The sequence below is a fragment of the Oncorhynchus kisutch genome, linkage group LG16 (assembly GCF_002021735.2).
Source record: "Oncorhynchus kisutch isolate 150728-3 linkage group LG16, Okis_V2, whole genome shotgun sequence".
In the NCBI taxonomy this organism is placed as follows: Eukaryota; Metazoa; Chordata; class Actinopteri; order Salmoniformes; family Salmonidae; genus Oncorhynchus; species Oncorhynchus kisutch.
The window spans coordinates 20,211,069-20,283,157 of record NC_034189.2 but is presented as its reverse complement, the minus strand read 5'-3'; the positions used below and the strand labels follow the sequence as shown (position 1 = coordinate 20,283,157).

Below are 72,089 nucleotides of genomic sequence, written 5' to 3'. Positions count from 1 at the left end.
CTAAGCAAAAGGCTAAGCTGTGTTACAATATATTTCACATGTGATTTTCATGAATAGGAATATTTTCTAGGAATATTTATGTCCGTTGCATTATGCTAATTAGTGTCGGGCGATGATTACGCTCCCTCATGCGGGATGGGGAGTCATTAGAGGTTAAAAGGACAATGGAAGATTGCTAGAAAATATATAGCATAAAAACATATAACATTCATTAAGGTCCAGCAATGTTAGAGAAGAGTGAGTTATTTCATAGTTACAGAAGTCACACTGGAGGTCTTGGATGTGTTAGAATGTATGTGTGTTAGAAAATGGAGGATATCGGCGAATGTTGCAGAATACTTTTCATTCAAAAACCGGCATATTTTGGTTTCGACATGTAACCTTCATCGGGGTTCAGCAGTGATACAGTAGGTTTGTAGTAACAGCTAAATCCTTTGCAGTCTTTGAGGTGTCGGGTAGCCTTCCACAAGCTTCCCACAATAAGTTGGGTGAATTTTGGCACATTCCTCCTGACAGAGCTGGTGTAACTGAGTCAGGTTTGTAGGCCTCCTTGCTCGCACATGCTTTTTCAGTTCTGCCCACAGATTTTCTGTAGGATGAGGTCAGGGCTTTGTGATGGCCACCCCCGTGCTTCATGGTTGGGATGGTGTTCTTCGGCTTGCAAGCCTCCCCCTTTTTGTTCCAAACATAATGATTGTCATTACGGCCAAACTATTTTTGTTTCATCAGATCAGAGGACATTTCTCCAAAAAGCATGATCTTTGTCCCCATGTGCAGTTGCAAATCATAGTCTGGCAGACAGAACTCTTCTCCTTCCTGAGCGGTATGACGTCTACGTAGTCCCATGGTGTTTATAGTTGCGTACTATTGTTTGTACAGATGAACGTGGTACCTTCAGGCATTTGGAAATTGCTCCCAAGGATGAACCAGACTTGTGGAGGTCTACAATTTTTCTACAAAAGAGGTTTTGGCTGATTTCTTTTGATTTTCCCATGATGACAAGCAAAGAGGCACTGAGTTTGAAGGTAGGCCTTGAAATACATCCACAGGTACACCTCCAATTGACTCAGATGATGTCAATTCGCCTATCAGAAGCTTCTAAAGCCATGACATCATTTTCTGGAATTTTCCCAGCTGTTTAAAGGCACAGTCAACTTAATGTGTGTAAACTGGAATTGTGATACAGTGAATTAAGTGAAATAATCTGTCTGTAAACCAATGTTGGCAAAATTACTTGTGTCATGCACAAAAGTAGATGTCCTAACTGACTCGCCGAAACTATAGTTTGTTAACAAGACATTTGTGGCGTGGTTGAAAAACAAGTTTGACTCGAACCTAAGTGTATGTAAACTTCTTGACTTCAACTGTATGTACCTTCAGTGTTACCCAGTGCTTTAGGGAACATAGGGTTTATCTCTGACGAGGTCACTGTGTATCAGCAGCTATCAACACAGACCACTGCTATGACTGACTGAGTCCCTAGGAGGCTTCCAGACATTTCCATTGACCTTACACATACGCACATTTTCACACACACTCAAGCGATCATAGACGCATATACATACACAAACACATATGGTTCACATGCACACAGACATGCACACGCACTGACACACACACACACACGTTTGGGCATACACAATCTTCCATGGACTCCCCCCCTCTTCCTCTCGTGAAAATTACTCATGAGATGAATCTGCACATTACCAAAACTGACACCCCCTGCCTCACACTCACATCCCAAGGACGGTGTGTTCCCCCTGTTATGTAATTCTTACCCAATCATACTAATCTAGTCCTGACACTGCCTTTGGGGGTGTGGCTTCCAATACCGATCCACACACACATACACACACACACACACACACACACACACACACTCCTGTACACACACACACACACACTTCTGTACACACGACAGCCATCCCCAAGGTCTCTCTGGCTGTTTGATAGACGATAACTTCATAAGTTGTGAGTGTGACATCTGCCACCCCAGTGTGAGCATCCATTACACCAGTGAGCAGCGCTCAGGAAACACACACAGAGACGGACAGAGAGATACACACACAGAGACAGAGAGATACACACACAGAGACAGAGAGACACACACACAGAGACAGAGAGACACACACACAGAGACAGACACACACACAGAGACAGACAGACACACACACAGAGACAGAGAGATACACACACAAAGACAGACACACACACAGAGATGGACAGAGACACACACACAGAGACAGAGAGATACACACACAGAGACAGACACACACACAGAGATGGACAGGCACACACAAACAGAAAGATGGACAGAAACACACTGAGACAGAAATACACAGACAGAAACACACAATTGCACAGACACACACAGAGGGACACACAAACACACTCTTAGACGCAAACACACAGAAATGTGCATGCACACAGGTACACACACACCTGGGTTAAGCTCCTAAATCTTCATCAGTACTGCCAGCCCGCCTGCGGATCTTGAACAGAAAAACAAACTGATAAATTGCTAAATTATGTCTGTGTCTTTGTGTGTGGGTTCTCTCTCTGTGTCTTTGTGTGTTGGTTCTCTCTCTCTCTCTCTGTGTGTCTTTGTATGTGGGTTCTCTCTCTCGCTCTCTCTCTGTGTCTTTGTATGTGGGTTCTCTCTCTCTCTCTGTGTGTCTTTGTATGTGGGTTCTCTCTCTCGCTCTCTTTCTCTCTCTGTGTCTTTGTGTGTTGGTTCTCTCTCACTTTGTCTTTGTGTGTTGGTTCTCTCTCACTGTCTTTGTGTGTGGGTTCTCTCTATGTGTCTTTGTGTCTTCGTGTGTGGGTTCTCTCTTTCGGTCTTGGTGTGTGGGTACTTTCTCTGTGTTTGTGTGTGGGTTCTCTCTCTATGTGTGTGTGGAGGGGGGGGGGGGTCCTCTCTCTTTTTGTGTGTGTGTGTGTGTGTGCTCTCTCTGCATGTCTTTGTGTATGGGTTCTCTCTGTCTGGCTTCAATACACCAAAGCTACCAATACTCAACCCAGCTCAATACTACACTACCCTGATTGTTCTATTACACTGATTTGATCTATTGTTTCATTTTGTCTCTCAAAACAGATGCTGTTATTGATATTGGTATTTTTGTATTTGTCACTAATTTAACAATTCGGTTTTGTCCCACAAAATGTGTTATTTAATGCAGAAGTCCCTTGTGACACTGTTGCTGAAGAGCTGAAGGGCCATGCACTGTCACAAATGACTTTGGGATTGATTGAGGAACGTATTCATCCATTGACCTCTGTCGTAAAAGGGTGTCATACCAAATAAAATACCACATCCTGTCTTGAGACATGGATCTCCAACGCTGTAGTGAACGGAGGTTATTGGAGATTTGACCTTTTATTTGGTCAGTCTATAGGAGATGTGACATTCTGACTCAAACTGTTTGAACAAGTATTCCCTCCTAACTTATTTTAATCCTTTACTATTTCACCAGGGAAGTTGACTGAGGACACATTCTCATTTACAGTAACAGGATCTAACTCAGTAGTGTGTAAAGAGTACACTAGCAGAGTGTTTCAAGTCATCTTCAATACGCTACAGTATTCTCCATCAGTTTGGTCTAGCTTCTCAGTACACTCTTCAATACGCTACAGTATTCTCCATCAGTTTGGTCTAGCTTCTCAGTACGCTATTCGATACGCTACAGTATTCTCCATCAGTTTGTGATCTGAAAGTAGAAGGCCCTAGGGTATAGTGGAACAGTGTATCTGAGGACTGGCCTTTTGTGTGTGGAGAGGGACAGGGGAGAGGGGGAGATGTATGTCTGAGGGAATAGGGAGTGACAGGTACCATTCTTGCCCTGCCCTCCCGCTGGCTCTGACAGTCTTCCAGCTTCGCCTCCACTGTCACATGGAGTATAGGGAGGGAGGGATGGTGGGATGGAGGAAAGAGAGAGATGCTGTAGTACAGACTGATTTCATAGACCTCTGTCGTGTATTCTCTCTCACACCGTCATACACACACATATGCCCACATACACATGTATAGGCATGCACACAATGTCCTGTACCACTGCCGTAGTTCTCTCTCTCTCTCCTTTCCCATCTCTTTCGCTCTCTCTCTCTCTCCAGGTGTCTCCACCCCTCTGTGTTTCATTCTCAGTGCAGTGCTGAGTGAGATGACTCATCCTACTGTGTGAAAGACAAGAAACACCAGCCAACCGCTCTGCCCGGCGCCCCTCCATCCCTCCCACCCAACCTCCCGCTCTGCCCTCCATCCCTCCCTCCCAACCTCCCGCTCTGCCCTCCATCCCTCCCTCCCAACCTCCCTCTCTGCCCGACACCCCTCCCACCCAACCTCCCGCTCTGCCCTCCATCCCTCCCTCTCTGCCCGACACCCCTCCCACCCAATCTCCCGCTCTGCCCTCCATCCCTCCCACCCAACCTCCCGCTCTGCCCTCCACCCCTCCCTCTCTGCCCGACACCCCTCCCACCCAATCTCCCGCTCTGCCCTCCATCCCTCCCTCCCAACCTCCCTCTCTGCCCGACACCCCTCCCTCCCAACCTCCCTCTCTGCCCGACACCCCTCCCTCCCAACCTCCCACTCTGCCCTCCATCCCTCCCTCCCAACCTCCCTCTCTGCCCGACACCCCTCCCTCCCAACCTCCCTCTCTGCCCGACACCCCTCCCTCCCAACCTCCCTCTCTGCCCGACACCCCTCCCTCCCAACCTCCCGCTCTGCCCTCCCTCCATCTTTTCCAAGACATACCAGCCAGCAGCTCCGCCCAGCACTGTTCCCTCCCTCCCTGTGTTCTTCCCCAGTCATCACTCCAGCCCTCTCCATCTATGCACTGACCCACACATCCGCTTTTCTAATAGACAACGATGGACTCTCACATCCACCTATATGTAGCCATGAATACGACATAGTGTGTGACCAATATGCACGGTTCCTGGTAAGGGGTACATGTGTTGTATGTTGGACCGTTAGAAGGAAACCTATAGCGTGATGAAGGTGGTATACCCTTGGCTGTGGTCCTGTGGCGAGATCATGTGGTTGTGCATGCATGCGTGTGTGTTGTGCGTGTTCTACAAATATGTGGAACACTTGTGGGAACATGGTTCTGCACTTAAGCCACCCCTGTGTCAATGCATGTCTGGTCTTCTCTCTGATGTAATGTGCAAGGGCTGTATGTTTGCAACAAGGGTGTATTTATCAAATCAAATGTATTTATATAGCCCTTCGTACATCAGCTGATATCTCAAAGTGCTGTACAGAAACCCAGCCTAAAACCCCAAACAGCAAGCAATGCAGGTGTAGAAGCACAAGGGCTAGGAAAAACTCCCTTGAAAGGCCAAAACCTAGGAAGAAACCTAGAGAGGAACCAGGCTATGAGGGGTGGTCAGTCCTCTTCTGGCTGTGCCGGGTGGAGATTATAACAGAACATGGCCAAGAGGTTCAAATGTTCATAAATGACCAGCATGGTCAAATAATAATAATCACAGTAGTCGAGGGTGCAGCAAGTCAGCACCTCAGGAGTAAATGTCAGTTGGCTTTTCATAGCCGATCATTAAGAGTATCTCTACCACTCCTGCTGTCTCTAGAGAGTTGAAAACAGCAGGTCTGGGACAGGTAGCACGTCCGGTGAACAGGATTCCATAGCCGCAGGCAGAACGGTTGAAACTGGAGCAGCAGCACGGCCAGGTGGACTGGGGACAGCAAGGAGTCATCATGCCAAATAGTCCTGAGGCATTGTCCTAGGGCTCAGATCCTCCGAGAGAGAGAACGAAAGAGAGAATTAGAGAGAGCACACTTAAATTCACACAGGACACAGGATAAGACAGGATAAGTACTACAGATATAACAAACTGACCCTAGCCCCCCGACACAAACTACTGCAGCATAAATACTGGAGGCTGAGACATTAGGCAGACCATTCCATAAAAATGGAGCTCTGTAGGAGAAAGCCCTAGCTCCAGCTGTTTGCTTAGAAATTCTAGGGACAATTAGGAGGCCTGCGTCTTGTGACCGTGGCATACGTGTAGGTATGTACGGCAGGACCAAATCGGAAAGATAGGTAGTCGCAAGCCCATGTAATGCTTTGTAGGTTAGCAGTAAAACCTCTCTATTTATCTACTGTAGTCTCACTATAAGCATGACATCAGAATACCTGCAAGATGCATGAAGACACACACACACACACACACACCTGACTGGATTGGTGTTGTAATGACACATTCACACCAGTGCCCTGACACAAAAGCAATATTAGTAACGTACACATCTCTACACCTCTCCTCCGCTCATCGGTTTCCACTATTAATTATCTCACGACTGTTCTATATTTCCTACAATCCCAGACAATTTTTCATCTTCTTCTGTTTTTTTAATTACAGTAGCTTTCTTAGCAATTTCTTGTCCAAAAGCAGCCAGGGTAATAGATTATAGTGTCGGAGGAGTGTACCGTGTGTGTCTAGTATGTGTGTATTTTTATTTAACTCACAGCTTTACCATCCTCCCAGTATAATGTGGGGCCATTGGGAACTTCTCTCCTTTCCAGTGTGCAGTTCAGATATCTAGGAGAAAAAACTAAATGAACAATATACAATCAGTAAACAATGACAGGGGTCAGACTGGAGTAAAGGACAGGAGTAAATGTCCTTACAATATGATTCCTAATTCATTAGCTCAGTAAAGGGAAGAATCCATTTGAAAAATGGGGTGAGAGGGTGTTGGGATTGGGGAGGCAGATCCCTCAAGATTGACTTCGAAATTGGATGTCTTGAGGACGTGGGAAGAATGCCTTCCAAACTGGCCACTAGGGGGAAACTGTGAGTGCTATTACCAAATAAAATAAAATGTTATTTGTCACATGCGCATGGTTAGCAGATGTTAGTGCGAGTGTAGCGAAATGCTTGTGCTTCTAGTTCCGACAATGCAGTAATAACCAACAAGTAACCTAGCTAACAATTCCAAAACTACTACCTTATAGACACAAGTGTAAGGGGATAAAGAATATGTACATAAAGATATATGAATGAGTGATGGTACAGAGCGGCATAGGCAAGATACGGTAGATGGTATCGAGTGCAGTATATACATATGAGATGAGTATGTAAACAAAGTGGCATAGTTAATGTGGCTAGTGATACATGTATTACATAAGGATGCAGTAGGTGATATAGAGTACAGTATATAGGTATACATATGAGATGAATAATGTAGGGTATGTAAACATTATATTAGGTAGCATTGTTTAAAGTGGCTAGTGATATATTTTACATAAATTCCCATTATTAAAGTGGCTGGAGTTGAGTCAGTGTGTTGGCAGCAGCCACTCAATGTTAGTGGTGGCTGTTTAACAGTCTGATGGCCTTGAGATAGAAGCTGTTTTTCAGTCTCTCGGTCCCAGCTTTGATGCACCTGTACTGACCTCGCCTTCTGGATGATAGCGGGGTGAACAGGCAGTGGCTCGGGTGGTTGCTCTCCTTGATGATCTTTATGGCCTTCCTGTGACATCGGGTGGTGTAGGTGTCCTGGAGGGCAGGTAGTTTGCCCCCGGTGATGCGTTGTGCAGACCTCACTACCCTCTGGAGAGCCTTACGGTTGTGGGCGGAGCAGTTGCCGTACCAGGCGGTGATACAGCCCGACAGGATGCTCTCGATTGTGCATCTGTAGAAGTTTGTGAGTGCTTTTGGTGACAAGCCAAATTTCTTCAGCCTCCTGAGGTTGAAGAGGCGCTGCTGCGCCTTCTTCACGATGCTGTCTGTGTGGGTGGACCAATTCAGTTTGTCTGTGATGTGTACGCCGAGGAACTTAAAACTTACTACCCTCTCCACTACTGTTCCATCGATGTGGATAGGGGGGTGTTCCCTCTGCTGTTTCCTGAAGTCAACAATCATCTCCTTAGTTTTGTTGACGTTGAGTGTGAGGTTATTTTCCTGACACCACACTCCGAGGGCCCTCACCTCCTCCCTGTAGGCCGTCTCGTCGTTGTTGGTAATCAAGCCTACCACTGTTGTGTCGTCCGCAAACTTGATGATTGAGTTGGAGGCCTGCGCAGTCGTGGGTGAACAGGGAGTACAGGAGAGGGCTCAGAACGCACCCTTGTGGGGCCCCAGTGTTGAGGATCAGCGGGGTGGAGATGTTGTTGCCTACCCTCACCACCTGGGGGCGGCCCGTCAGGAAGTCCAGTACCCAGTTGCACAGGGCGGGGTCGAGACCCAGGGTCTCGAGCTTGATGACAAGCTTGGAGGGCACTATGGTGTTAAATGCCGAGCTGTAGTCGATGAACAGCATTCTCACATAGGTATTCCTCTTGTCCAGAAGGGTTAGGGCAGTGTGCAGTGTGGTTGAGATTGCATCGTCTGTGGACCTATTTGGGCGGTAAGCAAATTGGAGTGGGTCTAGGGTGTCAGGTAGGGTGGAGGTGATATGGTCCTTGACTAGTCTCTCAAAGCACTTTATGATGACGGAAGTGAGTGGGTAGTCGTAGTAGCTCAGTTACCTTAGCTTTCTTGGGAACAGGAACAATGGTGGCCCTCTTGAAGCATGTGGGAACAACAGACTGGGATAGGGATTGATTGAATATGTCCGTAAACACACCGGCCAGCTGGTCTGCGCATGCTCTGAGGGTGCGGCTGGGGATGCCGTCTGGGCCTGCAGCCTTGCAAGGGTTGACACGTTTAAATGTTTTCCTCACGTCGGCTGCAGTGAAGGAGACTCTGCATGTTTTAGTTGCGGGCAGTGTCAGTGGCACTGTATTGTCCTCAAAGCGGGCAAAAAAGTTATTTCGTCTGCCTGGGAGCAAGACATCCTGGTCCGTGACGGTGCTGGTTTTCTTTTTGTAATCCGTGATTGACTGTAGACCCTGCCACATACCTCGTGTCTGAGCTGTTGAATTGAGATTCTACTTTGTCTCTATACTGACGCTTAGCTTGTTTGATTGCCTTGGAGGGAATAGTTACACTGTTTGTTTTCGGTCATGTTTCCAGTCACCTTGCCCTGATTAAAAGCAGTGGTTCGTGCTTTCAGTTTCACGCGAATGCTGCCATCAATCCACGGTTTCTGGTTTGGGAATGTTTTAATCGTTGCTATTGGAACGACATCTTCAACGCACGTTCTAATGAACTCGCACACCGAATCAGCGTATTCGTCAATGTTGTCGTCTGACGCAATACGGAACATATCCCAGTCCACGTGATGGAAGCAGTCTTGGAGTGTGAAATCAGATTGGTCGGACCAGCGTTGAACAGACCTCAGCGCCGGAGCTTCTTGTTTTAGTTTCTGTCTGTAGGCAGGGATCAACAAAATGGAGTCGTGGTCAGCTTTTCCGAAAGGAGGTGGGGCAGGGCCTTATATGCGTCGCGGAAGTTGGAATAGCAATGATCCAAGGTTTTTCCCGCCCTGGTTGCGCAATCGATATGCTGATAAAATTTAGGGAGTCTAGGACTACCATCAAGTAGGTGTGGGTTTTACGTTGTGGACAGGGGTGGCGGATGAGTGGCAGGTAGACTAGCAGTTAAGAGCGTTGGGCACTAGTAACTGGTCGCTGGAATGAATCCTGAGCCGGCATGGTGGCAAAATCTTCTGTTCTGCCCTTGAGCGAGGCAGTTAATCCCCAACAACTGCTCCCGGGCGCCGATGACATCGATTTAGACTAGCCCCCCCCACCTCTCTGATTCAGAGGGTTGGGTTAAATGCAGAAAACACATTTCAGTTGAATGCATTCATTTATACAACTGACTAGGTATCCCCTTTCCCTTCCCTTCCATGACTCTGAAACAAAAGGTTGCGTGTTCAAGCCAAGTGGTAGACACTCCATTTATTTATTTATTTTATTTTCTATCCCAAACTTTAACTCAACTGAAAAATTTGACGGAACGATGCTGAGCAGGAGTCAACCCAGGGCGTCAAAAACACTTACAAATTTGACGTTTGGAGAAACGTGGATATATTGACATCCGAATCTGAAGTCAAATTAGTGAAGCCGTGAGATCTTGTTGTGATTGGAGGTGTGTGAGTGAGTGGGAGGTGAGGGTAGTACAATTACTCTGCTGTCACTTTACCCTGTTTGTCTGTCTGGAGTGTAGACAGGAGTACAGGAGACAATACGTAACACCCACCCCAATCCTCCCTCCCTCTCGCCCTCCACCGTCCTCAATGTCAATAGATAGAAACACACAGTCTGTGCCAGCGACACACTGACTGTACAGGCAGATTGGGCGTCCCATTAGGAAATCCATTTTCCATCAACACGTGCCTCATTTTAATTTCACTCAGCAGTGTGTGCGTGTGTGTGTTCCTGCGTGTGTATGTGCTCACACGTGTGTATGTGCTCACAAGTGTGTATGCTTACGTAGGCAAATCGCGGCATGGATTTGTATTCCTCTCAATGAGTTGCCATTCTTAGAATCAATTCTTCTAGTTAGTAGACTGAGATAGTACTTTTGATGGGGGAGGGCTAGAGGTGGGGAGTGGCCGTCTGGCGACACACACACACACACTCCTCACTCCCTTTAAAATCTGGTCCCATTAAACTAAGTGCAATAATAAACACAGGACTGCTCCCAAATTATTAATGGACAACATTACCAAGACTGGACCTACTCATCATGAGGAAGAGAGGGACAAGCGAGAGAGAAATAAAGTACATGAAGTACAGTACAAAGGGAGATAGAAAGAGTAGAAAAAGAGAGGTGAGAGACAGAGAGGGGAGGTAGACAGATGAAGGTTGGATACTCTGTTACTACTCAGAATGAGTATTTATGCAGTCTTAACTCTTCTTGAACTGCACTGTTGGTTAAGGACTTGCAGCATTTCACGGTAAGGTCTAGACTTGTTGTATTCGGATCATGTGACAAATAAAGTTAGATTTTATGTGTTGCTACTTGCTTGCACCACTAAATTGCTAGCCTTTCACCTTGCGCAGACTGGTAAGACGCTTCAGGAGAGCAGTCACGTGTGTTAGCAAGGCAGAGGTCCTGGGTTTGAGCCTCGGTGTGAACCGAATCAGGAGGAAGTGGTACTCGCTAAGCAAGCAGCGCGATGTCCTTTACGAGTCCCTACAGTCCTTTTTTTCTATTTGTGTCTGTGTATTACACGCATGTGGAGAGTTCAAGTTCAAAGCCCATTGGGTCTGCTCTTGCAGACTAGCTACTCCTCTGGCAGTATAATCGATGTGAGCGCCTGCCATAATCACAATGGTAATAACTGGTAAATAAACACAGAGAGGTGATAACAGGTCGTAGGGTAATTACTGCCCTCTAAGAGGTTAATATCCGAGGATGAATAATACCCCAGAAATGATGCTGTGTTATATTCCCCACAGCCTGCCCATTCATACTGTACTGATGTCTATTCCTGTCAGACCTGGGTTCAACATTATGTTATATATTTCATTTACTCTAGCCTGCCTTGAGTGCCACATGGGCAGGTTTTGCCCTTTTGGGGCTGTTCCGTTAGCCAAACGTTGTAGAACACGCGGATAGAAATGCCATGAATAGAGCCGACGCAATTGCCATCAGAGAGGCATGTTAATCTACATAGCACATTTCTATTTGAACGTTGCAAAACGTCCTGCTGAACGCATCCCTTCTGTGAGAGCCGAGGGTATGCCTGGCGACATCAAACAGAGATGGCGGAAGCAGCGAGACCAAAAGGTCTTCTCCAAGGAGAACAAGGGATTCACAAACAGAAGGAGACAGAGAATAAAGAAGACCGCCGAACAAAGTGTGTGACGTCGCTTCCAGAATAATGTAATCATTTCCTTATCTTCGTTTATTTCAGGACTCATCTTACTTGTCAAAACTTTAAATTTATTAAAATGCAAAAATTATAGTTTCCTTGTGCGTTTTTAATTAAATTTGATTGAATGAAATGTATTACTGGTGGTGTTTCTGAGTGTGTGTGTTAAGTGGAGGTTGTCACCACTGTGTTGCAGGCTACAGGACTCGAGTCGTCTGGGGACACCAGCGGTGCCATTAATCTCTCTGTGGTTGTTCATTATTTATTTGTTGATGTTTTTGTTTATTTCAACTGTGTTTCTTCACCTGAGGGTCGACGCTCCTTTCATTTCTCCATCTCCTTTTTCTAATTCGATCCATTCTTCATCCTTGTCCCATTTCCCGTCCAAATCCACTCGCTCTCTGAGAACCTGTTCCTTTGCCAGTCTGCATTAATCTCCATTATAGAATCCGGTGTATTAAGAGTTTCTGGGGTGAGACAGAGAGAACAACGAGAGAGAGGAGATTGCTACTACTGGTGCTGCTGCGGCATTCCACAGGCACATTTTACACCAGGGCTGGCCTGGGTTAGCCTGGTCCCAGATCTGTTTGTGCTGTCTTGACATAGCAATGTTGGCAAGACAACACAAACAGATCTGCCACCAGACTAGGCCTGGGTGTCTTCCCACCTTTACTACTACTACCCCCCCGCACCTCTGGTTCCTCTAGTCTAACCTCACAATACTGGAGGTGATTTCAGGGTTGTATTCATTACCGCACACCGTAGAAAAACTTTCTGCAACGGGAACCGAAAACGTATAGTCCCATCCTGTTTGTCCGTTTGGTGCCTAGTGAATACTACCCAAGTGGTGACTCTCCCTGGGCAAACTCAAGGTCACTTGACCGAACCCAAAGCTAATTCACTACATCTTCTCTACCGTATAACTTTATGTGTCAATATAGACCATGGTGCTCAGCCACTGGACTGTCCCACCACCGCTGTTTCTCTGTCCGCTTCCCTAACGACTGAACAACCCCCCCCCCCCCCCCCCCACTCCATTCTTCAGTGGTGGATTATTCCTCTGTCGTTGTTCTCTGGAGGAGGGCTATGCTGACGCAGCGCGGAGAAGTGGTCTTCTGCCGTTCCCCTTTCCACGGCCCGGGAGAGAGGGAAAAGGGAGTGGGAGAGAGGAAGAGCGAGAGAGAAGAGAAAGTTAGCCCATGAGAGAGAAAAAGAGATGGAGTATACAGTTGTAGAAACGAACATCTGTTTGAGATCACAGTGTGTTCTTCCTCCCCATCACAGCATCTCTGAACACAGCGATAGTTTAAAGATTTCATCCATCCTGTCACCCCCCCACTCGTCCCATATTAATTAAATCGGCCAGTAATTACAGTCCTACTGAAGGGAATTGGAGAGTCGAGCAAGAAATTGGTCATGCCTCAAAATCTTTTGAAGTGAAATTGCTTTGTCAAAGTTGACTTCGTCAAATAGAGCTACTACTGTACAGTACAAGCAAACAGTGGGTGGTAGTAGTCTACATTGACTGGTTTTAATGATTAGGGATAGCTATGCCAGAGGTACTTCCACATCCTCTCGCCTTGCTTTAAGTAGTGTTTTACAGTAGGCCTATACTGTATCCCTATACTGTACATGCTTTAAATATTTATGGGAGACATAGTATGCACGCTAGGGGAAACAGAGACCATTTACCATTACATCCAATTTGACCTGTAGAGACCGTTACGTCACACAATAGGACAGTGACCAGGACGTGCCTGTTGAGTGAGATACGTTGTGTCCATGTCCAGGCCTACTTTAGCGGTCTGTCTGCAGTTAGTGAATGAGGCCAGGTGGTAACCATGTCTAAGGGTGAGGTTACACTGGCCCACTTCACCTGTACAGAACAGGAGAGACTGGACTGGTGACCGCATTTAAAAAGACAAACATGCAAATAGATATTAACAAATCAAACAACTCAAAACAGAAGGGTGTACATCAAATAATGTAACAGACAAGTGAATGCTGTTGTATCCTACGCTGTTAAACACTGCACGGTCTCGGGCACATATACAAGTAGACACATCTGATCCTATTCAGTTAGCAGTGTTGTGATAATGACTAGTGTATAGGCAATTATACCTAGAGTGCAGTGAATATCCTGAGCGTTCAGTCACTAGTGTGTCTCGGTCACAGCAGCCCAGCATACTGGCAGATGTTAGGGAGAGACCAGAACTCCCTCCCTCCTTCCTCTTCTCTCTGCCTTCCCCTCCCCCTTTCTGCAGGACTGTCTGTTTAGGTAGGGCACCAGAGTGTTCTTAAACATGTCTTCATAGTACATACAACATCCAAGGGATCTAGGATTGTCTTGCATCCCTCATCGCCACTGCTCTTCAGTGACCCAGAAGGGCAGAGTCATACATAACCCCCTGTCCTCTGCAGTCTCATCCCCAGCCTCAGCCAGGCCAGAGTGGCTGAGCCAGGCCAGAGTGGCTGAGCCAGACCAGTGACTGAGCTAGAGCCAGGGTGATGTAACTGGCAGTGAGGTCAGTCCTGAGTTCACTGGCAGGATGTCCTGTGCCAGATGTGTCACACATACCTAGAAGTTCTTGGCCTAGTAATCTTCTGAATATACCAGCAGGATTGCTGCAGTGTTAGTCAGGGTGTGTATATATATGGGCCACAGACACACACCCCCTCTCCTCGGTAACCTCTCCTGATGTTCTTATCTCACACAGTGTGACTATCTGGAGACGAGCAGCGCTGGACAGAGTACATGGCGCTGGAGGCAGAAGTGCTGTCTCCTAGCGCCCTCTGTTGGAACTGCACTGCATCCCAGACAGAAAGGGGAGCTCCACTCCAAATCGGAGGATTTTTACACGTTTTATCCAAAAGCTACTTAATATACATTATAGAGCATATTGTTGGTGTCCTGGAAAAACCTTTTCAGGATTTTTTCTCTTTTCTTCAAGTCCACCGCCATGTATTAATGGAAATTCACAAGGTGTATCGAATGACGTGTTACTCCTAGGAGTTAGAAAACTCAACATTCAGGGGGATGACTACTTTCAATTTGAGAGACTTTTTTTCACTGGACAGCTACAAAATGTAGCCCATGAATAGATCAAAAGTACAAACATTGATGTTGCTTGAACCAATGCACCCATCAGAACATTAACATTCCTCTAGCACTGTCCCAGATCTGTTCATGCCAACCTAACATGCTGACCAACCTGCCCCATCGCGTGTGCTGCAAAATAAATGTACACATACATGGTATTCAATCATTTGCACCCACACTGCTCGCGAGCATCAATGAGCGTCTGCGTAGCCAGGAGCTAAAATAGGAATTGATTCACTTTTTGTGATGCTTGACGCACTGCAAGTCCTTCTTCTCGCATCTCCTCATTGGACTTTAGGAGCATATACCCACGTAGGTGATTGAAAGATTAACTGAGATCCCCACTCCAGTTGGTGGTGGTAACGCACCTTAAAGTTGGTTGCCAACCAACATATAAAGTCCAAAGAAGTCTGAAGGAGAGATTACTAGAAACAAAACGCGGTTTACCCTTTAATCTGTGCATTAATTGTCGGAGGGCATTGTTATTTTACCTGAAATGCACAACCCAATGTTTATATCCCAGGACAAATTAGCTAGCAACAGCAAGCTAGCTAGCTAAATTGACAAATGTTTAATGCTTTTCGACCTGTCCTCAGATTAATATATTTGCTTGAGTTCGTTTTGATTTTTCAACCAAAATCAACCATTTTCAACCAAAACCAACATGCGTGCGGTCTGGTCAGCATGTTAAGAGTTGGCTATACAGCACAGACAGTCTACAAGGAAGTTGTACAGACCCATAGTGATCAAGATGTAGATTTATTTCATGCTACAGCAGTACCATCACTGATCATCATTCAACACAACCCAGAGAAAATAAATACAGTAAAACATTCATGATAAAGTTCATTTGCACTTGATGAAGGAAGAGGAAAGTAGTCAAGTTTTAAATGGCAAATATTTCCAGATATGGGGTGGAGTCATTGACGATATTGCAGCTCTTTTATATGGTAATTGAGTCAGGATTTGCATGGAAAACTTTTTTTCCAACTATATTTTAATTGATTGAGTGAGTCGAGGTAAAATTGGTTACATTCATTATTTGTTCATTTTCAATCAAAAACAATTATCAGTAGTTTAAGCACAAAATAATATAACATTTAGTCGTTTTAGCAGTACAATTACCTCATATTGCTGACAACAGCTCTGTCTGTAGCAGATAGTCCATTAGAAGTTAGATTGGGTACACGATTGCATAGCACTGCTGCTGTTAACTTTTGATCTTGACATTCGGCACCAGTATCAAATTGTGTACGTTTCCATTTATCACAGATAGGCTAAAGCATCATACTAATGTGTATGCCTACTAACTAGGCAGTGAGATACACCTGACATTGCATATTTCAAACGCTGGCACTGAATTTAAAACTTCAGGGGAGCATTCAGGAAGTCTGTCAATGTTCTAACAACTTCACTACAACGTTGAACTGTGGCGCGTTTAAAACTTAGGGAAGCATTCAGGAAGGAAAAACATGACAAAAGGAAGTCTCAACCATCCTGACAACTTTCATAAATGCTCAAGGCAACGTTCATGAACATTATTACAACGTCAGGCTGTGGTGTGTCGAAAACCACCACCGTGAAAGTGCTAGGACCACCCACCCACACACAAATACTTCTATATTATACCTCTTAATTTATTTTTTAATACATTTTTTGGATTGTGCTTATTTTGTTATATTGCTAGGTATTACTGCACTGTCGGAGCTAGAAACAAGCATTTCGCTACACCTGCAAATCTGTGTACACGACCAATACACTTCATTTGATTACTTTGCAGTTTACATACCCGCACTCAACTCTATCCTCGGGGTGTTCATCCTTCTGTATTGTCAGCAACACTACATTCTTTGGTTTGTCAAGGTGTCCTTTTGATTCATACACTCACCTGTACCAAGGCTATAAAGAACAGAAGTACCCACACAATTCACCAGTAGTTCCTAATTCACTCCACTAACAGAAGCTATTCAAAAACAGTATCAATACTGATATAGTAGTACTGTACCCAATATATGCAGTACCAATAAAGTAGTGATTCTATCACATTCCAGAGAATATAGAATATCAAATCACAAAGAAAAGTTTTCAAAGACCTGTAGCATTCACAAGGCCGTAGGGCCAGACGGATTACCAGGACGTGCACTCCGAGCATGCGCTCACCAACTGGCATGTGTATTCACTAACATTTTCAACCTGTCCCTCACTGAGTCGGTAATACCAACATGTTTTAAGCAGACCACCCTAGTCCCTGTGCCCAAGAACACGAAGGTAACCTTCCTAAATGACTACCAACCCATAGCACTCACGTCTGTAGCCATCAAGTGCTTTGAAAGGCTGGTCATGCCTCACATCAACAGCATCCTCCCAGATACCGCCCCAACAGATCCAGAGATGACACAATCTCTGTTGCACTCCACACTGCCCTTTCCCACCTGGACAAAAGGAACACCTACATGAGAATGCTAGTCATTGACTACAGCTCAGCGTTCAACACCATAGTACCCTCAAACCAGGTGGTAAGGGTAGGCAACACCACATCTGCCATGCTGATCCTCCACACGGGGGCCACTCAGGGGTGCGTGCTCAGACCCCTCCTGTACTCCCTGCTCACCCATGACTGCATGGCCAGGCACGAAGCCAACACCATCATCAAGTTTGCAGACGACAACAGTGGTGGGCTTGATCACCGACAACGACGAGACAGCCTATAGGGAGGTCAGAGACCTGGCCATGTGGTGCCAGGACAACAACTTCTCCCTCAATGTGATCAAGACAAAAGGAGATGATTGTGGACTACAGGAAAAGGAGGACAGAGCACACCCCCATTCTCATCGACAGGGATGTAGTGGATCAGGTTGAGAGTTCCTTGGTGTACGCCAACAAACTATCACGGTCCAAACACACCAAGACAGCCGTGCTTATACACCTGCATTGCTTAATGTTTGGAGTTTTAGGCTGGGTTTCTGTACAGCACTTTGAGATATCAGATGATGTAAGAAGGGCTATATCAATAAATTTGATTTGAAGAGGGCACGATAAAGCCTATTCCCCCTCATGAGACTGAAAAGATTTGGCATGTGTCCTCAAAAAGTTCTACAGCTGCACCACCGAGAGCATCCTGACTGTTTGCATCACTGCCCGGTATGGCAACGGCTCGCCCTCCGATCGCAAGGCACTAGAGGGTAGTGCGTACGGCCCAGTTCATTACTGGGGCCAAGCTTCCTGCCATCCAGGACCTCGATACCAGGCGGTGTGTCAATGGCCCTAAAAATGTTCAAAGACTCCAGCCACCATGGTCATCGACTGCTCTCTCTGCTACCACACGGCAAGCGGTACCGCGGAGCCAAGTCTAGGTCCAAAAGACTTAACAGCTTCTACTCCCTGAACAGCTAATCTAATGGCTAACCAGACTATTTGCATTGTCCCTCCACCCTGTTTTACACTGCTGCTACTCTCTGGTTATTATCTATGTATAGTCACTAACTCTACCTACATACATATTACCTCGACTAATCGGTGCCCCCGCACATAGTCTGGACCGGTACCCCCTGTATATAGCCTCGCTACTGTTATTTTACTGCTGCTCTTTAATTATTTGTTCATTTTATTTCTGACTTATCTATTTTTTTACCTAAGACTTATTTTTCTTAAAACTGCTTTGTTGTAAGGTTACACCTGTTGAACTCGGCGCATGTTATTTGATTTAGTGTTCCGATGATGCTCGAGTGATGTCCACCATGACATTCCACTAATGATATTCAACAAGCACCTCTGATACTCTGTGCGTCTTAAATGGCACCCTATTCAGTGCACTACTTTTGACCGGGGACCATGGGGCAGAAGTGCACTATATAGGGAATTGGGTGCCATTTTGGACACACCCTCAGTCTAAGCTAATGCCGATTAGAGCCAATCTGATGATGGAAAGGTGTATTCAGGAGATGTGACTTCTACTCATTGGATGGGAAGTTATAGAAGGAAAACGAGGGGAGAGAGAGACGCAGCTATATAATGAGAAAGCGAGACAGATCTATAACGAGACAGACAAGCAGCTGTCCCAGTTCCCAGCAGCCCCATCCTTTACCACTAATCTGTACAAAGGGCCAGAGGCTGGCCCGTCTCCCCATCCAACACATCTGGGTGGACAAGATAAGGCCCCCCAAGTCTCTCACAGAGAGAGAGGAGGGCACAAGGGGATGTGGAAAGGAGGCTAGCACATTGGGTGTTTGTGTCCTGCTGTGCATTTGTTCCTGTTCCATCTCTCTGGATCTCTAACTCTCTCCATCAGCACATTTAAAGAGCTTGATCAGTGGTCCGATCACACACAGCTTATTAAAACAGGCAAACCAAGCAGAAGAGCGAGAGAGGGACCATTACAAAACCAGTCAAGTTTCCTCCAATTAAAATCTGAGACAAGACAAAAAGCTTTTCCTCTGAGTTTCAACAACAAACCATGAAAACCTCCCCATCTTCATACACACACAAGTGGAACAAAGAAAATAGCCCTTACACAAGCCTCATACAGATGACATGATGTAGCCTAGCCAAGCCATGGCAGTGCTTTCATTTCGTAACATGAAGATGAGAATACAATCGAGCAGTGTGCCAACCGTTTCAGCAGCTAACACTACCTCTCCTCCTTTCCGGACCAACCTGCCTCCATTATAGGTAGTTTGTTAATATCATACAACATTTAATGACCACATCCCACCATTAAAGCCCCAATGTAAACTGTACCATGGTACACATTTTCAAAAGGGACTGTAAGAAAATGACTGATTTAAAGTTTATAGCCCCTGTGATATTCCCCTTATTTGATGATAAACTGCTGCTTCAAGCTTTCATGGGATAAAGGGAAAGGGGGATAACTAGTCAGTTGTACAACTGAACGTCTTCAACTGAAAGTGGGTCTTGCGCATTTAACCCAACCCCTCTGAATCAAGGCAAATTGATGAGGTGACCGCTGAGGGGCATGTTGGTCTGGAAGGTGAAGGTGGGGAATATTAGCGTTAAAGACTAAATCCACCCAAAACCACTAATTGGTATAATTTACAGTGTTAAATAACACTGTGTGAGATCAATATTTCTGGTGAACAAATGTTTCATTTTGTCGTTATAATAAGGTTGGTAGCAACATGTGGAAATCTGTTGCAGCTCAGATCGACAACCAAACCCACAATGCAATGCTCCCTCTATGGCCTGGCTGGCTGGCTAGCTTGGTCGGTAGCTAGACACAACACCACCAAAGACAATATCAGCATGTGAAGTAGCGAGTTGGCTGTAAAAATCACCTAAACTGCACTATGAATTTAGGAGTATACAATCTCACCATGTTCAACCTGCAGATCGATGTACCTCACAGAGAGGAGTCTGACATTCGCAGTGGCCATGCAACGGCACCATACAATGCACTCTGGACTGAAGAAGCAGACAAATAGGAGAAATGTGGTGGACCCTCTTATAAGAAATTCCGAGGTAGGAATATTGCAAAAATATGATCATTGGCTAATTTGAGAGAAAATAACCTCCCGCGACATGACATCAAGCCAGTATTGAAATGTGACATGCATGATAGACGTTTTCGCGATGGAAAAGTCGTATTCAAATTAACTTCCAGTGTAGTGAGTGGCTTTATTTCGGCCTGCTTGAACTGCAATAGCTCAGATCAACATGAAATTACCCCGGGAAGAGAGATAACGTCGCTGAGATGAACAAAAATAATATAGCATTCAAAAATGGGTGAATCTTTCCTTTAAGAGTACAGACTGACTCTGGGTCAGTGAGTACAGATACCTTTCTTATGGGGTGGTAGATTGAAGAGGCAAAGGCTCCTCGAAACACCCATCCAGTGGCTCTTTGGTGCGTTACGTCACATAGTAAGTGTTGAAACGGAAGGACAATCCTGGGTTATACCATTCAAGATCGATGGAGGGGAACCATAACCCTCCCAGAGGGAGTCTGGAGTCACATAGTAAGTGTTGAAACGGAAGGACAACCCTGGGTTATACCATTCAAGATCGATGGAGGGGAACCATAACCCTCCCAGAGGGAGTCTGGAGTCACATAGTAAGTGTTGAAATGGAAGGACAACCCTGGGTTATACCATTCAAGATCGATGGAGGGGAACCATAACCCTCCCAGAGGGAGTCTGGAGTCACATAGTAAGTGTGGAAACGGAAGGACAACCCTGGGTTATACCATTCAAGATCGATGGAGGGGAACCATAACCCTCCCAGAGGGAGTCTGGAGTCACATAGTAAGTGTTGAAACAGAAGGACAACCCTGGGTTATACCATTCAAGATCGATGGAGGGGAACCATAACCCTCCCAGAGGGAGTCTGGAGTCACATAGAAAAAGAATGAACAACGTTAAAAATACCTGAGAGAGAGGGGGAAAGAAAGAGAAAGGAAGTATGAGAACGAGAGAGGGGCAGAGAGCAAACAGAAAAAGGGATAAAACGTATAGAAAGAAAATACTATTTGTTCAAAGACATTGCCCCACACCAAATTACATTCAGATACATCATAGTTGAATATTAAAAAAAAGGGAGAATCCTGGTACTATCACCCACTTTGATTGGGCAGGGGGGGGGGGGGCAAATAGTTTCTCATTAGTGTGGAGAGGAGAAATCCTTTGGGTAAGCCATGCCATTGAATGGGAGCAGCAGCAGACTTCTTTATTCTAAAAAAAAAAAAAAAAACAACAACACCTCATTACGGCAAGCTCATAAAAGAGCAGCAGTCTCCGTGGTAACTCAACAAGCATTTTTCCTGTGGTGAGGTCTCTTTATGACATCACTCACTGCTAAATGGAGAGAAGAGTGTTGGTTTCTCTAGCCTAGGGCTCTCTAGGGTCAGCCTCCTGCTCCTGGGAGTGTGCAAAGGTGTTTTTGGTAGTGTCATAGTTCAGCAGCGTTGTTAGCATCATTGTCGTTAGCCTCCAGGAGGGGGTGGGATAGGAGAGCAGTGAGGCTCTGTAGTGTTTTGACTCTCGAGCAATCCTAGTTGACTCGCCGTTTTACATGTGTTTTGAAGAGAGTGTGTGTCGATAGCACACCATTACTCTCAGGTCAGTAGAACTTGTCATCGATGCGGAAGTGCGGCCTTGTGACATCATCGGGGTTGAGAAAAACAGAAATCGACTTCCCGGGGTTCTCGGTCACCAGCTGCTGCAGCCTGGCAGCCAGTTTGTCGTCCGAGGGCGAGATGATGCCGCTGGCCGGGTAACCTTGCCTGGGCGACCCTCCGTGCCCGTTGGTAGCGCTCGCTGCTTCCCTCTTCAGCTGGCTCGCCTGTCTGGCCTGGTCCAGGGCCGCCCGTAGGTGCTCGGTCGGGTCAGACCGGACATGGGCCAGCTTCCGGGCCACCAGCAGGGCTTGGCTGTCCGACAGGTGCTCCAGCATGTTGCACTGGGGCAGAAAGTAGTTGGGACAGTTCTTACCCAGGATGCAATGGGCCAGATCATCCAGGAGGCCCAGGAGGAGGCGGGCGGGGGTTTCTGGGTCAGGCGAGGAGAGGTAGGCGGGCGGTAGGCGGTCACAGGCCCAGAAGAGGAGGGTGCGAAGGTGGTAGGGGCTGAGGCCAGTACGGGGGCGAGCCAGGAGGCGGGAGAGGACAGCCTTGGCAGCCTGGAAGGCCTGGGCCATGGGGTACGGGATGCACTTCTTCAGCTGCACCTGGAGACAGACATGACAGGAGACAATGATATGGCAGCCAGGTCACTTTATTAATCCCACGAGGGGTAATCAGATTTGTCACCAGCAAGAAGCAAACAGCATTAGAGACGGTACACATGCATGCCCCAGAGACACAGCATGGATCGATGTTATACCGAGTCATTTTCAATGGTACTTGAAGACCGTTAAGAACCTTACTACTTTCATATTTAAAAGTCCAAAATGTTCCACCGGTAAGTGAACTTGTACTTCCGCTCAGTTTTACTTAACGGTAAAGTCAGTGGTGCACAAAGTAAACACCAGAATAGGACGGACTTCGTCCAACTTTCAACTTTTATCATGTTGTAGCAGCATGAAGCACACCCGTGCACATACTCTGGGTGAGTGCATCGAGTTTATCTGCAATTCTTTTGGCTGCTTGTGGCAATTACATACCGCTGAGTTTCAGTTGAACAAATTAGGCTAGCTAGCCATTGTTGTCCAGCAGAAATCCCATGCCCAATCTAACTAACTATACAGCTATTCAAAAGAAGAAGCTACCCGATGGTTAACTAGCCAACTACAACGTGCAGCTAGCTACCCACCTCGCTGCGTGAGAAGGCCAGCCTCCACTCCCGGTCGGGCCTCCCCCCCAGCGGAGCCGGGCAGGGCAGCAGGTAGAACCCAGAGATCGCCTCCTCCTCTGTGATCTTCCCGTCCCAGAAGTGATTGGCCGTCAGCCAGCCCTGGGCCACGGCGGGCCAGCCCCGGAAGGACACCACTGGCAGCAGGTCATAGAGCACCCGGCTGGAGCCCGCCTGGAGGATGAGGGTGGTCAGGGGCCCGTTGCGTTCCAGCCTCTCTGGGACGGGGATGCCTCTCTTGGGGGAACGCCTCAGCTCGTCCACCGCCTCACCCACCACTCCCCAGAACCAGTCAGCCACCAGCGCCGGAGACATGTAGCAGCCATCCAGAGACTGGTGGGGCGACTAGAATCAAATACAAATTGAACTTCATTAAAACCAATGCAACACATCTTACAGTAAAATACAAAACTAAAAGCGCTAAAAGAGAAGAACATTAGAAAACGCATTACGTAGAGGGAGGGGGGGACGGCACCAGAGGCTTTGTGACCCATTTCCCTTTTCTCTTCCTCATCATCATCGTCGGGGGGTGAGTCTGTCTCCTCCTGGCAGCAGATCCTCCATCTTGCCTGGGTGTTGGGGTCGCAGAGCCGCAGGGAGAGCCAGGAGTGGCAGGGTGGCGACTGGCGCATGTCCAGGGTGACCGGCTGGTTGACATTAGAAGAAACAATACTTCACTACACTTTTTCCTGAGAAAACACTAGTATTTGTTTTGCATCAAACTTCATATGACACTAGATAAAAAGGTTTTAAAAAGGGCACAGTAAAAATGTCACATACAAAACAAATTAAACGTTTCCCATTCCATCCGTACTGCACCAACCTGGTTGCGATCATGGAGCTTGAGGGCGGGCACCAGGAGGGTGAAGTCCAGGTCGAAATCGGCCCCCTTGGCGTAGTCCCCCAGCTCCTCTGGGTTGAGGTCCAGAACCCCCTCCCTGGCACCCCCAGACAGGAGCAGGTACTCATTGGCCACCGGGAGACGCTGGTCCACCTTCTGTACAAGGCCTGGAGGAAGAAAACACACAAAGAATGAGCATAATATGAAATTCTAAAAGCAGACCTTGAGCAGTTCTTCTTGGTCAGAAGCAAATGCAATGCATACATTCATGAAGTATTCATGAAAAAGTGCAGTAGTGATACTGACAAAAGTATGTGTGAACCATTTCAGGCAGCTACGCGTATGTCGCACGTCACTACTTCACAGGAGAGCCATTTGAATGTACATTCTATCCAAATGAGTTTTCTTTTTAAAGAAATGCCTTCTGGAACATGTAAACTTTCATGTGCTTTAATAACAACGCTGAGCCATTGTTGCTCCTAAATGTTTCCACTTCACAATAACAGCTCTTACAGTTAACCGGGGCAGCTGTAGCAGGGCAAAAATTTGACAAACTGGCTTGTTGGAAAGGTGGCATCCTATGACGGTGCCACAGAGCTCTTCAGTAAGGCCATTCCACTGGCAATGTTTGTCTATGGCGATTGCATGGCGGTGTGCTCAATTTTATACACCTGCCAGCGATGGATGTGGCTGAAATCCACTCATTTGAAGGCGTGTCCACATACCCCACATATACAAAAGTATGTACAAGGGTGAACATGAGTGGGGTAAACACCTACACAATGAAACAAGTACATTTGACTCATTACAGGAAACTAGGCGTCTGTCGCACGTCACTACTTCACAGGAGAGGCATTTGAACGTAAACATTTTTTTTATTATTATCAAAAAGCAACATTTTGGGCCAGAAATGCCTTCTGAAACATGTAAACTTTCATGCGCCTTAAACGTGTAAGCCACCTGTGAATATAATTGTTAACCTGTCTGGGAACGGGGTTCCGCTAGCAGAACCCCTCGCCAACAGCCAGTGAAATTGCAGGGCGCCAAATTCAAAACAGAAATCTCATACTTGTATGTTTGAGAAATTTGAATTATGAGGCACCATTTTTTCTGGTTTTTGTCCAACCACTTCCTGGTTGGATTTTCTCAGGTTTTCACCTGCCATATGAGTTCTGATATACTCAGACATCATTCAAACAGTTTTAATAACTTCAGAGTGTTTTATATCCAATACTACTAATAATATGCATATATATTAGCATCTGGGACTGAGTAGCAGGCAGTTTACTCTGGGCACGCTTTTCATCCAAAAGTGAAAGTGCTGCCCCCTAGCCCAAACAGGTTAAATTACAAGCCCAGCTGATTTAGCCACGGAAAAAGACAGGAACCTTCGTGCTAGCCATGATTGGCTGAGATAATGGATGGTCTAGACATGCCGAGAGATGAGTTTGGATTGGTCTGTCACGTAGCATGCCTCTGTCCATAACATGAGCTGCTCAGTAGGTGTAGATAATCCTTGCTACCGCAGATTTTTGGAAATGTATGGACAACTGCAAAAGTGTTGCTACTGCTCTCAACAACATTGCTGGCCTGAATTTACCAAGTGCTATCGACAAAAGATCCGTGGGAAAAAGTTGGACTACTTTCTGGAGGACGACCGTGTCATGCTGACCCTCTCCGACTCTGAAAATGAATCAGACGATAAGGAAATACCTGATTTAGGTAAGAACATTTTTCATTGAACCAGACATTGTGGAGTCTTCTGATGACAGTGATGGGGAATAAATGGTTATGGTTCATTAGCTAGCTAGGTAACATTTGCATTGCTAATTATAGCCTAATTTTGAACCTAGTTGGTTAGCTTTAGCTACCTGCAGATTCATACTTCAGCATTTCATGAATGGTGGCTAGCTATGACAATCAGTTTGTATTGCTAGTAATGTATGAGCTGAGATTATTGTTTAGCTAGCTAGCTAACTTGCATGTCTAAACAAAAACAAAATCCACTTTGCCAGATGATTACATGACCCATCAAGTTAGCCAGGGAGTGATTACGATGGTCATAGCTAGTCATATCAAAAATATAACAACTTGTAACCATTTCACTGAACCTTTCACACAGTCTATCCTGTGCATGTGACAAATAAAATGTAGATTTGACCAGAGACAGTAATGTGAAGAACATGACCTGCACTAACGTCGGTTTACGATATAGGTCAAGATCGTGTACTTTTACTACTACTTGCCACTTTTAGTCTTGAAATCTTTGGTTGTTTACTGCACTACCTTACTCTGTTCAGCACATGGCCTCACATGTGAATCCTTAAAGAGACGGGATGGGCTAAAGCTTACTAGGGTGTGAATCCGGCTGAATGGGTGTGAACAAAGAGGTGTAAAAACTGAATCAAAACTTTTTCAAGGGCCATTTCTCAAAAGTGGGGTTACAAGTTGATCAACTTTCAAAGTAGAATTACTTTCCCTTTGCTCCTCAACAGCAGTGTATGATATACCATTTTGTAGCAGAGTCTGTAGTTTTATCCAATGTAAAAAAAAAAAATGGAATGTTGCTACATAAGACTGAACATAGTTGCTGGGTCATATGAGGTCTACACAGCTCCCTTCGTGACTGCGGCTGGTAGCCTAGTGGTTAGAGTGTTGGGCCAGTAACCGAAAGGTTGCTGGATAGAATCCCGAGCTCTGAACAAGGCAGTTAACCCACTGTTCCCCGGTAGTCCATCATTGTAAATAAGAATTTGTTCTTAACCTCTTGGTGACAGGGGGCAGTATTTTCACACCCGGATGAAAATCATGCCCAAATTCAACTGCTTGCTACTCATCCCCAGAAGATAAGATATGCATATTATTAGTAGATTTGGATAGGAAATACTCTGAAGTTTCTAAAAACTGTTTAAATCATGTCTGAGTATAATATAACTTATTTAACAGGCGAAACCCATTCAGATATATATTTATATATATTTTTTGAAGTCACTCTTTTCAATGAGTTTTCATTGGGAATCCAGATTTCTAAGGGACCTTCTTGCAGTTCATGTCGCTTAGACTGGATGCCAATAGTCTTTAGAAATTGGTTGAGGTTATTCCTTTGTGTAATGAAGAAGTACGGCCATCTTCAACAAGGGTCACTTGAAGTGTACTGTTAGATAGAGGCACGTGACCAGAAAGCATGCTACAGTTTATTTTCTTCCTGTATTGAACACAGATCATCCAGTCTTCAATTTCATTGATTATTTACATAAAAAAATACCTAAAGTTGTATTACAAAAGTAGTTTGAAATGTTTTGGCAAAGTTTACAGGTAACTTTTGAGATATTTTGTAGTCACGTCGCGCAAGTTGGAACCGGTGGAACCCATAGCTCGCCCCTGCCCAGTCATGTGAAATCCATAGATTGGGGCCTAATGAATTTATTTTAATTGACCGATTTCCTCATGAACTGTAATGCCGTAAAATGTTTGCATTTATATTTTTGTTCAGTATAAGTCCAACATAAAAATTGTACAATATTTAACGCCTCACTACTAGCATTCTATCATCTAGCTTCTGGGAAACAATTTCCCCACCCATCACAACCAAAAACTCTATAAAGAGTTTATGAAGAATACTGCAGCCAATCAAGTACTTAGCTGTGTTCTCAACTATGGTAGCTCTAAATCCAGGCTGTTTTTTACTACAGAGTGTGTATTACTGACAGAAAAGGACATAATGAGCGCAGAGAAAGAGAGAGGGGAAGAAAGAGCGTACAGAGCACCAAGCAATAATCAGATAGAGAAATCAAATCTGTCAGTTCCCCTCCCCCCAAAATATTTGAGAAGCCAAGTACAGCGGAGGTCGAGAAAATATCTTACAGACAGGCAAAGGGCAAAGTTGGCGAGCAGGAACTTCCTCTGATTTGTTCTCTCTACAGTTGATCAATTGGGTCAAATGGGGAGCAGAGATCTTTGTCTCATCTCTCCAGTAGCTAGTGTGGTGCTCAGAGAGGAGAGGGAAAAAGAGAGATGGGGAAGGAACGAAAGAGGGAAAGAGCGAAAGAGAATGATGGGGAAGGAGACAGATTCTCTCTCCACTAATGAGGCCCTGGATGTTAGTCTGTTTGACCCAGAGGAGATGTGAGGCTGTTCCAGAGAACACAATCTACATTCTAATCCCATGGGCCACTTACGGTCTCCTTTGCGCAGAAAGGAAACAGGCAAACCATGACGTACATGGAAACAAGTCTACAAAGGTTGTGGCCAACAGTTTAGGTTACATCATTTTAGGTGAGGTCCAAAAAAGCTTTGGAGCTTGGATGAGAAACTCTACAGTAAGGACCACACTAGCCTAGTTTTCAAAACTAAAAGCCCCTCTGTGTTTGAGGAGTACTAATATTAATGAATCCAGTTGTCATTTAAAACAGCCCCAGTGTGATGCACCCAGCTAACTGGGAGGTCACACACACACAGCAGGTAACTGGGAGGTCAATCATAGCGGATCTCATTTCCATAGAGCCAGTCTGGGAACTGTGACGATTAGCACTGCAGAGCTGCCCAAGATTGCTGTCTCACACACAAAATGTCACACTGACAAACCCATAACGGACAGTGCAGAGAGTGATGAAAACCTTTGAATCACCATTCAAAGTGTGTTGCCATGTTCAGATTCACAGTAGCGTAGCCTATATGGTGCTACAGTATAAACATAGTAATGTCATTCCGGGGGAGAGGAGGGATGCAGGGTAAAAGAGAGGAGAGGGGGGGGATGCAGGGCAAAAGAGAGGAGAGGGGGGGGATGCAGGGCAAAAGAGAGGAGAGGGGGGGGATGCAGGGCAAAAGAGAGGAGAGGGGGGATGCAGGGCAAAAGAGAGGAGAGGGGGGATGCAGGGCAAAAGAGAGGAGAGGGGGGATGCAGGGCAAAAGAGAGGAGAGGGGGGATGCAGGGCAAAAGAGAGGAGAGGGGGGATGCAGGGCAAAAGAGAGGAGAGAGGGGATGCAGGGCAAAAGAGAGGAGAGAGGGGATGCAGGGCAAAAGAGAGGAGAGAGGGGATGCAGGGCAAAAGAGAGGAGAGAGGGATGCAGGGCAAAAGAGAGGAGAGAGGGATGCAGGGCAAAAGAGAGGAGAGAGGGATGCAGGGCAAAAGAGAGGAGAGGGATGCAGGGCAAAAGAGAGGAGAGGGGGGGGATGCAGGGCAAAAGAGAGGAGAGGGGGGGGATGCAGGGCAAAAGAGAGGAGAGGGGGGGGATGCAGGGCAAAAGAGAGGAGAGGGGGGGATGCAGAGCAAAAGAGAGGAGAGGGGGGGATGCAGAGCAAAAGAGAGGAGAGGGGGGGGATGCAGAGCAAAAGAGAGGAGAGGGGGGGGATGCAGGGCAAAAGAGAGGAGAGGGGGGGGATGCAGGGCAAAAGAGAGGAGAGGGGGATGCAGAGCAAAAGAGAGGAGAGAGGGATGCAGAGCAAAAGAGAGGAGAGAGGGATGCAGAGCAAAAGAGAGGAGAGAGGGGGATGCAGAGCAAAAGAGAGGAGAGAGGGGGATGCAGAGCAAAAGAGAGGAGAGAGAGGGATGCAGAGCAAAAGAGAGGAGAGAGAGGGATGCAGAGCAAAAGAGAGGAGAGAGAGGGATGCAGAGCAAAAGAGAGGAGAGAGAGGGATGCAGAGCAAAAGAGAGGAGAGAGAGGGATGCAGAGCAAAAGAGAGGGATGCAGAGCAAAAGAGAGGGATGCAGAGCAAAAGAGAGGAGAGAGGGATGCAGAGCAAAAGAGAGGAGAGAGGGATGCAGAGCAAAAGACAAAGGGTAAGAGTAGCTGTGTAAATACATCGACACCCAATGGAAAAGTTGGGATGCCGGACAGTAGGCCTTAGCTTTAAAAATAATTCAAAGACAGGCCAAACCATCCAATAAATCGTGAAACACAGATCCTGCCAACAGAGAGCGTTTCACGAATTCAATTACCATGGAGTGCTTTCTCTCTGCTTTACACTCATTTGCTCTTTTAAAGAGCAAACAATTAGCCCCAGAAAGGCATTATCAGCCATCTAAAGAGAATGTGCTTTCAGACAGAGATGGATTAACACACACATGTAGTTGTCAGTCATAGGTGGGTTCTGCTGTGTGTGTGTTGCTCCCTGCCAACTCCCATGTTTATGAATTCTCATCAAGCTTTTAAAATAGGCCTCGCTCATTCTGTAAATAAAACAGAATTAGAATTTGTTCCCATTTTATCCGATTGGGTGTAATGTCTGGGATTGTTAGAGCGACGAGAAACCCTCTTTTGAAGCTGAAGAGGGTCAAAGGCTATCTAACACTGGGCAGCATAACCAAGGTTATTGAAAGGTGTGCATGTGTGATCCATATAGTTCTGTAGTGCAGAGTTTAATAGAGCGATGGGTCGTGTTCAGGGACAGATCAGATTGGGCTATTAAAAATCTGAACACAATATGTCCCTTTGGGTTTTCACACATGGCAAATGTCAAATTGCTTTTCATGTAACGTACATTAAAAGTGATTCACTAAATGGAGGGAGAGATAGACCAGAGAAAGAGAGACCAGAGGGAGAGAGTAATGTACATTTAGCTGTAGCAGTTCAACCATACGATGGCACTCGCATGGTTAATTATCAGTTAGTCTTCAGTTAATGAGCTGTAACCTTCCTGCTGCCCATACGACCCTACACCAGAGGGACAGGGTCATATGGATAGGGTCGCTACACACACACAGAGCAGTTCATAGACGGGAGACTTGGTGTGCGTTAGCGAACGTAGGAGGAGATGCAGTCAGAACAACGATGGTGCTAGCGGAGCTGCTATGACAGTGAGTGACTAAGGCTAGTTGAAAATCAATTCCATCCCGACTCCCCCCAGACCCAACTCATCAGAACACCCCCACCCCATGATCCAACTAGCAATTTAGACCAGTCCCATGTACATTACGCACAACAGAAAAAAATAGCTGCCCATAGATGGATGCACTCTTGGGTAAATAAATTAAACAAGCTCTAGTAAAAATATTTTTGGGGGTGTGGATTGTACTGTAGTATATGGACTGGAATTAGACACCACTGTCAAACCATGAAGCTGGGAGAGAATGCGCAACGGTGATAGTTCATTGATTTGTGCAGGACATGCAGCCTACAAAGTTACAATTACAGGATAGTTCATTTCAACTGATATTAAATTATAATAGGGCCTATTTAAATAATTAATAGGTTGACTCCCTCTTGCTCTCATAACATGGGACTAGAATAAGATCAAAAGAGTTCTCTTCACGAGAGCTTAATGTTTATGGGTCTGAATAAATAACTGTCTGCTCGACAAGTCCTTCATTCTCACTTTCTAACTGCACAAGTATTATACATTCAGATAAAAATTCTAAAAGAGCAAAGCTTGCGACACTCTTCGAACAGTATATTAGTACATTTTAAAAAATTAAGTCTTTAAAATGTTCAAGCTATTATAGTCCAGCTTTTCCTGGGACTGCACAAGAGGAGAGCAGGGGTGTACATTCTTAACGCGTCAGAGAACAGTAAGACATCGACTAGATGAGTTAGAAGCGTATGCATAGTAACCCATCATACATTAGCTAAACACAAGGTTAATACGCCATTGAATGTATTACCTGCGCAATGCATAGTTCCATATCTTTTTAAAAACAGCATATACATACAGGCTAAATGTACATATCACAGTGCAAGAAAAAAAACGATAGATTATGAAATGACAGGTGCGCTCACAGTCAGAGCACGCAGTTTGAAAATCTCCCCAAAAAGACAAAGCAATGAAGAACGGTATTGTCGCTTTTGAGTGAGTACAACACTAATCTATAGTGTAAACTACAGTGAACAGGTCTTCTAAATAAACGCTCAAAAGATCTGCGTTTTGAATGCATGTTTCATTCAAACTGCATCTAGCCGAGGCCCGATTAGGCAACCATTTGGATCAGTGATGAGTCTACACTTGACAGTTAACAAGGCCCAGAAATGCTATTTGAATGGGGTGCGCACCGGTTTAATTAAAGCAATGATATTACTGTGTAGCCTGCCTAGAGGCTACGCAGGAGCAAATTTATTGGTCACAAAAAAAGTAATCAGCTGATAAGATGATACATGAATAGTGAACTGCACTCCATACCGAGATGCACCGTGTCCCCACGTGAGACCAACACTCCCACGCTCTGTAGTGATTTGCTCATGTCAAACGAGGCCTAACCGACCTTTCAGATTCTCTGGGAGAACTTCAACCAAAAGCCTGCGACACATGCGCCGAATTTTCATTCCCATATAAGCGACGGTACAGAAATCTTTCAAGGCGGCTTCTTCTAAATTCACCTCAAGGGCTCCAGCGGGAGCGGCTGTGTGTCTGCCGGCTGCCAGAGCTACAGTGGACCGTAGGTATTTACAGCGACATTCCTCAAAACGTATGCGAGTGGGAGCGACACCCTGAGAACAGAAGTTATAAAATACAGACCAACTTGGGAGCAGTCAACACAACCGATCATTACCAGAAACACAGGCTGAATGACAGTAGCTGCTACAGCCTAGCCCGTAGCCATAAAAACAATAACTCAACATTCAGTTCACATTCTGACAGTGATTGGGTTGGCATTACTGACAGAAAAACATGCTAGAAATCTTTAATCAATCTAGCTAGCTTGATTTTAGTGAAAAGTTACATTATCAAATATTATTCCATATGAAATAGATGATGACATTGAAAACCACTGTCAGAGGGACGAGCCGAAACGCAGACCACAAAAAACAAGCTCTGCTGGAAGAAACAAAACCGCTTGTTTGGGTGGATTTTTTTTTAGTCTTTCAGCCTCAACTCTGTGGGTCTGGACTTCTTAAGAGACAACGGCTGACTTGCGCCCCGTTCTTAGTTTTTGTGTCGGCTGAACGTGAAATGGAGCTCCCCTCCTGTTTCCAACCCTCTGTCCTTCTTTGTGTTTGAATTAAACCGACGTCAAAGCCGTATAAAAAGGGTTCCCGAGTGACGCAGCGGTCTAAGACACTGCATCTCAGTGCAAGACCATGCAGTACCTGGTTCGAATCCAGGCGGCATCACATCCGGCCGTGATCGGGAGTCCAATAGGGTGGTGCACAATTGGCCCAGCGTTCCCCAGATTTGTCTGGGGTAGGTAGGCCATCATTGTAAATAAGAATTTGTTCTTAACTGACTTGCCTAGTTAAATAAAGGTTAAATGTAAAAAATAAAACATAGGCTTGTTTAATGAGCTCTGTGGGGAAGGCGAGGTCAGCCGTAGTCAGAGACACATGGAAAAAGAGAATGTGCAAATCTGCATTTGCACTGTTCAAGTAAATCTGTTGTCACATGTTATTTTATTTTATTTAAATCTATGGATTTTGATTGACATACATTTTAAAGTTTAGAATCTGTAGAATTTGTCCTGTTGGTGAACCTTCGCCCCAGTCGGAGGTCCTGAGCAGGTTTTCATCAAGGATCTCTGTACTTTTCTCCATTCATCTTTCCCTCAATCCTGATTAGTCTCCCAGTCCATGCCGCTGAAAAACATCCCCACAGCATGATATTGCCACCACCATTCTTCACTGTAGGGATGGTGACAGGTTTCCTCCAGACGTGACACTTGGCATTCAAGCCCAAGTGTTCAATCTTGGTTTCATCAGACTAGAGAATCGTGTTTCTCATGGTCTGAGAATCCTTTAGGTGCCTTTTGGCAAACTACAAGCAGACTGTCATGAGCCTTTTACTGAGGAGTGGCTTCTGTCTGGACACTACCATAAAGGCCTGATTAGTGGAGTGCTGCAGAGATGGTTGTCCTTCTGGAAGTTTCTCCCATCCCCACAGGAACTCTAGAGCTCTGTCAGAGGGACCATAGGCTTCTTGGTCACCTCTCTACCCCGATTGCTCAGTTTGGCCAGGCAGCCAGCTCTAGGAAGAGTTTTGGTGATTCCAAACTTCTTCCATATAAGAATGATGGAGGCCACTGTGTTCTTGAGGACCTTCAATGCTGCAGAAATTATTTGGTACCCTTCCCCAGATCTGTGTCTAGACACAATCCTGTCTCGGAGCTCAAGGGACAATTCCTTCGACCTCATGGCTTGGTTTTTGCTCTGACATGCACTGTCAACTGTGGGACCTTTATATAGACAGGTGTGTGCCTTTCCAAATCATGTCCAAGCAATTGAATTTACCACAGGTGGAGTCCAAATCAAGTTGAGGAAACATCTCTAGGATGATCAATGGAAACAGAATGCACCGGAGTTCAATTTCGAAAAGGGTCTGAATACGTATGTAATTAACGTCCGTTTTTATTTTTTTATAGATTTCCCCCAAAAAATGTAAAGAACGGTTTTCGCTTTGTCATTTTGGGGTATTGTATGTAGATTGATGAGGAAAAACACAAATTTAAATCAATTTTAGAATAAGACTAACTTAACAAAATGTGGGAAAAGTCAAGGGGTCTAAATACTTTCCGAATGCACTGCATCTCTACCTTAAACTGGCAGATTAAGGGGATTTAATATTTATACTAATTAGATTTCACATCAACCTGAGGGGGTTTAAGCTACACCTCTACAATAATAAGATATATTATCTAACCGTAAATAAGCTCAAATCACTTGTGGTATACAGACATGTTGTTAGACCAAGTATAAACCAGCCTTTGGTCATTATTCTACATTCCCACGACCCATTTAGTCCTGTGGGAATTCTAGATCCATGTTTCCACAGGCATGCTATAGGCCAGCCTAACACTGTTTACTGAAGAGCTACCGGGTAAATAAGTGGCTTTTCCTTCCTTGGATCTGTCAAACTGTGGATCTGTTTCACTGTGTGGTGCAATGCATCGCCTCCTCTCTTCTCCCTCTCTGTCAGCACTGAATTCCCGGTGGGGAGCCTCCTGCTTCTCAAACTAGGCTAGAGAGAACTTTTACAAAGACCCAACTAGAAAAGAAAGTCAAACACACACACGCGGGTTAACATGCACACAGATACAGACACGTAGGCTACGTTTACACAGGCAGCCTAATTCTGATCTTGTCACTAATTGGTATTTAGCCTAATCAGATCAGCTCAGAAAAATATGTGATTTAGAAATATTTTTTTACCATTGGGAAAAAAAGAGCTGAATTGGGCTGCCTGTGTAAACACAGCCATAGAGATGCACACACACAGACACCACTGCAAATGTTCCATATAAAGAGCTCTAGTAGTTGGGGAGATGTTTCCTTTCAACTGCCTGGGCTCCCTCTTCAAGGTTCTTCAAAAACACGGTGTCACAGTGCTACTCGCTAATGCACACACCGTGCATTTACAAGTCATCTTAAATCCTACACTCACAGCATATCTTTTCCCTGTCAAGGTGCAAATTTAGATTATTTTTAAATGGCAAACGGTTGGAAATTAAAGAGCCGTCAGCCTGACTGACAACGGAGACAGCGACAGAAAGTGGATGAGTTAATTAATACAAAAAAAATAGGGGAGAGGCAGGAAACGAGGGGCAGGGGGAGTCAATCGGGATAGAGGGTTAAGTGTGTGAGTGAGAGTGCAAAATGGTCGAGAGAGAGAGCAAGAGACCTAGCTCACAGATGAGGGAGGACAGGAAGCCATGAGGCTGGTTTTTAATTCAACAGTAATTAACACTTTTTAATGACAAACATTGTATTAACATTCCTTACACATGCTTCTCAGTCACCAGGCTTAATAGGATGATAATAGGCACAGATTACTGTTTTTTTTTTGGGGGGGGGGGGGGGTTCTCAGGCATGTACAAATTGAGAGAGTGAAGAGAGAAAGAGGGAGGAGAGAGAGTGAGTAGAGTGAGAGTGGAGAGGGGAGAAAGAGATGAGGAGAGCAAAGAGGAAGAGAAGAGAGAGCTAGAGAGTGTGGCGAGAGCAGAAAAGAGGACGCTAGGCTATCTAGTGCAGAAGTTGAGAGGCAGAGAGATACAGGAGGGTTGGCAGTAAACTAATCCAATATTTGACCGGATTAGAAGAAGGGAATGTTATGATATTTTAGTGCAAACAATACTCACTGCCAACCATGGCTCCTATACACAGCTATAGTTACAGGGGGAGTGGACTTAGTGCTAGTTAGCTTGTTTGTATTGTGCTTCCCACTCAAACTGCACATGATCAACAAACAGGCACAATAAGGAGGGGGGTAAGCAAAACAGAAAGAGAGAAAGAGAGATGGATAGAGTAGTAAAACAGAAGAAAGTGAAATAGAGGAGAGGATATGCGGCTCAAGACAGGGAGGGATCCCGGCCGAAAAGGGCTTCGGTTCCAGTTGCACTGGGACAAGTAGAGAGGAGAGGAGAGAGCGTAGGAGCAGGCAAAGGCAGAACTTGAGGAACAGAGGGAGAGGGAATAGTGCCACCTATTGGACAATGAACCTCACTTCACCTGGCTGATAAGCATATTAGGACCTTGATCCATGACACAGAAAATAAACACAGCTGAGCCACCACCTTTCCTCTATCTGTACTTATCCACAACCACATTACTCACAATACGTTTTTATCAAGCACACAATAGGCCTCGGTCAAAGTCTTATATACTGTATATGGCATTAATGGATCCGGTATAAGGAATGTTCTTATGCACGACGCAAAGCAGAGCGCCTGGATACAGCCCTTAGCCGTGGTATATTGGCCATATATCACAAACCCCCGAGGTGCCTTATTGCTATTATAAACTGGTTACCAACGAAATTAGAGCAGTAAAAATAAATGTGTCATACCCGTGGTATATGGTCTGCTATACCACAGCTGTCCGCCAATCAGCATTCAGGGTTCGAAGCACCCAGCTTATAATGCTGTCCATATCAGTAGTGAATCAAAAATGTATTAACCCAAATGTAATAGAATATATAAAATGCCTGTGGGTGAGTCTTACCCAGCATGTTGAAGATGAAGTCTTTGGCCGTGTGGACCTCGAGGGCGAGCTGGTCCCCGAAGTCCCCCTGCTCCAGGGTGACGAGCTCAGACACCTGGGCCGACAGCTGCTCCAGTGTGGCCCCCGACCGGAAGTCCACCTCAGAGGCCTTCTTCAACAGGGCCGGGGTCCGTGGGGCCACCGCACTCATCAGGGACTCCATGGTGAGTCACACCCTATGGAGGAGAGGGAGGGAGGAGGCAGACGGGTGTCAGGAATGTTTATCATGGAGGGGAGAGGACAGTTGTTTGCATATTGTGTGTGAGAGGCAAACAAAGTGGATTGTAAACGTTGTTATTACACTCTCAGTCCTAGCACTGACTACTGGCTACTGGCTAACTGGATTCATTGGAATTCTGAGGGCGTGACACCAGGAACTTGGAGGGTTGTCAACCATTGTTATGATTATGAATCACACACACACATAGATTATTAGCTAATCATAGCAACTATTTTACCTAGCTAGCTAACAAGTTAGACTAAGTGTCATTGTTTTGATCTGTTAATCCACAGCAAACGCAGACCTCAAATGAACATCAAAAGTAATATTAATCGCATACACTACGTATACAGTAGTCAAGCAGTGACAGCATGGGCGCTGTCCTCAACTAGGTCAATTAGCTAGCTAGTTAACTAACTGGCTAGCATGCTAATTAGCTGGCTAATTTATGAGTCTAACGTTATCCAGTTATTCAGCTAGCTAGGAAGCAAGTTAACTGCAAATTAGCTTAACACAACAGCCATATTTGGATAACAGTTTAGACTTCCTAACTAGTTCAGATTATTCGGAGAGGACACCGGAGTCGATTTTCGATAATAAATTGGCTAGCTAGCCGGTTGGCGTGTTACCCACACAGGTGGGGATAAGTGCAACAACACAGCTGAGCTAGCAGCAAGCGAGACAGCGATTCCTTCACACACCGCAGCGTTGCATTATTTGACTACATAAATACACATTTGAACAAGCGCGCGCACACACACCCTTAGCACGCAGGTCTGGTGAAGTTTCTTTGCTATCTTCCAGGTTTACTGTTTTGGACTTTATATTGAAATCCGACTTCTTCTACCGTCATTTCCAACAGGTCCTCTGCGCCACCTTCCCCCTAGCAACACAGAACCCGGAAATCACGGCCCTCCACTGAGAATCTTGGGATTAGTAGTGTTTGTAATATCGCCCCAAAACTACAAAGCTTGATTTGAAGCCTATGATTACATTTGTGTCACTCTGTAGCTTACTGCAGGGTTTCCCGATGCTCGGTCCTGAGGCCCCACCTGGGTGCACGTTTTGTTTTTTGTTTGTTCACACTAGCACTACACAGCTGATTAAAATAATCAAAGCTTGATGGATGAGTTGGTTATTTGAAACAGCTGTGTAGTGCTGGGGGGATTGGGAAACCCTGGACTACTGTAACGTGGATCACTTGAGATAAGGACAGTGCAGCACAGCCCTGGTCAGAGATTTCATAGGGTGCTATGATTATCAAATCTGTTGGAGTCTAATGCGATTACAAATAAATCTAATACAATTAAAAATCAAGATTATTATTTCCCAATAGAACATGGTGGTTAACATGATTATGAGGCATTTGCATGCAATTAATAGGCCTATAATTTATCATTTACATGATAATTCCAATGTCAATACAGCAAATGCTCTGGCAAACCAACAACCAGCAAAAGAAGCACAACAGAAACGTGAAAACACCATTCAACTTGGAACTGAGTGAGTAATGTTTACTCTGAAGCTACTTTTAAAGCCAAGCAGAAAAATACATTAAAATGATATATTTTACCTTATAAGGGCTGAATGCTAAGTTAAGGCTACCAAGCTTGCTAGGACAGAACAGATCCGACTGCAACTTCAATTAGCACTTAGGTGTGAAGTGAGAGGTGTCAAAGCCCATGAGCCCAACAATGGCAGGAGAATTTCACAGCCTCCCCCACCCAAATGCAGAGGCCTGAAGCCCCCTCCCTCTGTGCAGACGTCATTACAATATAGTACCCCCTGGATTCATCTCTATTTTGAACTGATATGCAGCCAGGACACTTCAGTTGTAAATGACCTCAATAAGAAAACAATATTGTTGCTTTGATCACATCAGAAAACATCCTCCTCGCAATCTCCAAAATACAACAGCCATAGGACTGTTGTCAAACCTTGTTTGGATGTCATAAAGGACCATTCACTGAAACTGAAGAGATATAGCTAGCTAACGACCTACTTTTCCATGTGAAAAAAAGCGGTGGACAGAGACTTGCCTGCTACGTTAGCTAGCTAGCTGGGATTTTCTACAAGGAATCTGCCTCCCGAAGAAAAGCTTCTCCCAAGTGGGTGTGACACCTACTTCAATTGCCTGCTGCACTGCAGCTTGGATTTCACCTGGCGATCTGTTCACCCTCTGCCATGGCCTGTGCTTTATTGACTATGAACTTGCTTGTTTACTTGACCGTAGAACAGACTGTTTGTTCCCACACTCGGGACACTATCGGTTTCACAGACTCTTGGCCTCCCATCCTATTCTAACCACATCTCACCGGCTTGGTACTCATGTTACCTGTTGAAATTGCTATACAATATGATCTTGCTGCTATCTGATGCACATTCAAATGTCATAAAAAATTAACACTGCAGAGCTCTCTGTGTCCTCTGCCGTGCCCTGATTGTATTACTGCTGATGATATTCTGACTTGTGCTCAATTGTGACTTGTGCTCTGATATCTGCTTAATTGATTTCTACTCTCGTAAAAGCCTGGGTTTCCTGCACATTAACACTAGAAGCTAATTACCTAAAATGTATCAATTGAAAGTGTGGGCTCACAGCTCCAATCCAGATGTGTTGGTCATTACTGAGACGTGATTAAGAGAGTTTTGAACACTGGTTATAACTTTTTCAACAAGACAGATCTTCCAAAGGTGATGGAGTAGCAATCTTGACCAAGGAACACCTTCGGTGCTCGGTTGTCTCCACCAAGTCTGTCCCCAAACAATTGGATTTGCTGGTTTTAAGCATTAGACTTTCAAATTGTTCTTTGTTGACTGTTGCTGGGTGTTATTGTCCACCATAAGTACTGGCCTGTACCCTACCTGCCCTAAGCTCTCTCCTGGCCCCTTACACTAAGTCTGAATTTGTTCTGCTGGGTGACGTAAACCGGGAGATGCTTAAACCACATGACCAAGTCCTAAAGCAATGGGACTCCTTAAATCTTTTTCAGATTTTTACCAATCCCACAAGGTATGACTCCAAATACCCAGAAAATGCTACTCTCCTTGATGTTATCCTCACAAATAATCCTGACATGTATCAGTCTGGTGATTCCTGTAATGACCTTAGTGATCACTGTTTTAAAACCTGTGTTCGTAATGGCTAATCAGTAAAACGACCTATCCTGATTTGTCAAAGATGTCAATGAGCAAGCCGTCCTTCATGACCTGGCCTCTGTAAATTGGTATAGAATTAGCTCTGTCAAAGATGCTTGGACTTTCTTTTTTTACATTTTCAGTGGTATTGTTAACAAACACCCCCACACAAAGAAAATGAGAATTAAAAACAGGTTCAGCGCCTGGTTTGACTGTGATCTGAGTTAACCAACCTCAAGAATTATGCATGTGCCGAGCCTGACTGGCTCTCGTTCAGGCAAATGAGAAATAAGTGCACTCAGGCTATCCGGAAGGCCAAAGTTAGTTACTTTAAGGAGCCGGTCTCTTTCTGTGGGTCTAACCCTAAAAAGTTCTGGAAAACGGTTAAAGAATAAGTCTTCCTCCTCACAGCTGCCCATGACCCTTAATATTGATGTGGTTGTTACTGACAAGGAGCACATGGCTGAGCTCTTTAATCACCACCTCATTATATCAGGATTCCTACTTGACTCAGCCATGCCTCCTTGCCCATCCAACATTTCCTCATCTCCCATCCCTTCTTATGCGACTAGCCCTGATGCTTCTCCCTCTTTTTCCTCTGTCCAGCTACAAACTTTCTCCCTGCAGGCAGTCACTGAGTCTGAGGTGCAAAAGGAGCTCCTTAAACTTGACCCCAAGAAACCATCTGGATCGGATGGTTTTGACCCTTTCTTCTTTAAGGTTGCAGCCCCTATCATCACCAAGCCAATCTCTGACCTTTTTAGCCTGTCTCTCCTCTCTGGGGAGGTTCCCATTGCTTGTAAGGCAGCCACAGGTGCGTTCTTTATTTAAAGGGGAGATCAAGGTGGCCACTTTCTATTTTTCCCTGTTTATCAAAGGTGTTGGAAAAACTTGTCAATAATCAACTGTCTTTCCTCATGTCTATACTATTCTCTCTGGTATGCAATCTGGTTTTACTCATGTTATGGATGTGTCACTGCAACCTCAAAGTTCCTCAATGATGCCACCATTGCCCTTGATTCTAAGCAATGTTGTGCTGATATTTGTATTAACTTGGCCAAAGCTTTTGATACGCTAGACCAATCCATTCTTGTGGGCCGGCTAAGGAGTATTGGTGTCTCTGAGGGGTCTTTGGCCTGGATTGCTAACTACCTCTCTCAAAGAGATCAGTGTATAAAGTCAGAACATCTGCTGTCTCAGCCCCTGCCTGTTACCAAGGAAGTACCCCAAGGCTTGACCCTAGGCCCCACTTTCTTCTCAATTTACATCAACAACATAGCTCAGGCAGTTGGATGATAGTCTTATACTCAGCTGGCCCCTTCCTGGATTTTGTGTTAAACACTCTACAACAAAGCTTTCTTAGTGTCCAACAAGCTTTCTCTGTCCTTAACCTTGTTCTGAACACCTCCAAAACAAAGGTCATGTGGTTTGGTAAGAAGAATGCCCCTCTCCCCACTGGTGTGATTACTACCTCTGAGGGTTTAGAGCTTGTGGTAGTCACCCCATACAAGGACTTGGGAGTATGGCTGGACGGTACACTGTCTTTCTCTCAGCACATATCAAAGCTGCAGGCTAAGGTTAAATCTAGACTTGGTTTCCTCTATCATAACCACTCCTCTTTCACCCCAGCTGCCAAACGAACCCTGATTCAGATGACCATTCTACCCATGCTAGATTACAGAGACATAATTTATAGATCAGCAGGTAAGGGTGCTCTGGAGGGGCTAGATGTTCTTTACCATTTGGCCATCAGATTTTCCACCAGTGCTCCATCACTGCACTCTATACTCCTCTGTAAACAGGTCATCTCTGTAAACTCATTGCAAGACCCATAGGTTGATGCTTATTTATAAAACCTTCTGAGGCCTCACTGCCCCCTATCGGAGATACCTACTGCAGCCCTCTTCCTCCACATACAACACCTGTTCTGCCAGTCACATTCTGTTAAAGGTCCCCAAAACACACAAATCCCTGGGTCCCTCCTCTTTTCAGTTCGGTGCAGCTAGTGACTGGAACAAGCTACAAAAAAAACTCTCCAACTGGACAGTTGTTTTCTCCATCTCTTCATTCAAAGACCCAATCACTCTTATTGACAGTTGTGGTTGCTACACATGATGTATTGTTGTCTCTACCTTCTGTTGTTTTCTTAGGTCTCTCTTTAGGTTGTGTTGTGGTGTCTCTCGTCATTGTGTGTTTTGTCCTATATTTTTATTCCCCCGTCCAAGTCGGAAGGATTTTGATAGGCCATAATTGTAAACAAGAATGTGTTCTTAACTGACTTGCCTAGTTAAAAAAAGGTTAAATAAAAAAATTAAGCTTCCATACAGCTGACGTGAAGTAACACCTCTACTCGTATGCAGAACAAGGGGGCGAGATGGCGCCTGAACTAGCCCTCTGCTTTTAAAAGACAAAGGGACACCACAGGCTCCCCTTGCAGAACGAGATGCTCTGCCTCTGACAGCTTCTGAACTCCTTCCTCTCCTCCTTTGCCCTTTTTCTTCAGGACAGGTGAGATTTGCAAAGTGATCAAAAGATCTTCAAACCATTGCCAGTTTCTCCTCCATCACCCCATCTTTGCCGGTGTCACCTTCAAATACCTCCCCCTTTGAAGCCATATCAGAGAGAGGCTGACAGTGCAGATAATTGGCCCAGTGGAGGTAATGGAGGAGAGACTCGAGAGGACCTAGAGTCAACCAGGAACTGGAATCTGTTGAACCACTTCTCAAATTCTTCTATCCATCAGCAAATTCATCAAAGACAAAGTGAGGAAAGTGGTAGAGAGGTGCAGGACAGAGAGGCAGCACTTACAGCTACAGTTTATGTCTATGACATACGATTTCTGTGTGAATGCTGTCTATTTATTTGTCAACATTACTCTGCAGCCTCAGTCATTCCATCAAAGGTAGCAATCATTGGGTGGTTGCTGGGGGAATTTTTATATACATTTTCATACATACTCCTCTTAGCCTGACATGCATAGTGTCTAACCTGTATAGAAGCCTCAATTGCAGTAATACAATGGGATAGAGAGAAAGAGGTGTGTGCTGCTCTGAAATAGGCCTAGTCCCAATGGCACCCTATGGGTCCTGGTCAAAAGTAGTGCACTATGTAGGTCATTTGGGACTTGGCCAGTGTTTAATGCGGAGGCGCGGTGCCCATTGAAATGAGGGGATGATGATCTACCTGAAAGTGTGATAGTGCTGACCATTTAAGGGTCTGTAAAGGTCAGGAGGGAGCAGTGGTTTGAGAGCTTTGAACAGCCATTACATTTTATTCCGCTTCAATGTGTGGGCTGCTGTGTACTGTGAATTGATGCTTCAGAGAGAGGATTAGTTGCTGCTGTTCTCTCTCAATAGTATAGTGTGTGTGTTCAATGTATTAGAGAGAGGTTTTGGGTAATCGTGTCGGGTGGTATAGGCATAGTTTCATTTCACAATTTTATTGAGGAAAATATCCTGAGAAGCACATCTTCCCACCTAGTCGTCAGTCTCTCTCTCCTCTCAGTCCCACCAGCATTCAGACAGACTATTTGTGTTTGTGTGAGTGATAGTCTTACACCAGCCAAGCTTCACGCTCATTCTGACCACAACCAAGAAATCAATTGGCCGTAGAGCTCTCCCTTAAGAAGCTTGTTCTGCATGCCAAATGGCACCTTATTCCCTTCAGAGTGCCCTACTTTTGACAAGAGCACTAAGGGCCATGGTCAAAAATAGTGCACAATGCAGGGAATATGATGCCATTTGGGACACAGCTCAGTTCTGAGGTAATTACCTAACAGAGTTTGAGAGAGAAACAAATAAAAATATATACTTTCAACTAATTAATACATTCTACAGTGTAACAAAAGTAGAGGGTTGTGAAGCAAAACTCCCTTGAGATACAATTAACAATATCTCCCTTCTCTCTCCCGCCCACTACACTAGAGAGAGGTCCAGTTGTAGCTAGAACACCATTCCTAACCCCTTAGCCAAAGGGCTAATTGCATTGCAACCTGCTTTACAGTCTGTGCGCAGCCTCACAACTTTAGGATAATAAAAGCAGAGTGAGGACACAGAATAAACGGCAGAGTTTATTGCTGAGGCAATAAACTCACCGGGTGAATCCTCATAGGCCAGTGATTTCTTTGGCCTGCAAAAACAAAGACTGGGATAGTGAACAGAGACCAAAAGAGAAAGTGTGAAGCACAGGCCCTGAGAGAGAGAGACTGAGCCCAAGAGCGAGGGACACAGCCTGAGAGAGAGGGAGAAAGAGAGACCAGAGATTGAGAAACCAAAAAAAAGGGAGTTTTAGCACAGCGTATTGGAGCAGAACGTTGTGATCAGGGTTGTCAATTCTAACGAGGGGACACTGTGCTGCTTCAGTAATGAGTGACTGTTTGGGAGTGTGTGTGTGTGTAGTCCCAACGCTGCACGCCCAAAATGTCAGCAACCAGGAGGTGGAGGGAAACAGGCACAATGTGATGTGGCTGGGTGAGTGTGAATGGATTCTGAACACATTATGATGGTGCAGATCTCTCCTTTGTCCGTGGCACCATCTCACATTATCAACTTAAAATGCGCATACATGAGCCTCCAGCAGCCCTCCCACACAAACAGTCCATACATTTTCCTGCTTTCTCTCCTTGTCTCAGGAGCCCAAATTAACTGTTTCCATTCCAGAGATAACAATCGCAGTTTGATAGCCTGACCCCGTTTTCCCCAAAGCCCACTAATCGGCCTTCTAATGAGCATTTTATGAGTCGTGATCAAAGTTCACTGGGATGTGCTTTAGTCAATAGGATTTCTACTTTCAATGGACTCCCGAGTCAGTCGGCTGGCTTATGAGCGTCGAGCCACCCCCTGCAAATTGACCTGGAGATTTATAAAGCAATTTTCAAAAGATCCTCGCGCAGACGGCCTTCACACACACACAGCTTACAATCAGGAAACGGGAGGATGGAATGAAGGAAGGAATTAGCGCTTCAATGAATTTCACTTCCAATTTGAATACAGATCGGTTTGAAGGAACGTAGCCCCGGCTAAAGTGAGGCCAGTGGTTAATGAACTCTGTTCTCTGTACACCGGTACTTAGAAGATTAAATGCTGATGGGCCAGAGACATTCACTATCAGAAGGCTTCCTCAGTAGGAACAAATAAGGGGTTACAGAGAAGTGATCAACTCTTTTCAAAAGGTTTATTTATGATTAAGGATTAATACACATTAGTCTTTCGAATCCATTCAAACTGAAACGTGGGTGCGTTAACACCCACACACAAAAACAGAGAAATTTAAGTCACGAGTACGTCGCAGCCTGTGATGACAGAACATTTTCAAAAGTGATCCCTCACAACCTTATCTTCTCTTTACACCCATGACAGAACAACAGCAGGGTATAGATAAGTGACATTTTACCAACGCCCCTTCTTCTCTGAACATAAGTCAGTTTGTGTCCTGTAGAGAAAGGTCATTCACCACCAGTAGGGGTCAGTGGTTAAAATGACAGAGTTCAGATGGCTATGGCCAGCCAGCCAGCGATCAGGAACATGCCCCCGTAAGGAGCCAGTTTCCTCAGGACAGGGTTCTCCGTCAGGGCCTGGTGATACAGGGCGCCACAGAACGCCCCCATGCCCACTACCAGGAGGGCGCCCGCCTGCAGAGAGAAGAGGGGAAAGTGACTGTGTGCTTCCCCGCTTACCATTAAGGCTGACCATTTAAGACGTACACACAGCCTTCTCAGAATGTGGCATACAGTATCTGAAAATACATGTAGTTGGACATCAAATCACTAATGCAAACAAAAATGGAGAATACATGGCGGGCGGAGGATTATAATAAACCACACAGATACATCATTATTGTGCCTTCAGAAAGTATTCACATCCCTTAACCTTTTCCACTTTGTTGTTACAACATGTATATGTTGTGTCACTGGCCTACACACAATACCCCATAATGTCAATGTGAAATTGTTTAGACATTTTTACTAATTAAAAATGAAAAGCTGAAATGTCTTGAGTCAATACGTATTCAACCCCTTTGTTCTGGCAAGCCTGAATAAGTTCAGATGTATGGACTCACTGTGTGCAAGAAGTGTTTAACATTATTTTTTTGAACGACTGCCTCATCTCCGTACCCCACACATACAATTATCTGTCCCTCAGTCGAGCAGTGCATTTCAAACACAGATTCAACCAAAGAGGTTTTCCAATGCCTCGCAAAGATGGGCACCTATTGGTAGACGGGTGAAAATAACTTTGGATGGTGTATCAATACACCCAGTCACTACAAATATACAGACGTCCTTCCTAACTCAGTTGCCAGAGAGGAAGGAAGCCACTTAGGGATTTCACCATGAGGCCAATGGTGACTTTAAAACAGAGTTTAATGGCTGTGAAAGGAAAAACTAAGGATGGATCGACATTGTAGTTAATCTACAATATTAACCTAACAAGTATCCTGTTTGCAAAAAGGCACAAAAGTAAAACTGCAAAAAATGTGGCAAAGAAATTCACTCTATGTCCTGAATACAAAGTGTTATGTTTGGGGCAAATCCAACACATTACCGAGTACCACTTCATATTTTCACGCATGGTGGTGGCTACATCATGTTATGGGTATGATCGTCATTAGCAAGGAGTTTTTTTAGGATAAAAATCAACTGGAATATAGCTAAGCACAAGCAAAACCCTAGAGGAAAACCTGGTTCATTCTGCATTCCTTACAGACACACACAGCAAGACAACCTAAAATACAAGGCCAAACATACACTGGAGTTACTTGCCAAGACAACATTGAATGTTCCTTGAGTGGCCTAGTTATCGATTTGACTTAAATGGATGTCTAACGATCAATAACCAACTTGACAGAGCTTGAAGAATTTAAAGAATAAATGTGCAAATATTGTACAATCCAGGTGTGAAAAGCACTTGGACATATCCAGAAAGATTCATAGCTGTAATCACTGCCAAAAGTGATTCTAACATATGTGAATACTTATGTAAATATTTCTCGATTTAATTTCAACAAACATGTTTCCACTTTGTCATTATTAGGTATTGTGTGTAGATGGTTCATCCATTTTGATTTTAGACTGTAACATGTGGAATAAGTCTAAAGGGGTAGGAATAGTTTCTGAAGACACCGTATGTTCTATTACAACACTAGTGTTCAATAGTTAATTCTGTAATTAGAATTGGAGTGAGGTATACAGTACATACCACAGCAGGTTTCCGACAGCGAGAGGCCCCCAGCAGAGCTATGCTGTGGTAGAAGTGGTACTTGTTGGCCGTCTCATACAGCTGAGGAGAGGTAGATACATTAGAGACCAGAACTGTCTGACAAATAAATTGACAGGGTGGTATAACTTTGCATTATATTCATATTGGTTATTTTAACACAATAAGCCCAGAAGGAGTGTGGTATATTGGCAAACCCCTGAGATGCCTTATTGCTTTTGGAAACTTTTTGCATCATACCTGTGGTATATCATCTGACAAACACAGCTGGAATGCTGTTCTAGCCAATCAGCATCAAGTACCCAAACTTCCCTGTGTGTGTGTGTGTACACACAATACCAGTCAAGTTTGGACACACCTACTCATTCAAATGTTTCTTTATTTGTACTATTTTCTACATTGTAGAATAATAGCGAAGACATCGAAACTATGAAATAACACATACGGAATCATGTAGTAACAAAAATATATATATATTTTTTATTTATGTTCTTTGAAGTAGCCACCTTTTGCTTTGATGACAGCTTTACGCACTCTTGGCATTTTCTCAACCAGCTTCACCTGGAATGCTTTTCCAACAGTCTTGAAGGAGTTCCCACATTTGATGAGCACTTGTTGGCTGCTTTACCTTCACTCGGCGGTCAACTCATCCCAAACCATCGCAATTGGGTTGAGGTCGGGTGATTGCGGAGGCCAGGTCATCAGGTCAACTCCATCACTCTCATTCTTGGTCAAATAGCCATTACACAGCCTGGAGGTGTGTTGGGTCATTGTCCTGTTGAAAACAAATGATAGTCCCACTAAGCCCAAACCGGAAGGGATGACGTATCTCTGCAGAATACTGTGGTAGCCATGCTGGTTAAGTGTGCCTTGAATTCTAAATAAATAACTGACAGTGCCACCAGCAAAACACCCCCACACCTCCATACTTCAGTGGGAACCACACATGCAGAGATCATCAAAGACACCAAAAACCTCAAATTTAGACAGATTTCCACTGGTCTAATGTCCATTTCTCATGTTTGGTGTCCTATAGTAGTGGTTTCTTTGACCATGAAGGCCTGATTCACACAGTCTCCTCTGAACAGTTGATGTTGAGATGTGTCTGTTATTTGAACTCTGAAGCACCTATTTGGGCTGCAATTTCTGAGGCTAGTAACTAATGAACTTATCCTCTGCAGCAGTGGTAGGTAACTCTGGGTTAGAGGTCGACCGATTAATTGGCCGATTAATTAGGGCCGATTTCAAGTTTTCATAACAATAGAAAATCTATATATTTGGACACCGGTTTGGCCAATTATTTTTTTTATTTTTTTTACACCTTTATTTAATCTTTATTTAACTAGGCAAGTCAGTTAAGAACACATTCTTATATTCAATGACTGCCTAGGAACGGTGGGTTAACTGCCTTGTTCAGGGGCAGAACAACAGATTTTTACCTTGTCAGCTCGGGGATTCAATCTTGCAACCTTACAGTTAACTAGTCCAACGCTCTAACCACCTGATTACATTGCACTCCACAAGGAGACTGCCTGTTACGCTAATGCAGTAAGCCAAGGTAAGTTGCTAGCTAGCATTAAACTTATCTTATAAAAAACAATCAATCATAATCAATAGTTAACTACACATGGTTGATGATATTACTAGTTTATCTAGCGTGTCCTGCGTTGCATATTATCGATGCGGTGCGTATCGTTACTCCAATGTGTACCTAACCATAAACATCAATGCCTTTCTTAAAATCAATACACAGAAGTATATATTTTTAAACCTGTATATTTTGTTAAAAGAAATCCAGGTTAGCAGGCAATATTAACCAGGTGAAATTGTGTCACTTCTCTTACGTTCATTGCACGCAGAGTCAGTGTGTATGCAGCCTAATTTGCCAGAATTGTACGTAATTATGACATAACATTGAAGGTAGTGCAATGTAACAGGAATATTTAGTCTTAGGGATGCCACCCGTTAGTTAAAATACGGAACGGTTCCGTATTTCACTGAAAGAATAAACGTCTTGTTTTCGAGATGATAGTTTCCGGATTTGACCATATTTATGACCTTAGTTATAGAAATACGAGCCTAAGTCTATGATGTGATAGAGCAGTCTGAGTGATGGTAGGCAGCAGCAGGCTCGTAAGCATTCATTCAAACAGCACTTTCGTGCGTTTTGCCAGCAGCTCTTCGCTGTGCTTCAAGAGTTGCGCTGTTTATGACTTCAAGTCTATCAACTCCCGAGATTAGGCTGGTGTAACCGATGTGAAATGGCTAGCTAGTTAGCGGGGTGCGCGCTAATAGCGTTTCAAACGTCACTCGCTCTGAGACTTGGAGTGGTTGTTCCCCTTGCTCTGCATGGGTAACGCTGCTTCAAGGGTGGCTGTTGTCGATGTGTTCCTGGTTCGAGGCCAGGTAGGAGCGAGGAGAGGGATGGAAGCTATACTGTTACACTGGCAATAATAAAGTGCCTATAAGAACATCCAATAGTTAAAGGTATATGAAATACAAATGGTATAGAGAGAAAGCCCTATAATTCCTATAATAACAACTACAACCTAAAACTTCTTACCTGGGAATATTGAAGACTCATGTTAAAAGGAACCACCAGCTTTCATATGTTCTCATGTTCTGAGCAAGGAACTTAAACGTTAGCTTTCTTACATGGCACATATCGCCCTTTTACTTTCTTCAACACTTTGTTTTTGAATTATTTAAAACAAATTGAACATGTTTCATTTATTTGAGGCAAAAAAAAAATTATTGATGTATTATATGAAGTTAAAATAAGTGTTCATTCAGTATTGTTGTAATTGTCATTATTACAAATAATATATATTTTTTAAATTATTATTATTATTATTTTTTTTAAATCGGTATCGGCTTTTTTGGACCCCCAATAAATCGGTATCGGCGTTGAAAAATCATAATCGGTCGACATCTACTCTGGGTCTTTTTTTGGTTGCTACATTATTCAAAAGTTGTTATTTCATAGTTTTGATGTCTTCACTATTATTTTACAATGTAGAAAAAAGAATAAAGTAAAAACCCTTGAATGAGTCCAAAGTTGACTGGTACCGTGTGTGTGTGTAAAGTCGGAAGTTTACATACACCTTAGCCAAATACATTTAAACTCAGTTTTTCACAATTCCTTACATTTAATCCTATTACAAATTCCCTGTCTTAGGTCAGAAGTTTACATACACTCAATTAGTATTTGGTAGCATTGCCTTTAAATTGTTTAACTTGGGTCAAACATTTTGGGCAGCCTTCCACAAGAAGTTGGGTGTATTTTGGCCCATTCCTCCTGACAGAGCTGGTGTAATTGAGTCAGGTTTGTAGGCCTCCTTGATCACACACACTTTTTCAGTTCTACCAACACATTTTCTATAGGATTGAGGTCAGGGCATTGTGGTGGCCACTCCAATACCTTGGCACTTCACAAAATAGATGGCATCATGAGGGTGGAAAACTGTATGACAGGTATGACAAAACATGTATTTTTACTGCTCTAATTACATTGGTAACCAGTTTATAATAGCAAATGCTTTTTAAGCATTAACGCACGAGGGGGTGTGATATGGCCAATTTACCACGGCCGCGTTGCGTTGTGCAAGAGAGCCGTGGTATATTGGCCATATATCACACCCCCTTGTGCCTTATTGCTTAAACAGCATATGAAACAACACTTACCACGATCGAGTAATCGCCTGGATCTTTGTTTTTGAAACCTGAATAAACAAATAGGAGATATTGTAAAGAGCCAGGACAGATGCAGTAATAGCAGCGCCACATAAAACAGGTGGTCATGTCATGTGACATCAAGAACAGTGAAGCCTATTTGTGTAACTTTATGTTTAGCCATCAGGAGCCTGCCATATACACCTTTTCATTCGGTTAATGTGCATCATTTACAGTAGCTTGAAAACTGTAGCCGGAAGGCACACTGTAGGCTACATATAGCTAATTACATTATTATTTAGCTCTAGTGACATGGCCCAATGAGTGACATAAGCCTGTCCTGCAGCGCATACACAACAACATGCCTAACTTTTAAAGTTCACTAACGTTACACAATCATTTAATCTGGTTGTTATGCCCCGCACAATTACGAAGACGTGAGCTCCTACCGTGAGCTCCGTATGCCCCAGCCGTGACAGCAAGCGCCCCGGACACTCCTGCTAACCTCTGCACAACCAAAGACGCGGTCATTGCTCAATTTTACAAGGCGCTAAATGACTGTGAAAGATAAAGGAAACTGCATGCAGTCGGGCGCTCTTCTGGGAGAGAACATCCGCCGGTAGAATTGTTTACTGAACCAAAATGGCGCCCATCGTGTTACAGTTTCCAATGTCCGGCATACATTTTATATAACTTTTATATAAGTGTGGCTCATTATGGCAAATGAAAATATCCTTGTATAGCCTAATAATATTGTCAGATCTCTTCAGACAAAGCCTTATGGAATGGCACCACTAACACAACACTGATTTGCACATAAACAGTTATTTTCTGTTAAAAATCAGACATTGTTATAAAGTTATGCTATTTATCACAGGCGAAATTGCCTCATGGGATGGGGGACATGACGCCCCCAATGTGCAGAACAGGCAGATCCCCCCAATCATTTATTTTATCGTGGGTCCTCCGGACAGCACATGAACATGTAATCAGCAATGGCAAAATGTGTAGAATTGCAGGAAATTTGCTTTAAAAGTAATCTTTGGGCACAAAAACAGTCCAACTCTCAACACTTGTAGCTAGCCAGTAACTCCTGCCCCAGTATGTGTTGATGGCAATTTTCATTTCAAATGATTTGTTTTTGGACAGAAGTTGCAGAGAACGGTAAGAAATGGCACTTCCATGACAAATATCTTATTCATATTTTTTTGCAGATTTTAAGCATTAAATGACAAGGTATGATGGTGCATTGATAAGATATACAGTTTAAAGGTGTTATTTTTGCGTTTTTGCTCAAAGTTTATAAGTTTACCATTAAGGAAATTGTCCAGTGTTTCCAGATTTCCACAAAATATGGCCTGTAGTTAATTACAATATGAGTGAAATAGTTTCCTTCCAAAAAAATGGTAGTTAAGTATGATAAAAAAGCACATTTTCTGTGTTGGAATGGTGTGGGCGTATACCAGTCATTAACAAATATACATGCAAATAGACCACTGATTGCCCAGCTCCTGAGGAGGATGACCTCTATGAGGAAATAGCAAGCATTTTTTAAATGGTCTGTTTGAGATAAGAATTTACGGTGAGGTTTTTGAACTGTTTTTTCTCCAGTTTATGCTTTAGTCACAAATACGAGTATAGGATGAGTCAACAACATTATTTGGGTATGATTTAACAGAATATTAACTTTTAAAAGTGAGATTTTCAATGGGGGTGGGGCAATGCAAATAGTCTGGGTAACCATTTGATTAGATGTTCAGGAGTCTTATGGCTTGGGGGTAGAAGCTGTTCAGAAGCCTCTTGGACCTAGACTTGGCTCTCTGGTACCGCTTGCCGTGCGGTAGCAGAGAGAACAGTCTATGACTAGGGTGGCTGTAGTCTTTGACAATTTTTAGGGCCTTCCTCTGACACCACCTGGTATAGAGGTCCTGGATGGCAGGAAGCTTGGCCCCGGTGATGTACTGGGCCGTACGCACTACCCTCTGTAGTGCCTTGCGGTCGGAGGCCGAGTAGTTGCCATACCAGGCACTGATGCAACCCATCAGGATGCTCTCGGTGGTGCAGCTGTTAAACCTTTTGAGGATCTGAGGACCCATGCCAAATCTTTTCAGTCTCTTGGGGGGGAATAGGTTTTGTCATGCCCTCTTCACGACTGTCTTGGTGTGCTTAGACCATGTTAGTTTGTTGGTGATGTGGATGCCAAATAACTTGAACCTTTCAACCTGCTCCACTACATTCTCTTGATGAGAATAGGGGTGTGCTCTGTTCTCCTTTTTCTGTAGTCCACAATTATCTCCTTTGTCTTGATCATGTTCAGGGAGAGGTTGTTGTCCATGCACCACACGGTCAGGTCTCTGACCTCCTCCCTATAGGCTGTCTCATCGTTGTCGGTGATCAAGCCTACCACTGTTGCGTCATCAGCAAACGTAATGATGGTGTTGGAATCGTGCCTGGCCGTGCAGTCATTAGTGAACAGGGAGTACAGGAGGGGACTGAGCACGCACCCCTGAGGGGCCATAGTGTTGAGGATCAGTGTGGCAGATGTGTTGTTGCCTACATTTACTACCTGGGGGCAACCTGTCTGGAAGTCCAGGATCCAGTTGCAGAGGGAGGTGATTAGTCCCAGAGTCCTTAGCTTAGTGATGAGCTTTGAGGGCAATATAGTGTTGAACGCTGAGCTGTAGTCAATGAATAGCATTCTCACGTAGGTGTTCCTTTTGTCCAGGTGTGAAAGGGAAGTGTGGAGTGCAACAGAGATTGCATCATCTGTGTATCTGTTGGGGCGGTATGCAAATTGGAGTGGGTCTAAGGTTTCCGGGATAATGGTGTTGATGTGAGCCATGACCAGCCTTTCAATGCTCATCATGGCTACAGATGTGAATGCTACGGGCTGGTAATCCGTCTGGCCCTGTGGCCTTATGAATGTTGACCTGTTTAAAGGTCTTACTCACATCGGCTGCGGAGAGTGTGAGCACACAGTCTGGAACAGTTGATGCTCTCATGCATGTTTCAGTGTTACTTGCCTCAAAGTGAGCATCAAAGTTATTTAGCTTGTCTGGTAGGCTTGTGTCACTGGGCAGTTCTCGGCTGTGCTTCTATTTGTAGTCTGTAATAGTTTGCAGGCCCTGCCACAGGAGCCGGTGTAGTGCGATTCGATCTTAGTCCTGTATGTGATGGTTTGTCGGAGGGTAGAGCGTCCTGCTCCTTGAAAGCGGCAGCTGTACCCTTTAGCTCAGTGCGAATGTTGCCTGTAATCTATGTCTTCTGATTGGGGTATGTATGTAGAGTCACTGTGGGGACGACGTCCTCGATGTACTTATTGATAAAGCCAATGACTGATGTGGTGTACACGTCAATGCCATCGGAGGAATCCCGGAACATATTCCAGTATGTGCTAGCAAAACAGTCCTGTAGCTTAGCATCTGCTTCATCTGAACACTTTTTAATAGACCGAGTCACTGGTGCTTCCTGCTTTAGTTTTTGCTTGTAAGCAGGAATCAGGAGGATATAATTATAGTCAGATGTACCAAATGGAGGGCGAGGGAGAGCTTTGTACGCGTCTCTGTGTGTGGAGTAAAGGTGGTCTATTCTTTTTTTCCCTCTGGTTCCACATTGAACATGCTAATAGAAATGAGGTAAACTGATTTATGTTTCCCTGCATTAAAGTCCCCGGCCACGAGGAGCACCACCTCTGGATGAGTGTTTTCCTGTTTGCTTAAGTTAGTATACAGCTCATTGAGTGCGGTTTCAGTGCCAGCATCGGTCTGTGGTGGTACAGTGAGGGGAAAAAGTATTTGATCCCTGCTGATTGTGTACGTTTGCCCACTGACAAAGAAATGATCAGTCTATAATATTAATGGTAGGTTTATTTGAACAGTGAGAATCCAGAAAAAAGCATGTCAAAAATGTTATAAATTGATTTGCATTTTAATGAGGGAAATAAGTATTTGACCCCTCTGCAAAACATGACTTAGTACTTGGTGGCAAAACCCTTGTTGGCAATCACAGAGGTCAGACATTTCTTGTAGTTGGCCACCAGGTTTGCGCACATCTCAGGAGGGATTTTGTCCCACTCCTCTTTGCAGATCTTCTCCAAGTCATTAAGGGAACCTTCAGCTCCCTCCACAGATTATCTATGGGATTAAGGTCTGGAGACTGGCTAGGCCACTCCAGGACCTTAATGTGCTTCTTCTTGAACCACTCCTTTGTTGCCTTGGCCGTGTGTTTGGGTCATTGTCATGCTGGAATACCCATCCACGACCCATTTTCAATGCCCTGGCTAAGGGAAGGAGGTTCTCACCCAAGATTTGACGGTGCATGGCCCCGTCCATCGTCCCTTTGATGCGGTGAAGTTGTCCTGTCCCCATAGCAGAAAAACATCCCAAAGCATAATGTTTCCACCTACATGTTTGACGGTGGGGATGGTGTTCTTGGGGTCATAAGCAGCATTCCTCCTCCTCCAAACACGCCGAGTTGAGTTGATGCCAAAGAGCTCCATTTTGGTCTCATCTGACCACAACACTTTCACCCAGTTGTCCTCTGAATCATTCAGATGTTCATTGGCAAACCTCAGACGGGCATGTATATGTGCTTTCTTGAGCAGGGGGACCTTGCGGGGGACTCCCTTTAAGAGTGTGCTCCTAATCTCCGCTCATTACCTGTATAAAAGACACCTGGGAGCCAGAAATCTTTCTGATTGAGAGGGGGTCAAATACTTATTTCCCTCATTAAAATGCAAATCAATTACTAACATTTAAACATTTACTAACAATAAAACAATTATTGGAACAACAATGCGCAGAAAGTGTGACAAAACAGGCTTCCAGTGTAACAAAACAGGCTTCCTAAATATGGTTCCCAATCAGAGACAATGACTAACACCTGCCTCTGATTGAGAACCATATCAGGCCAAACACAGAAACAGACAAACTAGACACACAACATAGAATGCCCACCCAGCTCATGTCCTGACCAACACTAAAACAAGGGAAACACAACCTAAACCTATAGGGGAGGGTCTGGGTGGGCATCTGTCCGCTGTGGCGGCTCTGGCGCTGGACGTGGACCCCACTCCATAATTGTCTTAGTCCACCTCCTTAGCGTCCTTTGAGTGGCGACCCTCGCTGCCGATCTTGGCCTAGGAACCCTAACAAAGGGCCCCACTGGACTGAGGGGCAGCTCCGGACTGAGGGGCAGCTCCAGACTGAGGGGCAGCTCGGGACTGAGGTAGCTCAGGACTGAGAGGTAGCTCAGGACTGAGAGGTAGCTCAGGCTGGTTGATGGCTCTGGCAGCTCCTGGCTGACTGATGGCACTGGCAGCTCCTGGCTGACAGATGGCTCTGGCGGATCCTGGCTGACTGGCGGCTCTGGCGGATCCTGGCTGACTGGCGGCCCTGGCAGAACCTGGCTGACTGGCGACTCTGGCGGATCCTGGCTGACTGGCGGCTCTGGCGGATCCTGGCGGCTCTGGCGGATCCTGGCTGACTGGCGGCTCTGGCGGACCCTGGCGGCTCTGGCGGATCCTGGCTGACTGGCGGCTCTGGCGGATCCTGGCTGACTGGCGGCTCTGGCGGATCCTGGCTGACTGGCGGCTCTGGCGGATCCTGGCTGACTGGCGGCTCTGGCGGATCCTGGCTGACTGGCGGATCCTGGCTGACTGGCGGCTCTGGACAGACGGGAGACTCTGGCGGCCTCCCCCCAAGAAATTTTTGGGGCTGCCTCTCGGGCTTCCAGCCGCTCTGACGTGCTAGCTCCTCATAATGCCGCCTCTCTGCTTTCGCTGCCTCCAGCTCGGCTTTGGCGCGACAATATTCCCCTGGCTCTGCCCAGGGTCCTTTCCCATCTAGGATCTCCTCCCATGTCCATTTATCCAAATAGTGCAGCCTCTCCCACTGCTGCTGCTGCTGCCTCTGTTGCTTCTCCTGCTGCTACGTTTGCTGCTGATGCTGTTGCTCCTGCTGCTGCTGCTTCTCCTGCTGCACCTGTTGCTTCTCCTCCTGCTACGTTTGCTGCTGATGCTGTTGCTCCTGCTGCTGCTGCTTCTCCTGCTGCACCTGTTGCTTCTCCTCCTGCTACGTTTGCTGCTGATGCTGTTGCTCCTGCTGCTGCTGCTTCTCCTGCTGCACCTGTTGCTTCTCCTCCTGCTGCTTTTGCTGCTGATGCTGTTGCTCCTGCTGCTGCTGCTTCTCCTGCTGCTACGTTTGCTGCTGATGCTGTTGCTCCTGCTGCTGCTGCTTCTCCTGCTGCTACGTTTGCTGCTGATGCTGTTGCTCCTGCTGCTGTTGCTTCTCCTGCTGCACCTGTTGCTTCTCCTGCTGCTACGTTTGCTGCTGATGCTGTTGCTCCTGCTGCCGCTGCTTCTCCTGCTGCTACGTTTGCTGCTGATGCTGTTGCTCCTGCTGCTGCTGCTTCTCCTGCTGCTACGTTTGCTGCTGATGCTGTTGCTCCTGCTGCTGCTGCTTCTCCTGCTGCTACGTTTGCTGCTGATGCTGTTGCTCCTGCTGCTACTGCTTCTCCTGCTGCTACGTTTGCTGCTGATGCTGTTGCTCCTGCTGCTGCTGCTTCTCCTGCTGCTACGTTTGCTGCTGATGCTGTTGCTCCTGCTGCTGCTGCTTCTCCTGCTGCTACGTTTGCTGCTGATGCTGTTGCTCCTGCTGCTGCTGCTTCTCCTGCTGCTACGTTTGCTGCTGATGCTGTTGCTCCTGCTGCTGTTGCTTCTCCTGCTGCACCTGTTGCTTCTCCTCCTGCTGCTTTTGCTGCTGCCTCTGTTTACCACGCCGCTTGGTCCTTGGTTGGTAGGTGATTCTGTAACGGCTTTCTTCCTGGGAAGGAGAGGCGGACCAAAACGCAGCGTGGTTAGGGTTAAACATCTTTAATAAAGACGAATACCGAGAAAACACTACAAATATACAAAATAATACATGTGAAAACCGAAAACAGTCCTGTGTGGTGAAACAAACACAGACACGGAAATAATCACCCACAAAAACCCAACACAAAACAGGCTACCTAAATATGGTTCCCAATCAGAGACAATGAGTAACACCTGCCTCTGATTGAGAACCATATCAGGCCAAACACAGAAACAGACAAACTAGACACACAACATAGAATGCCCACCCAGCTCACGTCCTTACCAATACTAAAACAAGGGAAACACACAAGAACTATGGTCAGAACGTGACAATCAGTGCAAATCAGAGTTGTACATGTGGTGCAATTACGTTATTTTACCTTTATTTTACCAGTTATTTTACATGGCCAAAATAGAAGCACACAAAGTTTCAGGCACACTAACCAGGTTTCCATCGAACTTTTTTAATGTGAGTAAAGTATGTCGGATAAAAAATGTCATGACAGGTCTGATGGAAAAGGCATGTAAAATTAATCATTCGAGAAATGGTGGTGGAAATGACTTTATGTGCAAATGTTGATATAATAACTATCATATATCGAAGTAAACTTGGAGTCAAGCGATGATATGTTGTGTGGTCCTCCCACTAATATTCGGGAAAGCATGCAGTTTATTAAAGGTTGACTCAGTGAAATGACGTTGCCACGAGCAGCAACGCAGATATTGAGATGAGCAAGATGCAAGACTTTGCTTTCACACAGTCACACACAGTATCTGTGCATGTGCCAGGGTTCACTTCACGCTGTTCACAGCATGTTATCCAGGCACCAAAACAGAGGAGAAGTTGAGACTCAAGCTTCAACGCTCTTAGTTGTTGCAGGAATTGATCCACTATGCTGTTTACTTTCTGCATCTACGTCCTATCGCTGAGTCTACCTTTACGTACATATTAAATAAGTTGTGATGAACTTCATAGGGTGGTGAAGGTGCATGGCGATGAGCTCGATGCTTCTTTCCAATAAATATCGAGGGTCTCATTCTGGTGACGTGATGATCGATGCTTGGCTGCCGTTTGACAAATACAAATAATATCACTCTTTTGTCAATAAAATCTCCTCATGTAGGCTATACTCACACGGTATATGCGAGCTGAGAGTGCATGTGAGTGGGCACGTTCTGCTTCATAACAACATTATTTTGTAACAAAACCCTCAGTAGAGTTCAAAATGCAATGAAAACCCATTTAACTTGCATTTTTTATTTGGTACATGGGAATTTAATTGCAAAAGTTATTTGTATGCGACTGTGTCATCACGCACAGCCTTTTATCTGCAACAAGTTAATTTGATGGAAACACACCTGACAGCATGAAACATAAAGCACTGCAGTTTAAAAACATACATTTCCATATGGAGCATAAAGATGGTTTTGGGGAGGTGTGGGGGTCTAGGGGGGCCAACTAGGGGTCAAAACATTGACATCCCCCCCTACTTCATTTTCCATCATCGTGTTTACTCTATCTTTAAACTCATTTAAAGGGACAATCTCCTGTAATTTCAGGACATTTTGAAGCTCGTTTCAAGCGGAAGCGGCAGAGACCTTGAACACTTTTTCCCCCTAGCTCTGAATGAGCCTTTATGCACAGTCAACAAAACACAGTCATGTGAGCGTAGGCAATAGTTGTCATTTGTTTGCTGGACAATGTACTGTAGGTACACAGGTAAAATGGGACCTGTCTCAGCATGGCCTTAAACATGTTAACCTTGGGAGGTGGAGAGTGGCTTCATAAAAGCTCTCACACTCTTGTCTATGACCCGCCTAACCTCAAATTCACAGCTAAAATCAAATAAAATATAAATATAAAACAACCTTTTTTACCTTGACTGTTTTAAGAGCTACATTTGAAATCCATAATTCATAGGACTGCTTGAATTACAGCAATGCAGTTCACATAAATTATTTATAGCACTACTCTCCCATTTTCATTTTCACTCTAAAACGTTACCCAGCTTTAGAGAAGGCTTAGTTTGTCCAACCCTCCATTATTGCCGTCCAGACTACACACTAAAACTTGACAAAGTTACAGGGACTCAATGAAGAGAGTTGCGTTAGTGTTCACTTCATGGCTCATACAATTACAAATCAAAATGCTTGTTTCACAAGCAGTGAGCTCCTTTTCTTTGTTACGATACATTTTGAATATAGGCCGAGTCTATTTTCACTGTCAACAGGAAATGTTGGAAAGATAATGTTGTTTACTTTTCTACATAATATAAACATTTGCTTGTATCCTTCCTGCTTGAGAAGTGGAACAATTGTGTTGACCAGCTGGGGGCGCTATTTTACTGTCTCAACCACTGTGCAGATTTGTCCAGAAAGCTTTTACTACAGAATACTACAGTACTTTCTATAGGATTCTTTAGTCAACTGTAGTATACTGTAGAATACTATACTATACACTGTAGTATCCCTCGATCATGTGTAGCACTTAGTATAGAATTTTGTAGTATACTGTAGAATACTAGAGTATTATCCCCAACAAAATGCTGTTGTAAATACTACAGGAATGTTTTCAAAAACAATACAGTCTGCAAAAACGCATAAAAAGACCTCTGAACTCTCCGTTCAGAATCCATACCTACCTACCTACAGGTTATGGAAGATGTAATTTTAAAAAAAATTCTCTTGTAGGTTTCATCAAGGTTTCATCAGACAGTATACTACAGTCTGCAAAGCACTACAGTAAATACAACAGTATACTACTATCCACTAAAACACTACAGTAATTACAATAGAAAATGCAACAAAAAAGAAATACTACAATACTACAGTAAACTGTAAATACAACTGTAATAATGTAGGCCTACCCACATGAAAAAACATTACAGGGAACACTATAGTGATCCAAGATGGCGTAGCAGTCGGACGTCTTACAGGGAACACTACTTACAGGGAACACTATAGTGATCCAAGATGGCGTAGCAGTCAGACGTCTTGTCGTGTCGTGTCCCTTGTATATATCGTATATATCGTTTTTTTAACATATTTTTCTTCGCATATCTTCTAAAACTTTTTTCTAAACCTCAACTTCTAAATACTCTCCTGCAACCCGCCTCACCCAATGTAGCTATTTTTTCTAAAGTACTTATATTTACTTCGGATCCGGATCCCCTCAACTGAAGCTAGCCAGCTAACTACCAGGTATCAGTCAGCAAACCATTGCTAGCGGTCTTCAGCTAACCGGTCATCAGCTAACCTTTAGCTCAGAAAGCTCTCGCCAGTTCGAACAACGCGACTCTAACCAGAGCATAACGGACCTATATATATTTTTTTTATCCCCGGATTCCCACCGTAAACGGAACATTTTCAGCTGGATCTTCACAACTAGCTAACTAGCTAACCGCAACCCCGGATGATTACTCCTGGCTAGCGTTTCCACCCACTTAGCTTGAAGCTAGCCCGGCCAGAGCTCCTGTGCTACCACCGAAGCATACTCCTGGGCTACAATATCCGGACCCACGACCGGTCTATCGATGTCACCGCATGAAGAGGCATAAACAGACTCACCCCATCGCGACGCCCCCCCAAAGGCTAACTTTCTAGCCCTTGCTATCTCCTTGCCTGCTAATTCGGCCTGCTAACTGCTAGCTTGTTTAGCCCCGGTCCGCTAACTGCTACCTTGTTTAGCCCCGGCCTACTAACTGTTAGCTTGTTAGCACAGGCCTGCTAACCGTCTGAATCGCCGTGTCCCAAACACTCACTGGACCCATATTTACTTTCAATATCTTTTAGATTTTTTATTTGTTTATACCTTCCGGTAACCTGCCTCACCCAATGTGATACGGAATCGCTATTATTTTTTATTTTTAGAACACACTCAAGAACCTCCAGCAGCTAACTAGCTACAAGCTAGTTAGTCATTGTTAGCCACTGCTAGCGGCTTTTACCTTACCCTCTGCACAGCCAGCCAGTTTTTTTTTTTACCTGGATAATACTCGCCAGTCCAGCTTCCCTGCCCCATCCACCGCTGCCCCCTGGACACTGATCACTTGGCTACATAGCTGATGCATGCTGGACTGTCCATTAATCACGGTACTCCATTCTGCTTGTTTATGTTTTATCTGTCGGCCCCAGCCGCACTCAGGCTCTGTGTGTAGTTAATCCGACCCTCCCTGCCTAGTCAACGCCATTTTACCTGCTGTTGTTGTGCTAGCTGATTAGCTGTTGTTGTCTCACCTACTGTTTTAGCTACTGTTTTAGCTAGCTCTCCCAATTCAACACCTGTGATTACTGTATGCCTCGCTGTATGTCTCTCTCAAATGTCAATATGCCTTGTATACTGTTGTTCAGGTTAGTTATCATTGTTTTAGTTTACAATGGAGCCCCTAGTTCCACTCTTCATACCCCTGATACCTCCTTTGTCCCACCTCCCACACATGCGGTGACCTCACCCATTACAACCAGCATGTCCAGAGATACAACCTCTCTCATCATCACCCAGTGCCTGGGCTTACCTCCACTGTACCCGCACCCCACCATACCCCTGTCTGCGCATTATGCCCTGAATATATTCTACCATGCCCAGAAATCTGCTCCTTTTATTCTCTGTCCCCAACGCTCTAGGCGACCAGTTTTGATAGCCTTTAGCCGCACCCTCATTCTACTCCTCCTCTGTTCCGCGGGTGACGTGGAGGTAAACCCAGGCCCTGCATGTCCCCAGGCACCCTCATTTGTTGACTTCTGTGATCGAAAAAGCCTTGGTTTCATGCATGTCAACATCAGAAGCCTCCTCCCTAAGTTTGTTTTACTCCCTGCTTTAGCACACTCTGCTAACCCTGATGTCCTTGCCGTGTCTGAATCCTGGCTCAGGAAGGCCACCAAAAATTCGGAGATTTCCATACCCAACTATAACATTTTCCGTCAAGATAGAACTGCCAAAGGGGGAGGAGTTAGCCTGCAAAGTAATGTCATACTTTCCAGGTCCATACCCAAACAGTTCGAACTACTAATTTTGAAAATGACTCTCTCCAGAAATAAGTCTCTCACTGTTGCCGCCTGCTACCGACCCCCCTCAGCTCCCAGCTGTGCCCTGGACACCATTTGTGAATTGATCGCCCCCCATCTAGCTTCAGAGTTTGTTCTGTTAGGTGACCTAAACTGGGATATGCTTAACACCTCGGCAGTCCTACAATCTAAGCTAGATGCCCTCAATCTCACACAAATCATCAAGGATCCCACCAGGTACAACCTTAAATCTGTAAACAAGGGCACCCTCATAGACGTCATCCTGACCAACTGGCCCTCCAAATACACCTCCGCTGTCTTCAACCAGGATCTCAGCGATCACTGCCTCATTGCCTGTATCCGTTACGGAGCCGCAGTCAAACGACCACCCCTCATCACTGTCAAACGCTCCCTAAAACACTTCTGTGAGCAGGCCTTTCTAATCGACCTGGCCCGGGTATCCTGGAAGGACATTGACCTCATCCCGAGGATGCCTGGTCATTCTTTAAAAGTAACTTTAAAAGTAACTTCCTCACCATTCCTCACCATTTTAGATAAGCATGCTCCGTTCAAAAAATGCAGAACTAAGAACAGATACAGCCCATGGTTCACTCCAGACCTGACTGCCCTCGACCAGCACAAAAATATCCTGTGGTGGACTGCAATAGCATCGAATAGTCCCCGCGATATGCAACTGTTCAGGGAAGTCAGGAACCAATACACGCAGTCAGTCAGGAAAGCTAAGGCCAGCTTCTTCAGGCAGAAGTTTGCATCCTGTAGCTCCAACTCCAACAAGTTCTGGGACACTGTGAAGTCCATGGAGAACAAGAGCACCTCCTCCCAGCTGCCCACTGCACTGAGGCTAGGTAACGCGGTCACCACCGATAAATCCATGATTATCGAAAACTTCAACAAGCATTTCTCAACAGCTGGCCATGCCTTCCGCCTGGCTACTCCAACCTCGGCCAACAGCTCCGCCCCCCCGCAGCTACTCGCCCAAGCCTCTCCAGGTTCTCCTTTACCCAAATCCAGATAGCAGATGTTCTGAAAGAGCTGCAAAACCTGGACCCGTACAAATCAGCTGGGCTTGACAATCTGGACCCTCTATTTCTGAAACTATCCCCCGCCATTGTCGCAACCCCTATTACCAGCCTGTTCAACCTCTCTTTCATATCGTCTGAGATCCCCAAGGATTGGAAAGCTGCCGCAGTCATCCCCCTCTTCAAAGGGGGAGACACCCTGGACCCAAACTGTTACAGACCTATATCCATCCTGCCCTGCCTATCTAACGTCTTCGAAAGCCAAGTCAACAAACAGGTCACTGACCATCTCGAATCCCACCGTACCCTCTCCGCTGTGCAATCTGGTTTCCGAGCCGGCCACGGGTGCACCTCAGCCACGCTCAAGGTACTAAACGATATCATAACCGCCATCGATAAAAGACAGTACTGTGCAGCCGTCTTCATCGACCTTGCCAAGGCTTTCGACTCTGTCAATCACCATATTCTTATCGGCAGACTCAGTAGCCTCGGTTTTTCGGATGACTACCTTGCCTGGTTCACCAATTACTTTGCAGACAGAGTTCAGTGTGTCAAATCGGAGGGCATGCTGTCCGGTCCTCTGGCAGTCTCTATGGGGGTGCCACAGGGTTCAATCCTCGGGCCGACTCTTTTCTCTGTATATATCAATGATGTTGCTCTTGCTGCGGGCGATTCCCTGATCCACCTCTACGCAGACGACACCATTCTATATACTTCCGCCCCGTCATTGGACACTGTGCTATCTAACCTCCAAACAAGCTTCAATGCCATACAACACTCCTTCCGTGGCCTCCAACTGCTCTTAAACGCTAGTAAAAACCAAATGCATGCTTTTCAACCGTTCGCTGCCTGCACCCGCACGCCTGACCAGCATCACCACCCTGGATGGTTCCGACCTTGAATATGTGGACATCTATAAGTACCTAGGTGTCTGGCTAGACTGTAAACTCTCCTTCCAGACTCATATCAAACATCTCCAATCGAAAATCAAATCAAGAGTCGGCTTTCTATTCCGCAACAAAGCCTCCTTCACTCACGCCGCCAAACTTACCCTAGTAAAACTGACTATCCTACCGATCCTCGACTTCGGTGATGTCATCTACAAAATTGCTTCCAACACTCTACTCAGCAAACTGGATGCAGTTTATCACAGTGCCATCCGTTTTGTCACTAAAGCACCTTATACCACCCACCACTGCGACTTGTATGCTCTAGTCGGCTGGCCCTCGCTACATATTCGTCGCCAGACCCACTGGCTCCAGGTCATCTACAAGTCCATGCTAGGTAAAGCTCCGGCCTTATCTCAGTTCACTGGTCACGATGGCAACACCCATCCGTAGCACGCGCTCCAGCAGGTGTATCTCACTGATCATCCCTAAAGCCAACACTTCATTTGGCCGCCTTTCGTTCCAGTTCTCTGCTGTGACTGGAACGAATTGCAAAAATCGCTGAAGTTGGAGACTTTTATCTCCCTCACCAACTTCAAACATCTGCTATCTGAGCAGTTAACCGATCGCTGCAGCTGTACATAGTCTATCGGTAAATAGCCCACCCATCCCCATACTGTTTTTATTTATTTACTTTTCTGCTCTTTTGCACACCAATATCTCTACCTGTACATGACCATCTGATCATTTATCACTCCAGTGTTATTAATCTGCAAAATTGTAATTATTCGCCTACCTCCTCATGCCTTTTGCACACAATGTATATAGACTCCCCTTTTTTTCTACTGTGTTATTGACTTGTTAATTGTTTACTCCATGTGTAACTCTGTGTTGTCTGTTCACACTGCTATGCTTTATCTTGGCCGAGTCGCAGTTGCAAATGAGAACTTGTTCTCAACTAGCCTACCTGGTTAAATAAAGGTGAAAGAAAAATAAAATAAAATATAGTATTCCTTACATAGTATACATTATAGTATTTTTCCATGTGGGTAGGCCTACATTATTGCCAATTAGCAGTTTGATGTTAATGAGGGTCACAGCACATACATGTAGCTGAGAACCCCCCAAAAAACAGTAATGTATTATCAAATCCTATCAAATCCTGGGTGACACCCTGGGTGTAAGGAATGTTAATACAATGTTTGTCATTAACACTTTTTAATGAGCTTTTAATTAAAAACAAGCCTTGTGGCTTCCCGTCCTCCCTCATCTGTGAGATAGGCGCCTCTCTCTCTCCCTCTCTCTCTCTCTCTCTCTCTCTCTCTCTCTCTCTCTCTCTCTCTCTCTCTCTCACATACCTGTCTGAGGGGGTCTGGCAGTGTGTTCGTGTGTCATGATTAGTTTGCATTGGTGTGAATGGATCCAGTATGAGATAAGTTAGAGGTAATTTTGCAAGCCAATTCTAACTGGTGTTGGTGCAATGACTTACGATCATTGCCCCAACACTAGTTACTGATGGTGCTAGTTAGCAACTTCCTTCAAACTGCATGCAGAGACATAACAATGGTATCCACAAGTTTATCTGACTCTGGGGAAGTAGATAAAGGGCTTTATTGTATCCCTGTAAGTGTGTCATGTGTGCGTTAACGCGTGTGTAGGTGTGTGGGTGCGTACGTGTGTTGGTGTATATGCATATGTTTGAGTTGTGTGTGTAATCCTGCCAGTGTCTGCGTGTGTGTAGCCAATATATGTCCCCTGCTTACACGGTTACATCACAAAACCCTATCTCTTTTCATTACAGTCCACAGGTTCTTTTCAATTTGGCCCGTGCCAGCCAGACACAGACGGAGGAAGGACCACAGAAAAGTATTCCTTTACATCTTGTTTTCCCTCACAAGCAGCAAATGGTCTGTAAGTCACAGCAGCTGTCTCCTGTAAGGTTCCTCAAAAGCAAACATATATCCCACTTCAGAGAGCCTCTCTTCTTCCGTCTTAGGGCTCTTCAGTTCAGCGGCAAATATCTTCAGGCAATTTGCCCCTGGCGTGTGTGTGTGTGTGTGTGTGTGTGTGTGTGAGCCTGCCTTGTCGTGATGGAGCTATTCAAGGAGCCATTCAACACGAGTAAAGCCGTGAAGCTCACGACACATAACATTGCCTATAAAAAACTACCAGGGAATGAACTGAACAGTGAGCTCAATACGCATAGCAAACAAAAGCACTATTTTTTGTCTTGTAACAGAAATGTTATTAAATAGTTGTTCCTGGGAATTAAACAGGCTTACATCAGCTTTGTGTGTATGTGTCATTTCAAGTAGCCCTCTACTAGTTCTCTTCATTCTGCCTGACCTGCTTTACGTCAATCAAATTAACTCCTAAGTTATTTCATTATTTGTTTATATAGCTATTTTATTAGGCTGCCTGCTAGCTGTTGCTATTGCAGCAGCTACTCTTCAAAAAAATTAAAAGCATTAACAATACATTGACAGCTGAACAAAGAAATGCCTTGACAATGAAAGGGTAACTATCACTTTTAGTATGTTCCATAGTGGGTAGATCCTCTCTAAAATATGTTCTCTCATCAAGATGCTGATAGATGTCCAAGATGTCTAAGAATTTTCTCGGGAGAATGCATTTTGCATATGTTTTAGAGGGCAGACTGCATCCTATTGTGAGTGCTAACGATGTGTCAAATGTAAATCTTCCAGAGGGGTTAACATCTCACTGTCCTGCTCCTAGTGTATCAGTAGCATCCTGCCACCACTTTGCTTGTTCTACACTCACTCACTGCTTCACTATACATCACACACATAAGCCCAATGTACAGTGGAGTGTGTGTGTGTGTGTGTGTGTGTGTGTGTGTGTGTGTGTGTGTGTGTGTGTGTGTGTGTGTGTGTGTGTGTGTGTGTGTGTGTGTGTGTGTGTGTGTGTGTGTGTGTGTGTGAGAACAGAAATGACAAGATTATGTTATAATACTATTATTGCATCAAATGGTTGTTTTATGCAACAGAATAGAGGGTTCTTACAACTCTATTGTGTCTGTGTGAACTGAAAGTGGGCCTCTGGGGGATTTACCACAGACAGTGGATTTACGATGGATTGGTGATAAAGACAACATTCCATAGCATGATTAGTGTCTGTGTGCCTGACTGAAAGGTACCAGGGAGAGATGGCTCTGGGCCAGGCCCTGGTTTCTACACAATGAGAAGTCTTTACTGCAGATGCTGTTGGCTGTGAATTATTTGTATCTTTCGTACAAATTTGAACCTTGTGACCCATTCCATACATCTGTTGTTTGTCATGAACATCTAGGAGGATGGACTTTAGTATAAAATGCCGAGGCTCAAATCCGCTCGTTGGGCTTCTCAATGAATCACCTACGGGCGGGTCGTCGACAAGCTTCATTATTGCAATAATTAATCTATGTTATTAGGGCGGCAGGGTAGCCTAGTGGTTAGAGCGTTGGACTAGTAACCGGAAACCCCCGAGCTGACAAGGTACAAATCTGTCGTTCTGCCCCTGAACAGGCAGTTAACCCACTGTTCCTAGGCGTCATTGAAAATAAGAATTTGTTCTTAACTGACTTGCCTAGTCAAATAAAGGTAACATTTAAAATAAATAAATAATAAGTTCTGAATAAAGTAATATTCTGATTGGTGATTGACCTTGTCTCTCCTCATTATTTATTAGAATTTCCAGGACAATTTGACAGTGTGTGTGTGTGTGTCAACCAGAGTGCACAGTGGAGACAGGCCTGTCGGCTGCCATTAGTCTATGTGCTGGGGGAAACAACACCAGCCATTAGACGGCCAGGACACAACCAGCACATCACGCACCCCAGCCCAATGACTGGAGATTAGGTATCTTTGGGGTGTAGATTCGTGTGTCCATCTGCATATTTTAGCTGGACTGTTGCTTGTTGTTTGGTTTGATGGGATGGAAGAACATTGGGTTTTGTGGATAAAATCATATTGTCCATAAGGGGTATTTTAAAGTTTATTTGTCAGAATTATATTCCCAATAGGTGATTCCTTCTACAGCCGTTGAGTATAGTTCTGGTACCTACTGAGGGTGTTCTAGTGGGGCCGCCGGGCTGGACATGCAGTGTGTTTGTGCAGTGGTATAAAGTTATGTAAATTTATAGCATTAGTTTAATTTGGGATTCCATTCATGATTGGTGTGTCTGGTGAACTCTGGTTAAATGTCACGCTGTATATCCCCTTGGCTCCACAGCCACACACATACACTTTACACTTCTCTCTCTCTCTCTCTATCTCTCTCACACAGACATACATACTCCGTTGCAATCAGAGCACACACACACACTCCTCGGCGTGCTCCGCTCCGGCATAATTAGCGAACTTGTTTGGCTCATCTGCATCTGTCTTCAAAGGAGGTCGATGCAAATGGATAGGATTTAGCCACTGGCACCAATTAGAAAAAGCACAGGCCAGCAACTCTGTTACAGGCTAAGTAAATGTTATTGCATTAAAATAAATACATTCCCGTCTCTTCACTCCGCAGCATCCAGCAGCACACTAAACCCAGGGTTTCAATCATCTCATGCTTAATCAACATTTAGCTGGCATGGAAACTTAATTGATGTGTTTGTTTGTACCTGATTTTAGATGAAGCTGTGTACCTGTAGATTTAAATTGTGTAGCTCATTGATGGCAGTTGCTATAGTACTTGTTCATCTACTGTATATGTCTCTGCTTGGCCTGACCCATATCAATGAACTGTACTGTACAAGGGTGACATCTAGAACCAAAAAGGTTATTTGGCTGTCCTCATAGGAGAACCCTTTAAAGAACACTTTTTGGTTCTAGGTAGAACCTATTTGGTTCCAATTAGAACCCTTTTTGGTTCCAGGTAGAACCCTTTCCACAGAGGGTTCTACATGTGTGAAGGAGCATGGTAAGCTGATGTTAAAGGAGATAACGCAATTTTTCTCCCACATTGTGGAAGCTAGGCGTATTACAGCGACAGTTAGGCTATTTTCAAACAACTCTCCCCCCTCCCCACCCCTGCCCCCTTTCTCAACAAGCCAAGAGTTACTCTGCCTTTGTGGATTTGTTAACATAGGCATAGCTAGCTAGCTAGTCAGCCATTTCATACAGCTACAGCAGCAGTCTACCAGCTAACCACTGGATACACAGAATGTCGAGTGATGAGGTGAAATTAAACCAAAAATGAGGTAACATTAAACTCCAAAAACTACAGTGCATTCGGAAAGTATTCAGACCCCTTCCCTTTTTTCAACATTTTGTTACGTTACAGCCTTATTCTAAAATGGATTAAATATTTTTTCCCCTCATCAATCTACACACAACACATCATAATGACAAAGAGAAAACAGGTTTTTAGACATTTTTAGACATAAACAGAAAGCTTATTGACATGAATTCAGACCCTTTTCAATGAGACTCAAAATTGAGCTCAGGCGCATCCTGTTTCCATTAACCATCCTTGAGATGTTTCTATAACTTCATTGGAGTCCACTTGTGGTAAATTTGATTGATTTGGACATGATTTGGAAAGGCACATAGTTGTCTATATAAGGTTCCACAGTTGACAGTGCATGTCAGAGCAAAAACAAAGCCATGAGGTCGAAGGAATTGTCTGTGGAGTTCCGAGACAGGATTAATCTTTTTTTGGTGGGTGTACCAAAAAATGTTTGCGGCATTGAAGGTCCCCAAGAACACAGTGGCCTCCATTATTCTTAAATGGAAGAAGTTTGGAATCACCAAGACTCTTCCTGGAGCTGGGAACTGAGCAATCGGGGGAGAAGGGCCTTGGTCAGGGAGGTGACCAAGAACCCTCTGACAGAGCTCCAGAATTCCTCTGTGGATATAACCTTCCAGAAGGACAACTATCTCTGCAGCATTCCACTAATCAGGCCTTTATGGTGGAGTTGCCAGACAGAAGCAACTCCTCAGTAAAAGGCACATGACAGCCCACTTGGAGTTTGCCAAAAGGAACCTAAAGGACACTCAGACCATGAGAAACAAGATTCTCTGGTCTGATGAAACCAAGCTTGAACTCTTTGGCCTGAATGCCAAGCATCATGTCTGGAGGAAAACTGGCACCTTCCCTATGGTGAAGCATGGTGGTGGCAGCATCATGCTGTGGGGATGTTTTTCATTGGCAGGGACTGGGAGACTAGTCAGGATCGAGGGAAAGATGAACAGAGCGAAGTACAGAGAGATCCTTGATGAAAACCTGCTCCAGAGCGCTGAGGACAGACTGGGGGGGAAGGTTCACCTTCCTACAGGACAACGACCCTAAGCACACGGTCAAGACAAAGCCGGAGTAGCTTAGGGACGAGTCTCTGAGTGGCCCAACCAGACTTGAACCTGATCAAACAGCTTTGGAGGGACCTGAAAATTGCTGTTCAGCGACGCTGCCTATCCAACCTGGCAGAGCTTGAGAGGGTCCGCATAGAATAATGGGAGAAACTCCTCAAATACAGGTGTACCAAGCTTGTAGCGTCATGACCAAGTAGATCAAGGCTGTAATCGCTGCCAAAGTTCCTTCAACAAAATTCTGAGTAAAAGGTCTGAATACTATTTCAGTTTTCTATTTTCAATACATTTGCAAAAAATCCCCAAATCTGTTTTTGCTTTGTCATTATTGGGTATTGTGTGTAGATTGCTGAGGATAATAAAATAAACAAATATTAGAATAAGGCTGTGACGTAACAAAGTGTGGAAAAAGCCAAGGGTTCTGAATACTTTCCGAATGCACTGCATAGGGTGACAATGTCTGGGAATAGTTAACAAAAAACGAGTGTAGCTCGTTTTTGACTTCTGTCGCAACCATGGTGCTCCCATCGAGCTCTACCACTGCAGGCTCCTCCAGAAACTCATCCCCCTTTAGAAAAAGACAGTCGGTTATACTCCAAGCATATAGTATCTTCATTACTGGCAAATATTTTGAATACTAGAAACGGAGACATGAAAGTACCGGAGAGATACACCCCCACATAGGCTACTCAAAGAAGGTAAGCACAAAGAGAGGGACACAAAAACACAGAAACCAACCATAAATGATGCACACACAAGAAAGTTCACACTACCCAATAGCCATCATTGAAAGGAATAAGAAAAAAGTATCTAGCTATTCTCCTATTGAAATGAAGCATGTATTCTCACATATCTGACAGCGTGGTGCTGGATGCCACTCGAATGCTTGATAAA

General features: G+C 44.8%; 2 protein-coding genes across 2 annotated transcripts; both read right to left on the bottom strand.

Annotated features, from left to right (window-relative positions):
• Window positions 1–15,565: 15,565 nt before the first annotated feature.
• LOC109906449 (protein MB21D2) lies at window positions 15,566–38,148 on the bottom strand. Its single transcript, XM_020504153.2, has 6 exons — window positions 37,847–38,148; window positions 36,827–37,041; window positions 23,948–24,132; window positions 23,577–23,771; window positions 23,086–23,469; window positions 15,566–22,501 (listed from the first exon to the last, which is right to left on the bottom strand). Exons 2-6 carry the CDS (start codon window positions 37,026–37,028, stop codon window positions 21,896–21,898), a joined length of 1,572 nt encoding a protein of 523 aa, XP_020359742.1. The 5' UTR covers window positions 37,029–37,041; window positions 37,847–38,148; the 3' UTR covers window positions 15,566–21,895.
• A 7,230-nt stretch (window positions 38,149–45,378) lies between these two features.
• Window positions 45,379–51,760, bottom strand: LOC109906832 (transmembrane protein 256-like). The gene is made up of 4 exons (XM_020504677.2): window positions 51,559–51,760; window positions 51,122–51,159; window positions 47,420–47,500; window positions 45,379–45,852 (listed from the first exon to the last, which is right to left on the bottom strand). The coding sequence occupies exons 1-4, from the start codon at window positions 51,638–51,640 to the stop codon at window positions 45,709–45,711; spliced, it is 345 nt and encodes a 114-aa protein (XP_020360266.1). The 5' UTR covers window positions 51,641–51,760; the 3' UTR covers window positions 45,379–45,708.
• Window positions 51,761–72,089: the final 20,329 nt, after the last annotated feature.

Excerpts from the sequence above, each read along its gene's own strand:
- LOC109906449 (XM_020504153.2), bottom strand. The coding sequence starts at position 37,028 with ATGGAGTCCCTGATGAGTGCGGTGGCCCCACGGACCCCGGCCCTGTTG. Across the intron at positions 24,133-36,826 it reads CTTCATCTTCAACATGCTGG|GCCTTGTACAGAAGGTGGAC; the intron begins GTAAGACTCACC and ends TTCTTCCTCCAG. Across the intron at positions 23,470-23,576 it reads CCGTCCCCCCCTCCCTCTAC|TCGCCCCACCAGTCTCTGGA; the intron begins GTAATGCGTTTT and ends ATTTGATTCTAG.
- LOC109906832 (XM_020504677.2), bottom strand. The coding sequence starts at position 51,640 with ATGACCGCGTCTTTGGTTGTGCAGAGGTTAGCAGGAGTGTCCGGGGCG. Across the intron at positions 51,160-51,558 it reads TGGGGCATACGGAGCTCACG|GTTTCAAAAACAAAGATCCA; the intron begins GTAGGAGCTCAC and ends TTGTTTATTCAG. Across the intron at positions 45,853-47,419 it reads GCTGTCGGAAACCTGCTGTG|GCGGGCGCCCTCCTGGTAGT; the intron begins GTATGTACTGTA and ends TTCTCTCTGCAG.